The sequence below is a fragment of the Poecilia formosa genome, unplaced genomic scaffold (genome assembly GCF_000485575.1).
Source record: "Poecilia formosa unplaced genomic scaffold, Poecilia_formosa-5.1.2 Scaffold435, whole genome shotgun sequence".
Classification (NCBI taxonomy): domain Eukaryota; kingdom Metazoa; phylum Chordata; class Actinopteri; order Cyprinodontiformes; family Poeciliidae; genus Poecilia; species Poecilia formosa.
The window spans coordinates 262331-333122 of NW_006800374.1; the positions used below are offsets into that span (position 1 = coordinate 262331).

Below are 70792 nucleotides of genomic sequence, written 5' to 3' on the forward strand. Positions count from 1 at the left end.
AGAGTCTCTCTCCTTCGCGCTGACATCCGATGACTCCTGGGAGGAGGACGACAATGGCAATGCCAAAGAGGAAGAGGATGACTTCTTCAAGGAGATGAATGAAGACGGCATCATTGGGCTGTCAGAGGCCCTGGAGGAGTGGGAATTAGGGAACCCGTGTGGCGATCCTTGCTCCCCAGAGGACACGGTTCCTAGTGGAGGCGACAAGGATTCGTCTCTAAAATCCTCAGGAGATGATCTTCAACCCCGGCCAGCCCGTGAGTTTATTCCTCCTGGAAATGTACTCTGCTTTCAAGTTCTCATTTTTAGACTAAATGATTAAATATTCAACATATTTTAAAGAGGAACTATTACTATTAAAATTAACTCTTTGCATATTTTTGTACTTCTATTTGGTCTTAACTGCTTCTAAAAACGAATTTTTGGCAATAAGTTAAAGTTGTTTGGTCTCTTGAAAATGAGCCGTTTCAAAATCCCCTCCTACTCCTTTGGTTGGGGTTGCTTGGTAACAAATGTTACATCCTACCTGTTACACCAAAGCGGAGCGCCAGCATGTTTGGTCAGCTGGTTTTACCGCAATATACACTGTACAATGGCTGCTGGAAATGTCAAGTGTTTTGTTGTTGACTGACCATCCAGAAACCACTTGCTGTATGTAACGTTGTTGGTTGTCCAGGAGGCTCTACTAATGCTTTTCAATGATGCACATTTGTGTAATTGCGCATCTGTTTGCAGCCATTTTCATATATGAGTGTAAACTTTGGGATTGGGGCGTGACCAGCAGCAGCTTATCTGGATTTAAAGTGACAGGACGCCCTAAAACGCCTAAAATCTAGTTATCTAGAATGATTTTGAGCAAAAATGTTTTGTATCTCCCATAGATCTATTATAACCTTTTCAAAGACGCATAGTAGATCACACTTAAATGTTTCAACCAAAATGACAGTCAGCTTCAGAATTAAGTCTGTTTATTTTTGTAAATCTAACCTTGTATTTGTTTAGTAGAATGGTTTTCTGTTGCATTTTAATAACTTCTTACAAATTAAGTTTCAAACTGTAAAACTAAAAATTTTGAGAAACCATTTTTTAAATCATTGTGTAAAAAGAGCTAGTTTATAAGAAGTATTTGTTAAAAAAGTCAGCCTCTTTTATGTAAAAGTACTTTTTAATGCTTTCTTCCTCCATTTGTTGCGACGTAGCAGCAGCTGAAAACCCAGAGCCTAGCGGTCTGGCCTCTGAGTCCACGGTCACCTCCTCCTTTTCTCCTCACCGTTACACGCTCACCGAGGAGGAGCTGACGGCTGCTTCAGGGATCGAAGCAGAAACCTTCCCAGACACAGAAACAGAGTCTTGCTGCAGCAGCGTGAGGTCCAGCGCGTCGCGCCTGGAGCTGAAGCTCAGAGGTTCCCCTCGGGCAGCTGTGCCCCTTTCTGAACAAGTTGTGTTGGAGAATATTTCTTCAGAAGGATCAGAGAAGCAGAAAGCTGGACTCCCTGCTGAAGCTCTGAAGTCCAGGACGTGTTCCCTCGGCAGAGCCTCGAACGGCTCGGCAGAGTCCAGAGGTTGTGACAGAAACATGAAAGCTGCTGGAGCCAGAAGTAACCCTGCAGGAACGGACGAGCTCAGGTGGGCTCATCTGCTGTTGTCAGCAGGAAATCTTCCTCAATATTCTGCTAATGTCAAAAAAACAACAGCAACATTTCACAACTTCTGTAATTACATTAAGTAAAAAATTAAATTAATATCGCCTGTTCACACAATAAGTCGTTAATAGTCCTAGATATAAACAGTTACAGAGTTTCCCCCAGAAAACTTGCTAAATCGGTTTGTGGTGTCTCGCTATGGCTGCCCTCCAGCGAAGAATCATTACCAGGAAATGTTTAAATATGACCAGATAATGACGTGTTGTACATTATTTTATCTTTATTTCAAATAAAATTACATACAGAATCTTTAACACAATGACAAATATCACAATACTTTAATAATAAGCAAACCTGCAGACATTGACAATATTGCTGTTTAGAAAAAAATAAATATACATAAATGGGTGAAATGAAACAATGCTGATGTGTTATATGCAGTTCTCATGTAACATCGCACTTCAGGCACCTTTGTAACCGGCAGCCATCTTGGCAGGCAGTTGCTATGGAGTTGCTATGACAACAATAAACAAGCCACAAGCTTAGAGCTAGCTCTCGTCTCGTTCCTATTTAACTTATAAACAGTAAAAGTTCATTACGAGTACTACTTGATCACAACTTTTGAGTACTCTACCCACCTCTGTGTAATACAAAGATAAATATTAGTGATATTTGCTGTAGTACTTAAAAGGTAATTACTTTGGAGCGGCTACATGAGCGACGTTTTGGACGTTTTGGTAGTCAGTGATTTTACCCAAGAGCCAATTGCATATTATTCGAAAAAAAGAAAAACAAACCATCATCTCCCTACTACTTCCTGTTGTCTTCTTTGTCGTTTCAGTCAGTAGTAACATCCAACTGTTGATCATGTAACTCATGTGATGTGAAAAAAGTGTACTGCTGAAAAACCATCTTATTCTATAGAACAAACATTTTTTGCCGTAAAAAGTGTTTCCATTAAGCAAATTTATTTTTGTAATTTCATGCTGAGCAATTTTATGAAGAATGAAAACGCAGCTACTGACACCTTATATCTTAGCTTTCATTTTTGTTTTTCCTTTCCAGGAGAGCATCACTGTCTCATCAAACCCCGAACTTCTCGAAGGTGGAACCCAGGATTCATTTCCCTAAGCGAGGCTACAAGCCTCCGAAAGGCAGGAAGTTGTTAGAGAGAGCCACGATGTCGCCGCAGCCCCCCATCGTGTTTAAATCCCCCGCCGACATCGTTCAGGAAGTCCTGTTCAACAGTGAAGGATCCTCCCCCTGTGATACCAACACGCCCACCAAGGCTGCCAGCTCCACCGTCCCTCCAGAGTTCAGGTGTCGGCAGCAGGCCACCACTCTGCTGCAACAGCTGCAGGTACGATCTGGAGGAAGCGCGTCTCAGCTAGCGGGCTACTCCAAACCTGATTGGCTCGGTGTGCACGATGGTGAAAACAGCAGGGAAATGATACTTAAAGGTTGGATAATATGGAAAATTAGCATCATGGAGAAACATTGCCAGGATCATGGGCTGAAGACATTGTGTCGGAAAGAGGAGGAGCTTCTTAAAGAGACAGAGGCCCAATTTCAAGGTTTTAAATTAAGGCACAGTATTATGCAAAATAGACTTTTTTGAGCTGTAAATCGTGTTATAATGATGTTTCCTCATCAAAACAAACCTGGAGTGTTGCTTTGCTTCTTAAATGCATGTTTGAGGAATCCTTTAATCACCATGGCAACCATTCAGCTGGGTGAAACCCCTGGGTGGACCTAGCCCCGCCCCCGAGACGCAGCTCCTCCACTCAGCTCCTTCAGACTAGTCAGCAGCAATTAGCAAACATCTGGTGGAGCTGCTGAGCTCATTAAACGAGCTACCTGTCAGTTCAGCGCTGCAAAAAATGTTTTAAAGGGCTAATGGAGGAGCCATGTTGGGACGACCTCCTGAAGGCGGAGCTTCAGAAAGAGCAGGAGATTTTAAAGAGACAGAGGCCCAATTTCAAGGCGTTAAATTATTATATAAAACTTATTTTAGGTCATAATTGATGTATACAACATTTTTTATCAGCTGAAGTTAACATAGTTACTTGGCTGTGCTATAAAATTACATTAATACATAATACACTGTAAAAACACAAAAACATACTAAGTGTTTTTTCTAGATTCTACAAATTTGGGAATGTTATTTATTTCATAGAGGGAGCAATACCTATTAACCAACTGAATACATCATGCAAAGGTGTTGGATTAACCCAGAAAGGCTCATTTTCATCCGTAGCCTCCTAATCTGCTGATGGACGGGATTAAAAAATACAGTTAACATGCATAGCAAACAGACATGACTTATGATTTACAGTAAGCATTTATAATAAAATGAAAATGAGTCACATCCGTAAGAAGAAAACATTATTTCATTTAAAGATTACTCAAGGTAGGAATACAATTTAGATTATCTATTAAGTGCTTAAGTAAAACTGTTAAACTTTCTTGAAGAGGATTTAAGTATAATTCAAGTTCAAACAAGTATATTTAAAAAACAACGTGGGAAAGACTTTGTTTTCTTTTCCATCATTAAAAAGTTATGTTGCTTCATCTATGCGTTCATTAATCCCTCGGTGGATTCATTCAACCTTCAGAAATTATTTTACTTTATTTCAACCAAGTTCCTTTTATAGTCCAACAGTTTTGTTTTCCAGAACAAAACTGCTCAGAGGAATATCCACTCACTTTGTGTCGCTCTGCAGGAAGACTACGACAGGCTGCTGACCAAGTACGCGGAGGCGGAGAACACCATCGATCGTCTCCGTCTGGAGGCAAAGGTAGTTCATCTCTGAGGCCGTTTCTCATATTTCAACCTTTGTGTTTTCTCATGAAAGCATCTCTTAGTAAGGATGTGATTTATCACTGATCCCACTTTTAAAACAATGACTGCAGTCTCGTTTCCCAAAATTGCTTTTAGATTGAAGATTACATGGAAGCCTTTAGATTGAAATTAAAAAGAAAAATGAAATCCAGCTGCCTTTGTTTATTTTACTTGACCACTCTGCAGCTCAGTGAAGTAATGCGCCTTAACCACAGGGGATCAGCTGAGTGCAAACAAATCACATTACAGGTGAACATTATGGTAGTTTGTTGAAGGTTTGCATCTTTTTAAAGTCACATCCAACTTTTTATTGGTGAAAAACAAGTTATTTTGTCAGAAAGGTGCGTTAAATCACAAGCTGAAACATTATGTAAAACAATCCCACATCTTCATTTTATTTATGTAAAAGTAAAATTCAGTTCAAATACACTGCAAAAACACAAAATCTTACCAAATACTTTTGGTCTAGTTTCTATTGCAAATATCTTGGTACTCTTGAAATAAGGGAAAACTATATCCCAACTGACTTCTGAACAAGAAATCTGGGCTTATTTTAAATCAATAATTTATTGGTATTGATGGAAAAGTTCACTAAAAACACTGAAATAATCTGCCAGTGGAGCAGCCAGTTTTCATCAATGTAAGGAATTACTGACTTAAAACAAGTTTCTTGCTGAAAAGTTGAAGCAAATTTTGTCTCAATTCAAGTGTATTAGATTTTCTGTTGAATAAGAAATTCATCTAATTTATTCATTAACCCATTAACCCACTCATTTATAGATTATTTTTAGATTAACATATTTGCATTTATTTATTTGTTATGACTTTATTTATATTCAGTCATATTGAATTACTTTCATCACTCTCTATATATATTTAGTAAACTTCATCTCTTATGGTTATATTTATATAATTAATATTTAACACCATAGATGCAGTAGATTTTTAATGAAGAAGCAATTTCCCCTTGGGGATCAATAAAATCTATTTATTCTAATTAAAAATAAAAAAATCTTGGCCTGTCGTAAAGTTGACCTGAATTCAAAGTACAAATAAATAGAGGCTGTAAAACAAGATGGCAGCTTTAATTAAAGTTATTCAGATTTTTAAAAACATTCAATATTCAAAAACCAAAAACTCGATTAATCAGTAAAAATTGATTAATCGGATTAATCGCCCAATCCTACCTTTACTTTAACATTCAGTTCCTGGCGATAAAATGTGTGAATGCGCCAATTTGTGAAGCAGAATTAGATGTTTGGAAGCAGGTGGGCTCATCTGCTGTTGTGAGGTGATTTATAATTGTTTTCTTTTTCCGTGCAGGTGAACCTGGACTCTGAGCCTCCAAAGGCTGGTCACGCCGTGCCTGCTGGGCTGAACCAGAAGGCTTCAAAACTGTTGAAGATGGATTTGTTTTATCCTCACAGAGCTGTGACCGGCTCTCCTGGACGAGCTGCTCATCAGGGTAGAACCGTCATCTGGTGCCTCTTTCTAATCTGATCCGTTTTTACAAAGGGAACTGAAGGAATGCGTTTCTGTAACCAGCCTGTTTGTTGAACAGAAAAGTTAGACGCCTCTTCTTTGCCATCCGACTTCGGACAACAACTCTCCAACATCCTGTTCACTCAGTCTGAGAAGTTCCTTCAGCAGGTAACAAAAAGAACTAAAACATAAACAAAGTTCTACCAATAGGGCTTATAAATTTTAATTTGGATTTGTTTCCCAGGTGCAAACTTTTGAGGATCTCCTTAAGAATGATAAACTCGCATCCTTAGAAGAATTAAAGGTGAGAGCAAACTGAGCTTTGTTCAATAATCTGTCTGGCTGCCGTTTTTCCAACTTGAGCCGTTTCTCTCCAGCGCGGCGTTTCTCAGCTCTACGAAGGGCTGAACTCTCTAGAGAGAGGATACCTTCTGGCTCGAGATGAGCACAAACTCCTGCAGCAGAGAGGACTGGAAACCCAACATTTTGACCCCGAACGGTGAGCAGGAGAGCCACACGGAGGTTTAATAATCACCTATTCTGACAATTAATCGAATAGAAAAACAAAGGGGCACATTCTGCAGATTTAACCATAACCTTATTCTATAAGATATTACAGATGCAATTAAGCAAAACTTTGTGCAGTTATATCTTAGTTACTGCTCTTAGCAGTAACAGAGTTGTCCGTTTATTCCAGTTAATGATTAATTGATTACTAAATTAGTTGACGATTATTTCAATATTTGATTAATCACGATTAATCATTTCTGCCCTAAAAACTTTTTTCCAGTTTCTTGGCATCCGGTGTATTTCACAGAGTTTTTTGTGTGTTTTAGGACCCTGGAGAGCCTGATCTTTCAGTGCGGGCTGCGGATGGAGGATCTGAAGGAGCAGGTGGATCGGGTTCAGCTGAACACGATTGAGCATCAGGAGCCGATTCACCTGGAATCGGTTCAGCAGAAGCAGACTGAGCAGGTGGAGCAGATTCAGCAGGAGAAGATTCAGCTGGAGTTGGTTCAGCAGAAGCAGACTCGGCAAGAGCCGATTCAGCACCAGGAACCGATTCAGCACCAGGATCCGATTCAGCTGAACCTGACTGAGCATCAGGAGGCGATTCAGCTGCTGTTGGTTCAGCAAGAGCAGATTGAGCAGAATCAGATTCAGCAGCAGGAGCCGATTCAGCTGGAGTTGATTCAGCAAGAGCAGCTTCAGCAGAAGTGGATCCAGCAGAAGCGGATTCAGCAGGAGGAGCACAGAGCTGTTGCTTCTTGTCGTTCTTCACCTCCTCTGACCTCCTCATGTGATCCGTCTGAAGGAGAAGTGACCCAGACTCAGCCGCAGGTTCCAACACTTTCTTCTTTCTGCCTGTTAATGCTTCGCATCTCTGAAAAAATCAGAAAAACGTCTGAAGTTGGAGACGCATTTCCTGTATAATTTGGAGTAGGAAGGTCACATTCAGTAATAAATCTGAGACCCTTTTAGAGATTTTATTTATTCAGTTCAGCTGATATTATGCAATAATTATTCAACCAAAATAGGGCTGCAGTTCACGGTTGATTATTCTGACAATTAATAGATTTTTTCTGATGATTAATTGATTAATCGCAAAGAATTGGCATTTTAAAAATAGAAAATGCAAATACACAAATAATTCAGTTCGTTTTAAAATAAGAAATAAACATTTTATTGCCTAAAATATAAAGACAACATTCCTTTGGTGTGCACTGTGACCAAATGATCAATTTGCAGCTAAAAAAAAATCCTAACATCAACAGCAGCCTTTTCTGCTCAACAGAGCATCAGTACGGTGTTGGGCTACATTTTAAAAATTATTTATTCTATTTACCAATTAGTACTTGGACAGCAAAAAGTGTTTATTAATTAAAAAATAATTTTTTTTAAAGAATATGATCCAGGTGCAGTTAAAACTACCAGTTGAGTTTTGCGTGGAACAAAGTTTTTAATATCATAAATGCAAAATGTATATTTTTTATAAAGTTTTGGTGAAACTGCTGCCCTGAATATGTTTCTCTTTCAGTAACATTTTTGTGAGTTTGTGTTTTCCAGTTAACGGTTAATTGATTAAATTAGCTGACGATTATTTCAGCAATCGATTAATCGCGATTAATCTCATTAATTGTTTCAGCCCTAAACCAGAATTAAGCACACAGGTTTGTGTGTTAACTCAAACTATAATCAGTTTCTAAACAATTTTAAGAATATTTTTCAAAAGTTCAGTATTCTTTTTTTCCACTCATTGATTTGAATAATCAAAATTAATCGTGATAACCCTGATTATGTTTAACAATAATTTTCCTTGAAATTTAAGCTACTTTAGTATCTTGTGCTAATAAAGGAGTATGAAGGTTAAATCCTGAAGAAATTTCTACATGAAAATCATAACATTTTTTATGTTATGTATAATTCTGACCAGTTTTTTAATTAAATTAAAATATTTATATTAAATGTCATTAAAAAATGAAGGTGTTCATGTGTTTTATGTGTTTGATAACTGAAACCGCCCTCGTCTCCTTTCAGAGTCCGTCTTCCCAGACTGGTTCTGGTTCTGCAGCAGAGCTGGAGATAAACTCAGCTTGTAAAAAGAGTGAGGAAGAGGAAGATGTGGCTGAAGACGACCTCATGTCTCTCTACTTAAGATCTTTGTCTAGAAGGGGCAAATGTGATGAGTTTGAACAATCTGATTCGCTGGATTAGTAAGTGGAGTTTCGCTGGTTTAAGCGTCTTGTTTTGTTTCTAATCATTCCCAGAAAATCAGAGTGACCAGACCTGATGATCGGCAGCCATTTTGGATGTGAATGGAGAATAAAAATTAACCTTTTTCCACTCCTTCAGCATGTTTACATTGTTGTTGTTGTTTCAATTTCTTTTTCCTGTGATTAGCTGCCGAACACTGAAGGAGTGTTTCATAGTTCCCAAAGCCACGTCCTCTCTTCCTTCAAACTCGCCTCCAAAACACGGAGGAGAGAAAAAAGAGCAGAAAGGTTGGAGAAATGGAAACGGCGAAGTCCAGGAAACTTTTGCACAGAGGTGAGTCGAGTTTAAATCACGACTCCTACTGTTCTGCTGATTGTGAACTGATATTTGTGTCAAATTTGAAGGGAACCTATTATGCAAAATTCACATTTTATATGTTTTTCTGCTTCCATTTGGGCCTCAACTGCTTCTGAAAACCAAAGTCTTTTGCTGTCTGGAGAACGAGGCATTTCAAAAACCTCCTGGTTGTTAAGGCACTGAGCCGTTGCCTAGCAACCCAGGCAGAACTCCAGCACTTTTGTTCAGCTGGTTTTACAAAAGCTGTATAATGGCTGCTGGAATAGACAAGTGTTTTGTTGCTGACTCAACATCCAAAAACCACTGGTTGCATTCTTGTTGGTTGTGCAGGAGGCTCCACTTCTGCTTTTCAAAGATGTGTGGTTGTATAAATGCGAATCTGTTGGCAGCCATTTTCACCTGCGACTGTAAACGTTGAGTTGGGGGGGGCGTGGCCAGCAGCAGCTTACCTGGATTTAAAGTGACAGAGACTCTAAAACACCTGAAATCTCATCAACACAAATGATTTTGGTCAAAAGTGGAAAAAACATATTTTGTATTATAACTTAAGGGAAAGCATAACATGTTGAAAGGGGTGTGAATATTTCTGAAAAGCGTTTTTAACTTTTTTATTTTTGAGGTTTAGATAATTTTACCCACTAACCTGTTTCTGTAGCAGAAAAGTGGAATCGGACGTCGACTCTCTGCGGCGCAGTAAGACCAGCCTTCCCTCCTGCAGCCCGGCCTCCACACCGCCTGCTGCTTCGGCCCGCAGCAGGAAACGTTTGGAGCGGAGCAGCAGCCTGAGCAGCGCCTGCAGCCTGGCGGACGGAGCGCCAGAGTGGAGGAGCTGCAAGGTCCAGACAGGAAGCAGTCGGGTCCTGTCTCAGGTCAGCGCTGACTGGCGCAGGGAGTAACAGGAAGGTCACGTAGGGGCTGACCTTCCTGTTACCAGCAGATCTAAGATCAGCTTAATCTGTTCTGTCAAACAGACCATCCATTCATAGAACAGTAGATCTTCATGATCATTTAAAGGTTTTAATATAAACATTTTTAAACCAGTTTGAAAACTTAGTTTTGCTCATTGGCCTTCAACCCAGCTCTGGCTCGAGTTCAAAGTACTTTATAAATACACAGGTTGATGAGGATCTGATCAAAAATAGATAAATAAATGATATAATATACACACACACAAATAAATAAGGTCTACAAAATAAGATTTCAGGCAGCACTTTTCTAAATATTAAATACTTGCAGTCTATAATGCAAATATGCTGTATGTTACAATGCATAGAGTATTTAGAAACCTTATTCAAGTAAAAGTTGTGATACTTTGTAAAAAATATTACTCTAGTAAAAGTAAAGCTACTCCTAAAAGTCTTTTTTTTTTTCACAAAAAAATTTAACTAGACATTTTCGTACTCATCTTCCAGTGGAACTAGTACTTATTTTTATTAATATTGAGTAATTATGACTTAATTCAAGTGTAATAAGATATTTGCACTAGAAACTAGAGAAAAATACTTGGTAAGATTTAGTGCAGTGAGTAAATGTAACTCGTTCCTACTCAGCTCTGTCATGTTCACAGAAATGTTTTCTCTGTTTCACTGATCAGGATCGAATCTCCCCAGAGACGGACAGCGGCTTCATGGGCTCCGAGAGCAGCCGTCTGATTCCTGGTGCAGTTCCACTCTGCCCCCACCAGATGGCGACAGAGAGGTGGAACGCTTCTGATACCGATATCTGGGGTTTAGTATCGGCCGATAACGATCCAATACAGAAAACGTTTCTCTTTTTTAAAATACGGACGTAAAAGAACTGAATGAGAAATTTATTTTAGAACTTTTTTCAGAATCAGGACCAATACGGATATTAATTTCAGATCGGTGCATCTCATCCATCGTGTTTCCGTTTCTCCTGTTGGTTTGAATCTGTTGCTTTGTTTCTGCAGCGTGTCAGTGCCTCAGGACAGAAGCCCAAACAGGCCCCTGTCAGCCTGCCAGCTGGATGCGGGGCCCAGAGACGGCACCGAGCCGGAGCCCCGTCCCAGGAGGAGGAGCAGGCAGAGGAGGCGCACCTTCTCCCCCCAGAGCTTCATCAGCCAGAGGAAACAGGCCAGAGCCGACGCCAGGCCCTCTGGCCTCTGGACGCTCTTTTACTCGAGCACAAGCAACGGTAAAAATCTACTGAGTGAACACAACGGGGTTTTATCTCAGATTAATGTTTGGTAGAGCATAACTCAGAATACTGAGAAAATCTACATATTTGATGCTTTTTTTCTAAAATATCCTAAAGAGCAGCAATGCTACCTGACACGTTTACAAAGCAGCCAATCCAGGAGCTCCATTTATCATCCTTGGAGCTGATTGGATGAAAATAAAGACGACTGTGTCTATATTTGGTGTCTGAGCTATTAAATAGGAAGTAGTAAGTGTTTTTAGAGAGTGAAGTGTTTGCAGATTTTAGCTACTCAAAGGCAGCTGCATACCAACGATCCAATATAAGTATAATTATTTTTCACTTTACACTACATCTTATAAACATATTGACCCAGAAATAAACAAAACTCAAATTACATGTAAAAAATACACTACTTATTACAATAAAAAACAAAATGTGAGCATTTTTTAAGCATGAAAAAGTAACAGTAATCTGCAAATATGTATAAAAATCACACTTTATCTCCCAAACTTATATATTTACATTAATTACTGAATAACTTGCCTTCTGGCAGCACTTTACCCAAATGTTTATTCATTTGTATATTTAAATGTGTGTTTGAGTTTGGTAAATAAATGTATTAACTGAGCTTCATCTGGGCTTAACACCGGCTGGCAAAATCATGTAAACTGATTAAAGTGTGTCATAATACTTTGGCTGACTTAGCAGTACTTTTAAAAATGTTTGGTTTTATTGAGTATAAACCAGATGATGGTGACCAGCTGCAGTTTTCTCTCTCTCCCTCAGCTCACTCGCCCTCTGAGGACCAGCAGAGCGCCCGCTCCACCGCCGGCTCTCTCTCCAGCTCCCCACCGGCCGCCCGCCGTCGCCATGGCGACCCCCCCAGGGCTCGGAGCTCCAGCAGGGGGGGCCGGGGGAACCCCATGTGAGTGTGTGGGACTGCAGTTGCCACGGCGACGGCCGAGCAAACAGGGCCGTCTCTGCCCTAAACGAGCCCTGGTTGTTGTTTTTAGAAAAATGAGTTACAGAAACATTTAAGGCCCCTTGGGATCAGTGCTGTGCTTTCAGGCCGAGCTGAACTGGTTCCACTGTCAGGGTTTGTTTGGTAACAAAGGGCCTGAAAGCCTAAATTTGGAAAACATTATTTACAGTTGAAACCATATATTTACATACACCTAATAAAATGACGGACACAGTTTTTTTCTCGCTGTCTGAAGTTTAAATCCAACTAAATTTTTCTCGTTTTAGGTCAGTTAAAATCACCAAAATTATTTATTTTTGCTAAACTTAGCGAAAAAAAAGTTAAGATTTTTTTTGTAGCTTTTTTAGAATATTATGTTTTTAATATTATGTTTAAGTATTTAGTTTTTGAATTAATATAAGTTACATTTAATTTCCCCTTGCAATCAGTAAAGTATTTTTGAATTTGAATAAGGAAGCACAACTTGATTGGTTGTTTCAATAAGTTATTGATCTTATTGAAATCAATAAGATCAATAAAGGCTCATATGAGCCAAAATATAAGGCTCATATTTTATTATATAAAATATGAGCCAATAAGGTTTGGCTCATATTTCATACAATAAATAAGGTATTAATTTTTGTTAAATTAGTTTGTAGTTAGAGTCAGGGTGTGAGAGACTTTACATTTTGTTATATTTTAGTTTACCTTGTCATTGTTAACAATAAATGGTCATATAATTATGAATTGAAACAGTTTTTTAAGTTAATTTGTGTTGTTTTATCGTGAAAATGCTTGATTTGCTGATGGTTACTTGAGTAAAAAAGGCATATCTGTGTAACAAAACAAATCAGTTTTATTGGTCTTATGTAATTTCTCCTAACTGAATTCTTGGTTTTTATTGGCTGTAAACCATAAACTCTGAAATGTTCAGAAATAAAACAAATTAAATTTATCACACTGTGTTTAAATTGAACTGCAGGAATAAATATTCCAGTTTATAGAGATGTTCTGTTTAATCCTATTTAATTTTCTGTATTTTATTGCAGAATCTGCTGCTTTTCAGTGAGATTACTAATAGGAGGTACAATGTGTTGTTCACTGCATGGTGTGGTGCTGCATGTTTGTGGGATTTAACTGGAAATATTCCCAGTAAAGCAGCTTTTCTTACTGGTTTGCTGTGAAACTGAACCCAGGCTTCCAGGTGAGCGTGTATCTTCTGATCCTGAGTCTCCCGCCTGTTTTTCTGCTCTGCAGTGATGCGTTCCTGATGCTGCAAGCCGAAGTTAACCACCTGAAGGAGAGACTGGATATTTCTCAGAGGAACGAGAAACCGCCGAGCTCGGCGAAAAACGAGAAGCCGCTGGGCGCCGCGGTGACTTCGGCTCAGAAAAACTTCTGCCACCGCTCCTCCCCGCCTCCCATCAGGTCAGATTTTATCGTCCGGCTGCAGCGCCTGGAAAAGTCTTCAGTGAAGCGATAACTGAGGACACACTGCAAAACACAAGCAGTTCTGATCTGCTTCCTACTGGAAACACCTGAAATCAGACAAAACTCACTCAGAAATAACTTTTCAGCAACAAATATGAGCTTGTTTTAACTCAATAATTCCTTAATATTGATGATAAAACTGCAGATTATTTCACTGGATGGGAAAATCGATAGTCACGATATGTTGTGAAATATCTCGATAACATCACAGACGATATTCCACATTTTCTGCTTCGTTTTTTTTTCCGTTTTTGGTGTGTGGAGGATTTTTTTTGTTGTTTTTCAGTTTTTAAATGTATTTTGTCGCCTGTTTTCAGATCCGTGGAGCTTTGCAGCGACGTCGGTCTGGAGAGGAGATTAGTTCAGACCCTGGATGACATCGAACCCGAGACGCTTTCTGGTAAAACGGCCAGAGAGACGAGAGACGCTGCTGCGCCAAAACAACAAAATCACTTCTGTGAGTTTGCCAAGACTTTGACTAGACACCTGCAGGCTGTTTAATCAGCTGCAGTAATTTAAAGGATCCTGGAATCCTTTTTCTCTGCGTTTTCCCCCTCGGTCACAGGAAGCTGTTTATTGCATCTTGTTTTGTTTTTCCCAGTCAGGGGATCAGAACTGGAGCAGCTTCAGGCTCAGGTTTCCAGATTTACCCAAACGTCTCTGGCGCCGCTGAACGTCTCCTCTAACGTTCGCAGCAGGAACACACAGACGTGTAAGGATGCACTACCTCACTTCCTGCTGCTGATGTAAATAATTAAAACAGGGTTTTACTCAGGGTTTGTTCCTGCAGGGATGTCCTCTGCTCCGGACGCTGCAGACAAACCTGACAGCGAAGATCAGAGTCACCTCTGTCCTCAGTGCTCGTCCGTCCTCAGACAGCCAGCCTGTAAGTCACAAAGTTTCATCCTCAGGCTGAGGCTCCGCCCACACCGACACGATTCAGAAGAACTTTAGAAGAAAATTTCAGTCATTTAGGCTGTTCATCTCCAAGAAATATACAAAACCAGCCCAAGTCCTAAATGCTGATGAAACTACGAGGGTGTATCAGGGTCATGGCAGATAGGGGGGAAAAGGAGCAAATATCTGCCAAAAAAATGCAGAAATTTTCTAGTAAAAACTTACAAATTTTTTGGAGTTTGAAAAGTTTAAAATTTGCTAGAAAAAAAATCAGAAATTTTTAGATTAATCTCAGAAATTTTCTAGAAAATCTTTGAAATTTCTGAGTTTGAAATGAGGAAAATTTGCTAGAAAAAATTTCTAAAATTCTGAGATTAATTACAAAAATTCTCAAGCAAAAGAAAAAACATGCAGATTTCTGGAGTTTGAAGAGTAGAAAATTTGCCAGAAAAAAAGTTTTTCTAGGGAAAACTTTGTCATTTTGGAGTTTGAAAAGTATTTTTCTTAAATAATACAAAAACATGCCATGCTTGTTCCCATGTGTACCAGGCCTTCATCTACTGTCTCTGAGTTTTATTTAAACATTTTAATACCTACATAATGACTTCTTCTGCATAATTGATGAATTTTTGTTTGCTATGTGCTGCTAGATCCACCAGGTGGCAGCAGAGAGCCGTCGGATTCTCCGTGTTGGTGCCGCTGTTCCATCTGTGGACTCCTCAAAATACACAAATCCACAGATTCAGGTGATATAAGGACAAAATAATCAGTTAATACTGCCAGTGGTTAAAAAACACTTAAAAATTATGAGATCAAAGAAAAACTGACTTAACTGGATATGAAACTGTTTTATTCACAGATTGTTACAGATATTTTCCCCCCACTCACAAAAACCACCAGCCAGATTCCTCAGACAGAGTTTCCTCCAGGAGGTTCAGCAGTTCAGTGTCACCTTCACCCCCGAACCAGGAGCCTTTGTACCAGCAGCAGCTGCTGTAAGCATGAAACGCATGAAAACTGTAACAAACCGGGGAAAATGCATGAGAAAACTATCAACAGTGTAGAAACTGTCGGCCTTTTTACGTTCATCTACCATGATTTACACAATTTAATACAAAAATCTGACCATTTTATTCATTTTAATACAGTTGAAATTGTAAAAAGGCATGTTTTTGGGAGGCATGTAATTTTTGAACAACTTTATGAAGAGAAGTTTGGAGTTTGAAGAGTCGAAAATATGCAAGAAAAACAATCAGAAAAATATTGATATTAATATCAGAAATTTTCAGACAAAATCTTTGAACTTTTTGGGTTTGAAAGGTTGAAAATTTGCTGGGAAAAATCAGAAATTCTGAGAATAGAAATTTTCTAGAAAAAACATTAAAATTTCTGAGTTTGAAAAGTTTCAGATTTGATCGTCCCAGGCGATCTCCTCCTCCAGCCACCAGAGGGCGCTCACACATAATTTTAATGTTCAATTTTAATGTTCATCTGAGAGATTTTTTATATTTTACAAATATAAAAATATTTTTTTTTATATTTTACAAATATGTCCAAGTTTAATAGTGAGACATTATTTTCTAATTATTTATTATTAATAAACGGAAATACTTATTTTATTTCATTAGCGAGAAAAATAAACATCAGCTCGTTCATGTATTTAATTCAGTTAACATAAAAGAAATATAAATATAATCATGTGCTTCATTTTTAACAGTGTTATAATAGCCCCGTCGGCCATCTTGAAACAAGATAAAACTCGGGTTTTTAAGAAAATGGCCGCTTATCAATTAATCAACTTTAGATTAATTGATAAACACGCTCATATAAATGGATTTAGATGTGAATTTTCTTTTAATTGTGCTTATTTAGCTCAAATTGAACACAAATCATCAGCTTTTCATTATGAATCCTGATATTTTCCTCTGTTTTTCCAGGCTGCCCTCCAAACCTCAGTACTCCTTTGCTGACGCGTCGCCGGGCCACGGTTCAGGACTCCGGTGGCCCAGAGAGAGGAAGAGCCGGCGCAGACGCTCGCACGCGGTGGAGGGCCAGACGTCGCTGGACGGCTCTCTGGAGCGCGCCATCCGCGCGGCGCGGCGCATGAAGCGCACGTCCAGCCACATGGCGCGCTCGCTGGCGTCGGGCCTCGTCTACCAGAAGCTGCTCTCGCAGTCCTGCTACTACTAGAGGCGAGCCGCAAGCCGAGCCGCTCCGGTCACGGGCAGGGACAGCAACGCTACCAACGTCAATAAAAACAGTAACTTTCCACTTTGTTACTTTGCTTTGGTTTTACTCTCAGGAGAAACTTTTCTGTTCGGGTTTGGAAGCTGAATTTTATTTTATTTATTTTTTTCTGAGTTTCGGTTATAAATTTTGTCAATATGTCAAAAAAACATTATTTTGTAATTGCTTTGTTTCCACTTCCTGTCGTCATTGTCTTTGTCGTTTCCAGCAGTGGTAACATCCTGTTGTGGGTCACCTGAAAAACTTTTTTTTTTTTTCTTACATTCCAGTTTTGATAAAGTAAAAAAAAAAAAAGTCTCATCCCAGCACAAAAAAAAGCTAAAAAGACTTTTTAGCTTTTTCTTTTTTAAATTGTTTTCTCATCAGGCAAATTAATTTTTGTAACTCCAATATTCTGGTCAATGGAAACGCAGCTGATGAAAATAAATTAGTTTAATGTTTATATTAGATAATGTTCTGACATGCACTAAAATAACTAATTTTTAATAAACACTGTAGATCATATTGATTTAATTACTTCACATAGAACATTACATGTGTTGTAAATGTTTTTGTAACTCACTTTTCTGTTTTTATATATATATAAATGTCTTAACTGTAAACTAACTTCATTCTCTCTATGTATATAAATGTTTTTTGATTCTGAACTTTAAACTCTGCCTGCTGAGATCAGAGTCATTTCAGAATAAGAGCTCAACGTTATTTACTGTATAATTTATTAGTCATGTGACCAGATGGGATATGTGACCTATGACCTGCAGAGACCTCCGCTCAACCAGCAGATGGCGCCGACCAGCTTTAATGTAAGTCAGACATTTTCATTTCTTTTTCACTTGAATTTTACACTTTTTTTACGTAAAATTGGCTCAGAATTTAAATGAAAATGTTTTTTTTTTCTCAACATTTTTCATGTAAATTATTGTTTTATATTCAACCTCTAAAACAATAAAGGTTGAATATAAAATGAAAATAGCTGAAAGTCTGTTTTATTTTTTTTAACCACTTTTCCACATTTAGAAACAGAAAATTAAACAGTTTCTGTTTTGCAAAAATAGATAAAAATCCAGTTGAATGGAGATTTTCTGATTATCAATTTTTAAATTATGTAATTTTTTTTTTAAATTAATTTTACATCTGAACTTTTATCTAAACTCACCACATTGGTTTATGTTTTTGACTTCATACTAAAAATATAGAAGTTATGTTACAGTTGATACACACTTTTATCTATTAAAAAATATACATTATCTCTGAAAAATCTGTTAGGATTTTTGTGTCTTACAATATGTGGACACAAAAATCTTAAAGCATTTTTGTGTAAGTTGTAGTGCAATTATCTTAGTACATTTGAAATACGACAAAAACTAACTTATCGTAACTTTTCAGCAAGAAATATAAATGTTTTAGGTAAATAATTCCTTAATTTTGATAACTTCTAATTCCACTGCAAATTATTTCACTAAACATGGAAAAAATGTCATTTTATAAGAGAAACTTGTACTTTTAAAATCAATATTCAAGTGTTATTTACTAATGTGATGCATCTTGTATTTCAGGTGTAATAACATATTTGAACTTTATCGTATCGGTAATAATTTATTGTGATAAATAAGAATGTAATAATATTGACTTTTTGTTTTCACTGTAAATTCCAACTAATTGTGTTAAAAATCCCAGAAAAACTGTCTGTATTGTTGGAATTAATCTTCCTATGTCCTTCATTTTTTTTCATAAAAATAATGACAAATCACACTTTTCTATGTAAAAAAAAAAAAGACAATTTTTTCTTATCTCCACTTTATCAACCATGCCGCCGAAACCCAGTTTACATTTTAATTTTAGTTAAATATTAAGTAGATGTCAGAAATCCAGTCCCATGTATGAGATGTGAAAGACGGCGACATGTAATGGAAGCCAATTTATTAGACAGCCGTAGTACATCGGTACACATGGAAGTACTGTTTGTGCTTACACACTCGCCAACATACAGCCCCAATAGGTGAAACAGGACACACTGGCATTTTTCTCTGATGAATAACTTTTAAATAAATACAGTGATTGGGCAAATAAAGCCTAAATTATAATATATATATATAAAAAACAAACTCAAGCATTTGCATCACAGAAAACTCATTATAGTGCAAAATACGACTTGTTTGGCCTACAGAAGGGAGGCGATATCACGCAGGTTTAGTTTTATCATTGCAAAGCCATTCAACTTCAGGGACGGGGTTACGTTGCACCAGAGGGAAAAACAAAGTATAGTAGTAAATATTTTACCTAGTTTAACATCTACAGCTAAAACGTCACAAACACAGCGGCTTCACAGAAAAGGTTTCACTACTGCACTGCTTTAAAATAAACCACAATTCAACAGTAAGACGCTTAAACAGCAACGCATGGCAGATACATGACACTACTTACTCAGTGCTAGGCCCGGTTAGTACTAATGATCTGACAGGATACAATACTGAAACACAGCCGGGCCTTTAGGATTAATCATTAATATCAGCAAGCAACAGCCTTTTTTAACAATAAATCTTCTGTTTGAGTGGAAAAAAGGTTGGTGCAGGAAATTACAGTAAGGAGGGGTGAAGGTTTTAGCTTTCATTTAATATTTTTTTGTTTCTCTTCCTAACTGAGCTTATTGGGCGAATACTGAAACCAAGAACTTTGTTTTGTTGAGAGTCAAACAAGCCGGCACAAACGAGAAGAACGTAAAAATCTCTGTAACATTGTTCGCCCTGTTGGTGCCCGTCATGTGCTTACCATTTTCAGTAACGTTTTTACAACAGAAAAACAGCCAGGTTTGGTAGCTTAGCTCATTAGCTTGGTTAGCAAGTAGCTAACCAAATTCAATAGGGGGAAAAAACTGCTAAGATGTTTGTTGGTTAAAAATGTTTCTTATTTTTAACAAAATAAATGTATTCAGATTTTCAAAATAGGAAAATTTTTCTCAAGAATATACAATAACAGAAGCAGAAAAACGGTTAGCTTAACTGGCTAGCTTAGCCTCCTTGTTTCACTCTAGCTAGAAGACAAGCAAAACACGTAAGATTAAGCTGTAAACTTAAAATGTGGTGATGTCTGATAACTTTCTTTTGATTGACATAAAATTTATTTTGAAATGGTTAAAAGAAGGGAAAAGTTTAGCTAATTAGCTCGAGCTAATGAGCTGTTAGCTCAGACCAATTCAACAAAGTTAATTGTAAAAAAAATTTGTGGATAAATACACTTTCAAAACAAAATTGGGTAAAAAATTGTTTAGATTTGGCTGATCAGATTGCTTTGCAAACGGCTAATTAGAATTTTTGTTGACAGTTATATGCTAAGAAGCTAATGTTGTAAACGAAGCGATTTACCAACTTACGGTATTTAGGACTTTTGCATTTGCTATAGCTTACTTTTGTGCATGTGCTACATTTTGTAAACAAAATGGCTGAATGGTTGGTTTTAACCATTAGCTTATGTAGCTAATAGCTTATTAGCATAAAACCTTGAAAGAAAAGAATATTTAATTACATTTGGAGATGAGTGGAGAGCAGGAGGAAGGTGTATATTTAGTTACCAAGCATGTTTTTAAATAGTTTGACACTCAGAAGTTTTTGGCATCGTATTCAACCCCAAGAAAATAAGCTAATCGCTAACTCCTCTGCACTCAAAACACTCGACACAAAAACACGGAACAGTCCACACTAGTCCAAGCATGCTACTGAATACGAACATCTCAGATGGGCGGATGGCGCTCCTCTCTGCTGAAATATGTGAATACATTTATATTGCATGATATATTTTACAAAATGTCGTCTCAAATTGCACATCCCCCTTCGATCTGCCAACAGTAAAACTCACAGGGAGGAGCAGCGCTAGAGGAAAAAACTGTTTACACAGCCTAGCATAATGTTAGCATACAATAGGACATTTTGGTACTTTGCATTTTATCTGGCCTTCAAATATCTTTTTTAAATAAATTTAATTAGTTGCATCCATTGTAAAACAAGAATACTTGCAACAGTTTTATTCTTTGATATATATTTTTTCCATCTTTTTTTTTCTCTTTTCCAAGCTTTATGCATACATAACTGATGGATTTGGCTGGGAAAGATGAAGAGGAGGATTCTTAGCTCGTGACTTCCTCGTCTGGTTTGTTCATGGCCTTGAGCTGCTCCAGCAGGCAGGTGGGAGTGAAGATGTGGGTCGATCCTGGAGACAACACACACAGACGCAGCATTAAATCTGAGCGTTTAGTTGCATAAAAACTAAATAAAATGTGTTCTCAGCTTTTGTTATGAAGGCCTACGGCAGATGACAGCAGCCGTTGAAAGAAAAGATGGAAGCCCGGAGTTATGAAATCAGTTAGTCAGAAGGTTAATAATGAATCATGTAGGAAAAAAAACAATATTCACTTTAAATAGACACTATAAAAACCAAAGATTTACTTTAACTGGTTTCCCGTTACTGACGTTTCTCAGAGAAACAAGAACAATTGAAAGGATTCTTTGTTTTTTCAAACCAAACAGCGGTAATAGTTTAGTTATTCAGCTGTAGATGCTGCGCTGCTGCTGGGACTTCGATGCATTATTAGCATGCACATGCGGCCGAAACCATCGGTCACAACACGAAACACATGAGCAGGCAGGAAATGACTACAAGCTCTCTCTACCAGAAACACTTCACAACATCCGGTCCGAACAGAAGCCGCTGTTTGGTTTCACACAGAGAGAAAGTATTGGATATTACACATGTGGTGACTTTATCTGCGCTTTGAAATTAAACCAGTCCCACATTGAAACATGTTTATGGCTGTGAAAATGTGAGTTTAGTGATATTTGATTTCCACTTTGTTATAGTTCAGATGTTTGGTTGTGGTTTACAGCGAATGAAACCCAAAATGTAGTCCTTCACAAAAACATTGTCATCAATAAAGATTGATGTTTAATACAGCAAAGTAGGTAGAAAAGTGATTAATCGTGGCTGACTGACTAGTAATCGATTAATTGTTAACTGGAGTTAAAACAAAAAGGTCATCTGAAGAAAAATAACATATTCAAGCCAAATTTGAACAATTTGAAAAAAAAATCTGTAAATATGTTTTAACTTCACCCAATAAAATATTTTCTTTTTTAAAAAAGGAATTGATTTGTTTATTTTCGTCTTTTAATGAATTTCTAATATTGTACAAAAAAGTTTAAGTGGTTAAATAAAAATTTTAGAATTTGACTTTTTTCCAATTCGTCACAATAATCAATAGAGTAATTGATCAATAGATTGATACAAATTGCAAATGAAGGCAGATGTAAAATGCAGCTCACAAATATTTTTCTACATCACCTTTTCCTTCAACTAAACTTCTGCTTGGATGCAAACTTTTAGTACATTTTATTTATAAATCGCTTAAGACATTTAAAAATGCTCTACAATTTTATAAAAAAATAATTTTTTTAGCAATAATTATTGTTTATATATTATATTTATATTATATAGTGTTTGCTAATTTTTACATGGGATTTAACTCCAAATTATTCACAGAAAATTCACCTAAACAGAGATTTTTCCGTAAAGTGCATCCAAAATATTTGAAAGAAAACAAATCTAGGGAAGCTGACACGCTATTGGCTGTTGTTTCCAAAGCAGCCAATCCAGGAGCTCCATTTGTTATGCTTCATGGTGATTGGCTGAAAACCCAAGAGTGGCGATAAGGAAAACGATAGGTGTTATGGAAATGATAAAATGGTTTCCACTGTGCGTGTTACGATCCAGACGTTGGTATATTTGGTGTTAGAACGATTAAAATAAAAGTTTAAAGTGTTTTTAATGAATATTAGCTATTTGTGGGTTGTTTTGGTCTCTAAACCAGCGTACTTCTACTTTCAAAAATGTTTATATATGGTCTTATAAAAATATACAAAATTGGCAAGAAGCTACATTTTGGGTTTCTATAAGAGGAACTCCACAATCCTCAAAATCGCCAAAAAGTAAAATGCATAGATGTATCACTTTGTGTGTGACCTACCAGAATATACAGAGTTTCATGTAATATTTTTGAAGCACAGGTTTTAGTCGGTGTGGTTGAAAGTGAAGTTAAACTAGCAGAATATCTGAAACACCAAACTTCAGAGAAAAAGCTACAAAACCCTGGAGAAATTATAAAATCCAAAGTCAAAATAAGTTTGTGGCGGCTGAAGACACAGAGACATCGTACAACGTGAAAGGCGCTTTTTGGAGTAAAGCAAACAGTTTGTGCCACAACTTTACCAAATTAGCTCAAATATTTGGAAGTTTAAATTATTTCTGAGGCAAACGGGCGCTTTGATTTACTCCCAGCACCCTTTCACCAGTTCTAAGGTTTGTTTCTGATGCAAAGCTGAGAGTTTTCCGTCTGTTGGAGGCAGAATTTGTTGGCAATGTGAGAAAAAACCTTGTTAAAAATTTAAATGTTTGAGTATGTTGTTCTGAAAACAAACAGCTTTGTGGGCGTTTTCCCTGCCCCAGAAACACAACACTATGGACTTTCATTTCTAACTACACAGATTCTCCGAATGCGTCTAAAACAACAAAGCTTTAAACGTAGATCTGTTGCAGCAAGTGGCGGCCATTTTGCTCAAGAAAACCGTAGTTTATGAGATGGAGGCCAAGTTGTAGCATTACAGGAAAACCTTTTATTTATTGGGTTTCATCACTACGTTCACTGATGTTTAGGTCTGTAGGAAGTTTATTTTTCTACTCAGTTTTCCTTTAATCAAGTCAGACATTTTCGTAGTCTTTGGTAAAGATTTGGAGCCATTTTGTTCAGGAAAACCGTCATGCTTTAGCAGGTTAGTCGCACATGAGATGGAGGCCAAGTTCTAGCATTACAGGAAAACCTTTTATTTATTGGGGTTGTAGAGTTTAAGATGTTTTGGTCTGCAGAAAGTTTATTTTTTCTGCTCAGTTTGTCTGGTTTCCTTTAATGAAGTCAGACTTTTTTGTAATTTTTGGTCTTTAATGGTTTTTCTGGTCGACTGAAGTTTTGTTATTGAAACCATTAAAGGAGCCATTGCTGATATTTAGATCTTTGTTTTCTGGTTTTGCTTTTTATTGAAGCTTCTCTTGCGTCAGCTCTAATAAGTTTTTAATTTTTATCTAATCTAATTTTTGTATTTTTCACCAATGTAAAGAACCTCCTGTCCAATGTTTGTGTTTGTTAGTACCATTAACTACATGTGTAGCCGGTTTTTAATTTTGAAGGGCTTTAGAAGACTACCAAAAAAGTCTTCCTTGTTTTTTTAACCGTCTGTAGACGAGCCACGAGTTATATTAGCACAGGGGTGTCCAAACTTTTGGCCAAATTAGTCAAGTCACAAGTTCTCGCGGGCCAAAATAATAAAATAAAATAAAATAAAGGTGTTAAAGCAGTAAAATTGTTTCGTTAATCATCGTTGATTCAGATCTTTGGTATTAAGATAAAAATCTAGTTTTCAGTATTTTTGGGCAAATTATTCTCGGTTACGAGAACCGGATTTGGGCGTTTTACTTTCAAAGCGCTAATTAATCAAGTTTAATTAAATAAATTAAAAGTTGATTTCATTGCAGCAAAGTCAGCTTTTCAGTAAAAGTCTCTGGATAAACGTGATTTCACTTATAACAAGAGAAATACTTTGTGTTGTAATTTATATTTTCTATTGTGAGAGAATTATGTTGGTGATTATGACGAAGTATTAGGGCCACACTAAGTAAAAATAAAATAAAATGACGAGAATAATGTTACTAAAATAAAGCTGTAATAACGCCTTTATTCTCATTATTTAGACTTTTTTCATATAGTTTTATTAATTTTTTAGGTAACACTTTGTTTGACGGGGTGTGAATGAGACTGACATGACTCGGTCATGAACATGAAGAAGTCTTCATGAATATTTATGACTGTTGTCATAAAGTGTCATTCAGTAAATCATGACACTTTTAATACAAAGTTAACATTATTCAAAATGTCTTTGTTATGACAACTTGACATTAACCAATTATCATATCATAAATGTCATAAAAGTAGTCATAACAATGTCATTAAGTGTTATTACACTGTCAAAAACGTTAACAAAACAGTAATTATTTCTCCCTACCTGAAATAAAGCGGAACAAGTAGGACGAACAATAAAGATTTCATTAAGCTTTAAAAATAGTCATTAAAAGTTCCTCTTACATCAAGTGGAACAAGTAGCACCAGTTATGATGATGTCATTAAGTGTCATTACAGTGTCATTAATATTATCTCTTACCTACACAATTTTTAAAGTTTAATCAGTAATACTTTTATAACAAATGTATGACAGATAATGATTTCTTGGTTAATGACAAGTTGTCTTAAAGACATTTTGAATAATGTCAACTTTGTATTAAAAGTGTCATAATTTACTGAATGACACTTTATGACAACAGTCATAAATATTCATGAAGACTTATTGATGTTCATGACAGGTTTTATGCCATGCTTATGACATAACACCTGTTTATGACAAAGTGTTACCATTTTTTATTGTCTTAGTTTGGCCCTAAAACTCCACCATAGGTAATAACTTAAACCCTGACTAAGAATAGAAACTCTTTGTTAACCATCTGTGCTGGACGAGTCAAATTTGCATCATTCTTGACGACCACAAAAAAATCATTCCAAGAGCCACAAATGGTCCCCGCCCCGCACTTTGGACACCCCTGTATTATCATGTGACGGCGGGCTAAAGGTGACCAGCCAAAGTTTGTGCTCTGAAGGAAAGCAGCAGCACTGACGGCGCCACACGGTGAAGATGTCGGGGGTTAAAGGTGAATGAGTGAGACGGTCTGAGGAGCTTCGGGTGGCCGTCATAAATCAGAGCGATTTAATCCACCGGCTGAGATGAGGAGAGGAGGCAGCAGGGATGGAGCCACGACCTCCTCAGGGCATGGCCGCCGCTGCCGACGGCGCCGCCGACCTCCGCAGGCGAGACTCAATCTACAGATTCACCGCTAAACACTAAACCAAAGCTTTTAATTTGATCATTTTGGTTTTAAATAGAGAAGAGCCTGTTGGAGTTGAGCGGACCATGCAGTGAGGAGGGATCAGGAATGCCCATCCCAGTGGGAAACAGGGGGGAGGAGGAGGAGGAGGAGGAAGGTGAGGTACATAAAACAGTTCTGAGTGTTTAAAGAAGAGGGAGGAACCAAAACGAAGCCCTTTGTGCTAAACGTTCAGAAAGGGCTTCTCTGAGCGGCTGCCTTTACTTTGTCCTGTGATTTCTGTCTCCCTCCCTCCCAATCTGTCTCTGCCTCACTCGTCTGAGGGCTGTGCGTCCTCAAAGGACACCCTAGTGGACTCTCGGAAGTCGGGGTGCTGCAGGTCCGATAAGAATTTGGTTGGGGTGAGCAAGTGGGTGGAACCTGTGAAGGAACAGAGGCGGCTTCACCACTCGTCTCACAGCATCCCACAGCCCGACTCTCCAAAATAAAACCCCAAAACGATGTGAAGAGAAAACACACAGACACTCGTCGACTCGCAGACATGCACCCACAGGGCGGTACCAACCGAGTGAAGTCGGCTCCTCCACCTGCCACAAACTGAACTGGGGACAAACGTTTGTGCTGCTGATATTAATAAAGGTTTAAAGGTCAAAAGTTCAACCAGACCCCCACACATTACCTCAATCCAATAAAAGTTGGTGTAAAATGTTTGTGCTGCAATCATCTTAAAGATATTAATAAAAAAGTTCCCAGAGGTCAACCAGCCAAATATTGGTGTCAGTAAGCTCAAAGCTAAGTTTGTGCTGCAAAATGTTTCATTTGTGCTGCTTTTGTTTTAAAGATGTTAAAGTTTAAAGGTCAAAAGTTCAACCATCCCTCACACATTACGAAAATCTAACAAAGTTGGTGTAAAATGTTTTTGTTTGTGCTGCTTTTGCTTTGACGATATTAATGGAAGTTTAAAGGGCAACCAACTCCCCACATCACCCAAATCTAATAAAACTGGTGCCAAACGTTTGTGCAGCAACAATATTAATTTGTGTCGCTATTGTTTTAAAGATGTTAATAAATGTTTCCAGAAGTCATGAGAGATCAACAAATTGCCCTGCTCACATTTACTAAATCAAACAAAATTGATGTCAATAAACTCTGCTGCATTTGTGCTGCAAAATGTTTTGTTTGTGCTGCTTTTGCTTTAAAGATGTTAAAGTTTAAAGGTCAAAAGCTCAACCAGCCCATCCATCCCTCCCAATTATCCAAATCTAGCAAAATTGGTGTCAAATGTTTGTGCAGCAATTTTTGTTTGTTTGTGCCGCTATCATTTTAAAAATATTAATAAATGTTTCCAGAGGTCGTGAGAGGTCAACCACCATCCCACTTTCTTCAAATCAGACAAAATTGGTTTCAATAAACTGTGCTGTTTGTGCTGCAAAATTAGTTTTTGTGCTGTTTTCATTGAGATATTAATAAGTTCCCACAGGTTATGAAAGGTCAACCAGCCAAAATTAGTGTTGAGCAACTCTGCTAGGTTTGTGCTGCAACATTTTTTGTTTGTGCTGCTTTTGCTTTGAAGATATTAACGAAAGTTTAAAGGTCACAAGGTCAACCAGACCTCCACCCCCACATTACCCAAATGTAACCATATTGGTGTCAAACGTTTGCACAGAAACGTGCATTGTTTGTGCCGCTATCATTTTAGGATAATAAAGTTTCAAGAGGTCAGAGGTCAACCATTTCCCCGCTCACATTTACAAATTCAAACAAACTTGGTGTCAATCAACTTTGGTTGTGCAGCAAATATTTTCATTTGTGGTGCTTTTGCTTTGACGATATTGATAAAAAACATCTGGAAACGTTTCTTATCAATATCTTTAAAGTGACAGCGGCACAAATGAAAATGTTTGCTGCACAAACGTTTGACACCAATTTTGTTAGATTTGAAGAAGGTGGGAGGAGCCAACTTCACTCAGGTCACAAACACGCCAACAAAAGGAGACAGAAGAAGACAAGGCTGCAATTTAAAGATAACAGTTGATTGAGAGACAACAGCTAAAGCAACAGGAAACAAGAAAACAGTGGATGGTTCAGCTTTAAGACAGCAGTACTAAGGGCCACAACAGGACTAATGTGACACAGTCGGTACCGTACCTTGCAAAATAGTCCACACCTTCTGAGTTTTCCACATTTCGTCTCACCACAACCACAAACTGGAACCGTTTACTGGGATTTTATGTGATGGATAATTACAAAGTAGCTAAAGATTCAGAAATGGAAGGGAGTATTTTTGGTGTTTTCCCCCAGTTTGTACATTTATGTTGTGATACGGGTCTTAAATTTCATTCATAATGGTCTTAAAAAGTCTTAAATTTGAGTTGATGAAAAAACATGCAGAAACCATGCTAACGTGCTAATAATTAACATTAGCTCTACTAATGCTAATTCAATTCAATTCAAAAATGCTTTATAGATACCAAGGGAAGTTAAATGAGTAGATAAAATAAATGTAAAATAAAAGTGCTACACCAACAACTTAATTAGTGGAAGCTAATGCTAAACTGCTAATTTCAACCATATTGACACCCCGTATGTCAGAATTAGCAAAGGACCAAATTTGTTATTGCACAACCTACATTTTTGAACTTCAGGAAGTGGTTCTTTAAAACAGATCCTTCACTCCTGGTTTCATTTTTTTTTTACAGTTGTTGAGTTTTGCTAAGTAGCAGAAATGCTAAAGATTTATTTTCATTTATTTAGGGGTATCAGACTAAACTTCTCAAGTAGATGTTTTTAATGGAGAAATGACTAATTTCCTAGTAACTTTATGTTAGCCGATCAAATAAAAGCCCAATAAAACAGAAATCTGTGGTTGCAATGTCAAAAAATGGGAAAAAAACCTCAAAGATTATAAACAATTTTGCAAGACACCGTCAATAACTTTGATATACAAATGAGGGAGGAGTTTGTTGGACAAAACTGAGTTTTTCTGAATGAACCAGACGGGACAGATTTCACTGCCCAGTTTTCGATGAAATATTACTGGAAACTCACTGGACCGAACTTTAAAACCCCAACCAGACAACCGTTTACTGAAGTGAATTAACGTCTTAACTGGATTCCAGGTTAATTAGACCTGTTTGGATTGCAGCTAATAATAAATGTGGGGCTTTTTGAAGCTACATGTCTGCAGATTATCTCGTGCTACTCAGTAGAAAAGTAAGTTAAGGTAAAGTAAGGATCCAAGATCCAACGTTGCTCCACTCACCAATGATGGCTTCCCACTTCCCGTTAGCCTGCGTGACCTCGTAGGCGCAGCGCATCTCGCTGAAAGACGCGCCTCCGATGATGAAGACCATCAGTCGGGGGCCGGTGCGGTACTCTCCAGGGGTCTTGTTCTTGTGCCAGTGTCCATATCGAGCACTGCCGCAGAAAATACATAATTTATATTCAAGTCTTTGGCTTTTCTCTCCACTTTTCACAACATGCTAACACGTTAGCATTAATTTTAAATCCCAATCAAATTATTTTTATCAAAGCAGCCCAGAGTTACCTATGAACTATTTTTAACATTTTGGTACATAAAGTATTTTTTCAAACCTTTCAGCATTTGAGCGCATAAATCAGAAAAACACAAAAATAATATTATTGGGTCACATTGGTAATAATAATAGTCTCCACCAAAATAATTAGGAAAATTATTGGTTTTCCTACTTACAACAGGAATAGTTTGTTAAGAATGAGGGATCAAAAGTTATCAAAATACAGATTTTTTTGTGAATGATATTTGAATAATGGCAGATCACCACAGCCCTAAAATAAAGTTTAGAGTTTTACTTTGAAAGGTTGACCTACTTGAGTTAATCAACACCAAACTGTTCCCAGTAACAGACGACAAGCTGGTGTAACTGGGTGTCCAGTACAGAGATGTTTACCTGAGCTGCAGCTTTAATTTGATCTCCATTTGTTTCCTAATTTCATCTGAAAGTCTGATTGACAATCTAATTACTTTATTGATCACTACCTGCCAAATACCAGTAAGCTAACTATCTGACTCATCTTCTGTCCAGTCAGAATCGATCCAAACCCTCGGTGTTTGTCTGTAGAGAGAAAAAACCCAAAACGTCTCCAGAACGTGGGTACCTGACTGCAGTGGTGCTGAAGGAAGCAGAGGAGCGGGTGGAGATGTACGGGTAGTGTTTGGTGTCCAGTTTATCATCGATCGCATCCTGCAGGAACCACAACAAAACAGTCATCACTCATAGAAAGGCATAAAACCACCTGAGTCACTAAAGCTGGAAATGTTTGACTAAAGCTTTAACTCAGGTTAAAGCTTTAGTCAAACATTTCCAGCTTTAACTCAACATGAGTTGAGTTAAAATTAATTAACCAATCAGTCAGTCTGACTTATTTTACAAATAACCAAATATAATGGGAGAGTTCCTGAGTACTCACTCTGTTATTCATTTTTTCAGTTTAGCTACGATTTGGAGATGTGCGTTACCTCCATGATGTCCTTGATCAGCGGAGTCCAGCGAGAAAGCTGGTAGGTTTGTTCGCTCACTCGCTCCTTCCTGTCCATCTTCTTTCCTCTGCGAAGAGTAGACTGAGAAGCAGAGGAGGAGCAAAGAGTCAAGAAAAACCGGAACAGAAATGACTAAAAACACGATAAATTAAGAGATTAGACGATCCGAGGAGAGAATCGTACGTCTGTGACGATGGGGACGCCGAGGTGAGCCATGTTGGTGATGATCTCACTGTCCTCAGGGGGGATCTGAGCGTGTTGGATCAGCTTGTTCAGGTTCTCCTCTGTGATACCTGCAAACACACATTCATATATTCAGCTCCAATGGGACGAAAACAAATTAGATATGAGATATGAGGTTGTAAAATTTAAAAAAGGGGACATTGAGGGGGAAGCAGTCCTGATTTCTCGAGATCCTTAGAAAATCTTTAAAAAATCTTAAGTTTCTCTTCTGGGTGAAAATGCTGTTCATACAGACTCTGTAAGACCTCAGGAAGCGCCATAAAATGTAGAAAATGTCGTAAATCGTCTCCAGAGTGTAGGAAACGCAGTAAATCGTCCTCTGTGTCTCATTTAAACTCCACCACCGACTTTGCAGAAACTGTATAAACATTTTCACCCAAAAGAGAAACGTGAGATTTTTGAAAACATTCCTCAGGATCTCGAGAAAGTAAGTTGGGATTGGTTTTTTCTCTGGATCTCCATGTCCTGTTACAGGCTCCGTATAAAATCACTTCTTATGTCTCTAGATTTAATTTGACTTCTAAAAACATTTTTTCTTAACTTTAAACCAGGTATTTACTGTCTTGCAAAGTAAATGAACCCCTTTCTGTCCAGAGTTGGGTAGTTACATTTACCTGAGTGATTTTATTATGCAGCATCTCTACTCTTAGTTGAGTAAAGCTTCAGTTAGATTAACAAAGCATAGAAAATGTCTGTTCACTGAATTATTCTGGATAAAATGTAACAGTAGAAGCAGAGGTTAATCTGAGTAAATGTTGCGTCTACTCGCCGTTCTTGAGGAAGATGTACAGCAGGATGATGCGGATCTTGTCGTAGGTGCTGACGTTGGCGTCCAGCAGGATGGGGACGATGGCCCTCATCGGGTCCTTGATCTTCTCCCCCTCGGCATCGGTGCCCATCGCCAAATCCTGAAACGCCAGTTCACACCAGTCATGCTTTTTCTCACGGCGTTACTGCGGTACTGCTGGTTCTCGTCTGGTCCAACCTGCTCCACGCGGCACAGCTTGTCCACCGTCCCCTGGTAGTGCTTCATGCAGTCCTCAGCCAGCTGCAGGTGAGTGGAGTACTGGCACAGACACGAAACAAAACCCTGGGTGTTATTACCCCAACCCAACGGAGTGTTTATGTGGATAAACATGAGGCTCACACCTTGCTGAGCTCCTTCTGGTACTGAGGCATCTTCTTCAGCATCTGGGACAAATCCCTCATGGTGGTCTGGAATCACAAGCAACACTCTAATAATGACCACAACCAAAGATTTAAATGGAGTTTATATTAAAACAACACAAGGTAATTCAACGTTTTAATGTCCTTTCATTGTATTTCTATTTTATGATCAGTGGCTCCTGCAGCTGAATCAGAAACATTCATGTTTCCTCTAGTTTTTGCTGGAAGATTTATTTTAATTTTGTTTTGGCGGTTCGTAAAACAAATTCTGCTGGACGATAAATTCTCCTAGAAGTTAAGCCGATAAACTCTAATAAATATTTAACTCAGGAACTGGGAGATATTTTAAATATCCAAAATAAATAAACAAAACAACAGAAATAACAAATATGAAATCTCTGTAGAGAAAAACAGGCTGAGACTGAAAACACCAGACTGAAGATTTTTATCCTTCAGTCTTTGATAGAAAGTGAGAAAAAAATAGAAAAACAATTTTAATTCATCATACAATTAATTGATTTATTGGTTGTTGCTACAGGCCTAGCAGCATGTAAAACAGATGTAAAACACTTTATTCGTTCCATACACTAGACTATATGGGAAATTATTGGTATGAATTCGTCTCTACAGCGTTTAACTCATGGCATAGCTTCAGATTTAAAGCCCAGGTTTACCTTCTCTCCGGTGTTCATCCTCTTGCTGGAGGAAAACTCCTTCAGCTGACGCGTCACTTCCCTAATATCAGAGCAAAACCAAAGTAAACTCCTCTGAACGCCGTACGGAGGTTTCATTACTCCACCAGAGGACGCGACGCAGGCGATACTCACTGGGACACCTCGGCTATGTGTTTGTGTCTCAGGCTCACCCACAGGTCATCGTCTTCGTGCAGCAGAACCTCCTTGACCCGGGAGTCTCCCATCCCGCTGGTCTCGTATCTGAGGAAGGAGCAGAGATGATTTATCCTCCCGTCTCAGCAGACTGCAGCTGCTTTTCTGCTTTCCCTCACTTGTAGACGTCGTTCTCGATGGGCAGCAGGTCATAGCCCATGGCCTGGAAGGTGAGCTCGTGCAGGACGGGCGACACCGGGTCGAAGCCTCGGTCCAGGATGATCAGCTGAGACCGGGCCTTATCAGGACCCTGCAGACGGAGAAGCACTTACAGGCGACACGAAAAGGCCAGAGAAACAGACAAAAACAGGCTGTGTCCTGCAGGACAGACGGCTGAAACACTTGTAGGTCGGCCTTCAGCGTCGAGGCTTTTTATGCTCCTCAACATTTTCTACAAATGTCTTTAAAGGTATTTAAACTCCTGATCGATTCGGTTCGATTGGGAACCAAAATGTCAACATTTGTTAAATTTTCAGCTGCTGAGGTTTGCTTTCACACTGAGGTGAGTCAAAGGATACTAACTAATTGAACAACCTGTTCCCCTCCTCGCCTGTGGGGGCGCTGCACCAGGAACCACAGAAGAAGACACTCAGCACAACTTCTTCCTTCACAAAATGTAAACAAAAGTGCAGTAGCATCAGATTTTAGGATTTCTCTTTTGTCTTTGGTAAAAAAAAAAACCCATAAGCCATTACTTAGTGAGTTTATTTTGGTTTTATTTACCCAGAATGCCCTGGGCTGTAGTCCACTTCTTGCTTTGGGAGAGGTCCGCTTAGTGTTCACATATGCATTCGAACAGAACCAGAGTTCACTTCAACCAAACTGAGACCGAGGTTTGTAGGAGAGTTCGGTTTGTTGGTTCACATCACAGTTACACATTCACACCAGCCCTGTTTAGTTCACTTTAACTGAACTGTAGCTCATTTGCATAGACAGTAGACAGTCCGGTTCATTCGGGGGACGATATGAATGTGCAACCAAACAAGTGAACTCTGGTTCTGTTTGATTTCATGAAGAAGGAAGTTGCTCTCAGTGTCTTCAGAGGTTTTTGTCTCGTTTCCTTCAGTGGTTCGTGATGCAGCGCCCCCCCCAGGCGAGGAGGGGAACAGATTGGATTGTTTGACAGAAAGCAAACTGCACTAACTGAAAACGTAACAAATGTTGCAACTTTGGTTCCCAATCAAACCAAGACTACTGGACTAAATCAGAAAAGGAAAAAGAAATGAGAGTTTTAAAGGGATGTTGAATTAAATCACCTCTCCCATGGTGGGGTCGTCGGCCTTGTAGGCATCCAGTTTGTCCTGAACCAGCTGGGCTAAGGTGGCGTTGTCCTTGTACTCCCTAACAGACAGAAAGCAAGAGGATAAACATAAAAGCTAAACATATTAAACAGTCCAATACATTCAGTTAAACAGCCTAAGAGGAATTTCTCTGTTCTGATGTCTGATTCAGACCAAATGCTGCAGGTTTTGGTTCAGATTGTTGGAGGAGTTAAAATGGCTGACCCTCGGTACCGGACGGCCGGGTACTCCTTCAGCGTGGCGCAGAGCGTGGCCAGCTGCTCGGCCAGCCGCTCCATCACCGGGTTCTTCAGCTGGGCCTTATGGGGGCTGTAGAAGCTGTGGAAGGCGTCCGGGTTGTCCAGGGAGTACACCTGCACATACCAGTTAACCCAGTTAAACCCAGTTAACCCAGTTAAACCGATTATCTTCTACTAGATACAAACATGTAACTTGTGGCATTTATTTTACTTAAACCAGAAAATGAACCTGTTTGTTTCTTTCTCTCTCTTTCTATTATTTCACTTTTTCACTCGCTCTCTTTGCTCTGTTGCTCTTTCTTTTTATTTCCTTCCTGTTTCTATAGCTTTACTTTTTCTTTTCTCTTTTGTTTTACTCTTATTGTTTCTTTCATTTCACTCTTTTGTTGTTTTCTTTTTATTTTTTCACTTTCTTCTTGTTTGTATTTTCTTTTTTTTTCTTTTTTTTTCTATTTTTCTATTTTCCCTCCTCTCCTCATCTTTTCTCTCCTTCATCTCCATCTGTCCATCATCACATGACCGTTTCTGCTCTGCAGTTGGATCCTTTGCTTTGCTCAGCAGCGATTGGCTACAAACGTCGCGTATGTCCGGCTCCAACCAATCAGATTCACTCATTCTGCTTGTGGGCGGGACACCGAGGCATCGCTTTGCCTCCAGCAGAAAAACCACCGACTCTGAATTAATCGCTGCTGACAGGAGAGGAGGAACGCAGCAAAAACGCAAAAAATGGGTTAATGGGGAAGGATGGAGGGAAAAATAGAGAGAAATAAACAGATAAAAGAAGAGCTGAGAGAGGAAAATCACAGAATCGACTGTGGGAGTGAAAACATGGAGGGAAAGGAATCAGTGTGAGAAATGTTTCTGGATCAGTCTGCAGTAAACAGCGAATCATGACTCAGCATCCGACACCCGATTCTCTGTTTTCTCTCTGAATCTAAAACCAGATCAAAAACAAAACAAACTCGCTGATCGTATTCATGTCCTTCACTGCACCACTTCACATTTTAATCGATCTAAAGCCGATTAATAATTCAGGTGCATCAGGTGTAAAAGTTCACACAAAAACGTTCTAAATATTTAAAAAGCAAATTTATAAACAACAACAACGATAGCAACAGACATGGAGAAGCAGCATTCAGCTTGTATGAACCATAAATCTAGAATAAACTTCTAGAAAACTAAACCTAAACTAAAATCCCTCCTGGTTGTTTTTGAATCATCATAAACGAAACTTAAACATTTTGATGTGTAACGACAGAAAAATGTAACATTTCAGTTGATTACTGTGTTTTTATGACGTAAAGCTCTTTGAAATGCCTTGTTGTTGAAATGTTCCGTACAAATAAACTTGATTGATTGACTATAACAGATAAATACTGTGCAGTTATTAGAAATAATAACATCAGACTTGTAATCCATGCAGCTGAGTCTGATCACTTTACCAAAAATGGGCAAAAAAAGTTGCAACATTTAAAAACATGCACATCTGTTCAGCTACTAACCTTAAAATAACTTTTTTCTTGATATTTATGCTTCAACATTGTAAGAATAAATATAAATTTTCTGATCATCATCAATGTTAAAGCGAAATACTTTTATATGCAGATGATATTTTACTTTATCTTCAAGATCCCCAAATTTTCAACCTGATACTTTCTCTCATGTTGAAACTTCATTCTGAAATATACTGACAATATTAAACTTAATTAATTAACCATCTAAAAAGAGAACTTTCTGAGCAACAGTAAAGTTTTTCTCCTTGGGTTAGACTTTGCTGTTGCTGGGATGGAAAACTGGTCAAGTTGACAAAGAAAGAATAAACGAAGCTAATTGGGAAATGTGGAGAAGGATTTGGTTCTGCTGCAGATTTAGGTTAGTAAGGCTTCATCTGAATTAATTTAACACCAAGGTAGAGATGTTTAGACACAATTTCACCATATGTGGAGCAAATTAAACACAAAAACACAGAAACTGTCAAACATTATGGCGGATGAGCAAGAGATGGACACACTTACAGACATTGAGTTCAACATGAATTTCTACGTATTTTGGAGTGAAATCTGAGGAAAAAAGGCAGAAAACTGACAGGCAAACTGGAGAACCAATCAGTAGCCACGGCGTAATTAAATGTAACTGTTTGTTTACCTGAGACTCGTAGGGCAAGAAGGCGATGTTGATCTCTGTCAGAGTCTTGGTGACTTTGGAGGTTCGGCTTTTCACCAGTTCATTGAAGAGCGGATCAGGACAGGCTGGAAAAACAAAGAAAACATTTAAACTCATTTCTTCTGCCCACTGTTCTATAAACGTTAATAAAAAACATCCATAGTAGAATAACTACATATTTATACACTAAAGGACTACTTTATCATTTTAGTTTTGTGATGGTAAAACATTAAACAGAATATATTCAAGTTCTCAAACGCTGACTGCTAACATTATGCTAATGTTAGCATAATGTCCTAACATTAGCATGATGACCTAACATTAGCACATTATGTTTCTTAATAACACCCAGTTTAAGCAGAAATGCATCCATGAAAAGCAACAGGGTTGTATGTTTGTGTAACTCACAGTCAGTGAAGAAAACATGGGCTGCCTTGTATTTAGCTGAATGAGGGTCTTTGAAATCAGCGATGAGCGTGTGCACTGACTGAAAAATGAAAAATAACAGACATATTCTCCTTAGGCTAACAGTGCTAAACAAAGCTGAGGTTAACAAGGCAAGTTAAATGCAAAAAAAGTCATATTATTGTGTTAAATTGATCAGAAACCTGCATTATAGAGTGACTTTAGGTTTCTGTTTGCTAGGCTAATAAAACAATGCTAGCTAAATTCATCACTACAAACAGTTAAAGAATATTAAATAAAGATACATGTACATTTATATTTTACTATTTTATGATGCTTCTAGACTATTAGCAGCATTTTATGACAACTCTGTCAGTTTTCAAATTTATGCTAATAGCCAAATTTATCTTTTCTGCTACAAAAACTAGATAGCTTGTTAGCACAGTTTGCATAGCACAGCAGAGATTTTTTGCTTGCTGATTTCATAATGTACTTGTCAGTAACCATATTTATGGATTGATTATATCTGTTTAAAAGAAAAGGCTTCTTTTGGCTAAATGTTTGAAAATAAACATTTAAGGTCTGAACATTGAAGAGACATAAAATCAATTTTAGCTGAAACTGGTGAGAATAAACTCTGCTGGTAATTTATGTAAATGTTCTTCAGTTGATCTCATTGGGTTGTTTATTTTTATATTTCCCATTTATCAATAAAGTTTCTTGGAAAAAAAAAAAAGAAATTGTGAGGAGAGAAAACAGAACAGCATCTTCAACTTCAAAATAAAAGCATGAGCATAAACATCTACTTGAATTATAGTTGACAACAAAACTTTAATTAACTAAAAGTTTATAGATAAGTGAAGTAAATTAGTGATCTAGAATTTATACAACAAAAAAGAAGAAGAAGAAAAAAAGTGCTAAACAAAGAATTAGCTTCACTGTTAGCGCGATAGCGGAAATGTGCCCAGCTCTGAATTTCTTACATTTTGGGATCTTTTAGCGAACTTCATGTTTGTTTAAATGAAGAATGAGGGAAATAAACGTGAGTCCAAATGAAAGCTGATCCATGACTCTGTATTTTTACCTTCTCTGTTGGTGTGATCAGGTAAATGGCCTCCAGGCTGGGCAGAGGCTCTCTTCGCTTGTTGATGTCCTCCACAACTTTAAAGGTAAAGGCAGACATATTTAGTTAAACATTCCTAATCATAATGAGTCCTAGACAACAGTGTGCTTAAATATTATTTTATCCATCAAATCAAAGCAGTTTTTATCTAATTTCTTCCAGATTACATCAATTATTCCCTCAATTTTTTGAAAATTATTCTGGAAATTCAAGCAAAATCAACAAATGACTGCACTTTTATGGGCTAATTCATAACTGTGAGTTGAAAAACATCAGGTTTAAGTGATGCTAACTTTCTTACTGGTACTAAACAGCTTTGATTAATGTCAAATTATAGCCCATCATATAAATATGGACTATAATTTGACAATTTGAGGAATTAAAAGTCACATTTACCATCAAACATACCTAAATGAATACCACAAACACTTTGGTTTTTGTTGCAAATAATCACAAAAACGATTTCATTAATGTGAAGAGAAGGTCAATACAGTTTAATTTTAAGAATTTATTCATATTTTAACAGTTTAGTGGGTTTTATCAATACGTTCTGGCAGAACTGGCCCTTTAAGAGCACTCAGGATCCCGATTTGGCCCAAAATGGAAATGAGTTTAACTCATTAAGTAAAACAACATAAACTTCAGGTTTTCCCTCCAGTGTATTATAAGCCTGGCGGGCTGCCAGGCTTGACTTGCAGCCCGCCAGGCTGAGTTTGTTCATTCATTTCAGTTTTTTATATGTTTGGCCTTTTTAAAACTTTATAATTGGTGTTTACCTTCCAATCACACATGGAAGATAAACGTTTTCAAATTTCCTGTCAACTTTAAACATTTTCTGTTTTATCTCAGAAACACAGCAGGCAGCTGGAGACCAGCTGGTTGATGGTTAAACCCTGAACTGGGTTTGTGTCTTACTGGTGATGCCCTCCGTCATGATGTCCGTCATTTTGCAGCAGGAGGACAACATCCTCATGCTGAGCTGGTCCACAATCAGAGCCTGGGGCAGAAAAACATTATTATCACTAATAACACGCTTCATATGTTTAGAAAACTGGAAAAATTAATGGTAACTTCTAAATGTCTGGGTAATTTTTAGAAATACTGACATATTTTTCCAGTTTTAAATGTAATTTTAGGCTTTAGAGAAAGAAAAATCGTATTTTAAAGCAGTTTTTGGTGAAAATGATAAGAAATGCAGAAGGCCTCACCTTCCATTCTCCCTTCTTCTTCACCTTCTTGATGACATCGTTCATAATCTCTGCAGCAAGAGGATAAGGAGATTTTAATCCAGCATTTTATGTAAACAAAGAGCAACAGATTCTCCAACAGCTAAAACTTTTACATTATAATAACACAAACAATAAAAAGGTGAGTTTGATCAAAACTGGGAGAAATTAGTGCAAAATTTAGCCACCAGGTTGGCCGACTGAAGAGTTGATGCATAAACTAACAGTCATCCTGTTTGGGCTGGAAGTCTTTAATCCCAGCCGCCTCAGATTAACCCGCCTGCTGCCACATGGATCCATGTTTACGGCGATATTGGCCCGATCAGTGACCGTCCATCTGCCAGCAGGTCCAGACCGGAAACATTCACAGGGACCGGCGGTTTAACATCATGTTGGACCGACAGGCTCAGCCTCTAAAACCCCGATGGATTATCACAGATTAACTGGAGATCAAATAAACTGGATTACAGAGCGCTAATCTGAAGAAAAACACAGGAAGTGGCAGATTTACGAAGCTGCTGATTGGTCGATTTCAGGGAATGTGAAACTTAAACTACATATAAATAAAAATAGGAAGAAGAAAATTCTGATTATTTTAAAGATTGGATTAGAGAAAGATTTGAAAAAAAAAAATCCAACAAATACGAGAAACACAACAAATGGACATTTAATTTGTTTCATTAATTCATTTGAAAGAGACAAAAGTTTATATATATAGATCACTTATTTAAATGAGGAAGTATAAGACCAATAAGAATTATACTTTAAGTGTTAATATACAAATATATATTAATAAAGACCAATAATGATTATTTTTAATACAGAAATGTTACAACCTGCGAAATCAAAGCGAAAGCTGCTGACTCAGCATTTTCTTCACACTGTTGTGACGCAAAATGATTTAAAAATTCAGATTTACCTCAGAAATCATCTAGAAAAAACTTCAGTTTGAAAACTAAAACAAAAAAAGCTAAATAAAGAACTCAGAAATGTTCTAGAAAAGAAACTCTGACATTTCTGAGTATGAAAAGTTAAAAATTGCTAATAAAAATAAATAACTTTATGAACTGTCTTTGCTAGTTTTGCTAACAAAGCTACTTCACTTATAAATAAACTCAAATTTACATAATTTTAAAGTTTAATTTCACTGCTGGAGATGCTGCAGTGAATATTTGTATTTTAAAAATGTTTCATTAATGGAATAATTAAATCAGTGGATTTTAAGTAGAGTTATATTCAAGCACTAATAAAAATCATGTTGAATTATTTATGAACAAAACTTTCAGCCTGCGCTAACAGATAAATGAGTGGAAAACGGTTTGTGTCAGGAGGAAAGAGGCGTGTGGACTTTTCCTCTGTCGTCTCTGATAGAGACACAATGAGAGGGAAGGAGCTGAACAAACACAGCAAACAGCTGTTCAAACCAAACATTAAAACATTAACAAACACACAATCTGCAGCTCCTCCAGCCTGTTCAACAGGATGCAGAATGTGGAGCACGAAGCTCGTTAAAACGCTTCAACTTTAACGTTTATGGAGCGCCGAGATCTGCTGCTAGGATCTGCTGCTAGCATCTGCTGCTAGGATCTGCTGCTAGGATCTGCTGCTAGGATCTGCTGCTAGGATCTGCTGCTAGCTTCACGTTAGCTAGTCGGCCTTTTCTGGATATAATAAACTGATCAGTGGAACATAACAGTGATGTTACATGACTAAAACTTTACAGAAAACCAAAAAATATAAGTTTGAAGTTTTTCCGGCTTTGTTAAAATTCCACTTGTAGGTCAGAGAGTAAAATCCTGAAAGTGAATTATTTTGCTTCAATTTATGATGGGTTTATGGCCTAAACAAAACATGTTCATTACATTTTTGGGAGGACAAAATCAGTCTTAGATAAAGAGGTTGTAGCTGTTTTAGGGCGCCCTGTCACTTTAAATCCAAACAAGCTGCTGCTGGCCACCAATTCAACGAGAAAATGGCTGGGCAATTATACCACCGTACATCTTTGAAAAGCAGAAGTGGAGCCTCCTGCACAACCAACAACAATGCAGCAAGAGGTTTCTGGATGGTAAATCAACAACAGAACTCTTGTCTTTTCCAGCAGCCATTGTACAGCGGTAAAACCAGCTAACCAAATGTGCTGGAACTCAACATAAATCAGAGCTCTTCATGTAAACTGACTTGGATTTATTTGTGACTGCATGTTTCAGAGCAGCGTATTCGTTGTTTGTGTTTTAGAGAGGGGCACTGCGTCACACACTGGAGGCAGACGAGTGTGTGTGTGTGTGTGTGTGTGTGTGTGTTGCTTTGGTTCAGTGACGCCTCCAAGGTCAGTGTGTGGCCTCTGTGCAACATTATTTTAGATGTGCTTCACTTTCCAACATCCATCTCTTCAGATACAGATTATATAATCTCACTCTTTCCTTGTGAGGAACCAACAGAGTTCATCAGTCTGGGTTAAAGGACGAAATGTGAGGATGATTGTCTCCAAGCTCTGCTGTCAGGCTGACTGTAATCTGTCCTGACTGAATGTGGTTTTCTAGCACAGCAGCGTTTCACTGAGTCTGTCTGTGGTCGTAAATATAGCAGCATATTTTAATCTGTGGTTATCTGTCTTACAGTTATGAAAACAAATGTTAGGAGGCTCAGCCAGTGCTTGGATCTGGTAAAAAATACAGCAGAGATAAATTAAATGTTCATATAGAAAAAAAGTTATAAGGTTTAGCGAGCTAACTAGCTGTTATTTCTAGCTAGGTAGTTATGTTGTTTTGTTGTATTTGTCACATTTTGGTTATCCTGTCAGAAATATTTCCATATTTTTTACTTTAGCCAGGTAAGGTAGTTTTCTTAACTGTAGAAGGTTAATGAGTGACCAAATGTTCAGACCTTTCAAAAACTATTTACATTTTACTTTGAGAAAGTAAATTATTCTAAGATTAAAAACCTTCATGAATAATCTGCTATTATTCCATTTCAGCCAATGTGTTTTTTTTTTTTATTGATTACTTATATTTAAAAATATATATATTTTTTCATAATGTATAAATTAAAGCTTTGCTGGTTAAATAAAAAAAATCTGAAGAACATGCCAATTTTTTAATGATTAATCATCAGAATAATTGATTAAATGTTGATTTAATATTGTAAATCATGTAAATGTCACCATATTTATGCTTACGTTGTTTATATTTCCTACATTTTTGCGTTTAATTTCATTGAACACGTACAGTAACAAAAAATAAATTCAAAATTCAAAGAATGAATTATCAGCTGCAGTCAGGAGAATCTAATCTCTCCATCCTCATCAGGTCCCGACTCTCCTCCATCTGATGGGGGGAGGGGAGCCTCCGCCTGCCGCCCTTCCCCCTCTCTCCTCCTCTTCCTCCCTGCTGCAGCAGGAACCCTCTCCACCTCCACCAATCCCATCGCAGGGTGCAGGTGCGGCCTGCTGCGTCCCGCCGCCGCGATGTTTACACGGCTCAGAGCCGCCGCTCGCTTACTGAGCAGCTGAAACCATTAAAGATGGCCGCAAACGAAAGGAAATTATTTTAAGATCTGCTGTTAAGCTGCATGTTTAACAACATGGTGAGATTTAATCAGGGGCGTCCAAAGTGCGGCTCGAGGGCCATTTGTGGTCGTCGGACTGACCTTCTACGGCCCCGTAAAGTTGGTTAACGGAGATGGTGATTTTATTTTTAGTTAAGATAATAAAAATAAAAGATACAACCCAAAATATTAATATTTAATTACCAACCTTTAATTTTATAGTAAATCTGACGACATTTATTCAGTAACTTTTACTCCAAAGCTAAATTTAATCTGCGTCTGTTTCATTTATGAAGCTCTACCAAATGCAGCAAAGGTTTCATGGAAAAAACCAAATCCTGTTTTTTGCTGAGAATAAACTCAATTTTTCTCAAAATGATTCCCAAATAATCTGCAAACTGGAGGCTTTTCTTTTAACGAAGCAAATATGCTAAATAAACAAATAAATTTCAAGTTTTGATCTTAAACAAAATGGATTAATTTGTTTTATTGAAATATTTTATACTCAGTTTATTGTTGGGCAGGAAAAAAAGACCAGCTTTTGGGCTGTGAGTAATTTTGACTTGATGACCAAAAGTTTGGACATCTCTGCTCTAAATTATAAAGACTTACTGACATTGACGATAAGTCATCTCTGCAGACCACACACATCCTGGACACAAACCTTCTGATGAAGTTTCATCACCTGATTACAATTTTAATTTAGATTTTTTTTATCCTAGATACCCAAAACAAAAATAAAAAAAACTACTGAGGTGTTTAAATCTGACAGAAAATTAAATATTGCAACATTATTTCTATGTATGTGTTTATCTAAGCAAACTAAACTCTTTGAAAAATAACTGATTTATTTTTTTCTCTGTATCAAAAGCGATACATCAGGCATCTGCTGTAATTCCTCCAACCAAAACAGTACAAACTGTGAATCCAGCAAGATTAAGACAGGAATCCTATTAAACATCTGATGAGCCATAAATATACAAAAATACTTGTTTTATTTGGAAAAGCTAAAGATGCACCAATCAGGCCTTTTCTGCCAATATTTGACATTTTGAATCTAATTTTGACTCGTTTTGTCTCGTTTTGACTGTCACCATCTTTGATTTGGATTTTCCTCCAGAGAGAAGAAGACAAGTCTTCAGTATTTGCTGTATCAGGATTTATGGGGGAAAAAATACCAAAAAAGTAGCAAAGCAGCAGCTAACAGAAATATTGGTTCAGTATTTGCAGTTTTTTCTGCAGAACGTTACTAAAAATTCACAGAAAATGAATTTTTATCAAATATATCTTAAATATCCAACAGAAAATGCAGCTTGGTGAGAAATACCCTAGAAATGCTGAATATTTTGGTATTAATTTATGTTGACATTTAGGTGTTTTGTGGTTTTTTCCTGTTAATTGTATTGCTAAAACTTTGTAACATGAACAAAGTTTTAGGAGTAAAACAATAAAACAAATGTTTGTTTCTGCTAAAGAGCAAAAAACTTAGAATTTGAAAGAAAAGCAAAACAAAAATATTTTTGAGGCAGAAATTATAAACTACAATAGAAAAAGAAAAAAAATCATCATGGAATCTCAAACTAAACCATAAATAACCCTAAATAACCTTAACCCCTAAATCATGCTAGTACTGATCAGATATTGATTTGGTATTGATATCTTAGTTCTGGTTTATACTGTGAGTATTAATGAATATTAAGGCATATTTGCTGTTTGAACTATTAAAATAGAGAGGTGTAGGTTTCTGAAGTATCTCAGTATCATGACGCAAAGAGTAGGAATGGACTGTAGGGGCGCCACTCTACAGGGGGCGCCAAACAATTATTTCAAGTCTGCATTTTTTATATTTAACAGCTGTCTGCGCTTTGAAAACCCTTCCAGGAGAGAGTGAGGGACATAAAAACTGAATTTAAATAAGAAGATAAATAAATAAACATTTCCAACTATGTCCCTTCCTGCTTTTAGCTGCTCCTTGGTTGCGCTTCTGGTTATTTGGACAAATGGAGCAAATCCTGCACCGCATCCTCAGCCCATCCTGTCCGGGTTTGTTTTTGATGACCTCTGTCATCCAGGCCTGCACCGAGCGGCGCCTCCATCACCAAACATCCAGCTTTAAGCGGCCCGCAGACGGAGTTTAACCAAAGCATCGCCTCTTAAATAACGCGCAGCTTCCCCTCTACGCCTCGATGCGTCACTGAGGATGAACAAAGCAAACACGTTTCCTCACAGCGAGCTGGGCTGTTTTTACGCAACGACTCCAGCTCCATCAGAGGGGTGAGGCTCTGCTGTAATCAGGGAAACCCGCGGATCGCCATATTTCATTCATTTAACAGCTTCAGTCAGACGTCACTGCAGATTATTGGTGATAGAAAAACGCTGATTGGCTGTTAAACCGCGTTTGGACGTTTTCCTCGCTTCAAAATGAAACCAGTGAGTAATTAGAGCTAATAAGGTTCTCGGTTTTCTGCGCATCAGCAGCGCAGGAGACCTGAGCTACACAAGTGATTTAGCACCACCATCATCATCCTCATCCTCATGAAGACCGCGGCCTGCGCTGAAATCAAACATCCGCTGCTGGCATGAAGCGCAGCGGCAGATTTTCACCACCCGCTAAAAGCGCCATGAACAGGAGGAACTCTTACTTTCTCCGACCACCGCCTTTAATCCGATAGGTGCCATGATGCTGCCGACTGCCTGCCACGGAGCGCTGAGCCGCCTCCCTCCTCTCTGGTCGACTCTCACCGCAGCGAGGAGTCTCCAGCTGGAAACGTCACTGCGTATCCTTCCCGCAACAGCCCCCCTCCTCCACCCGCCAGCCACGACTGCGTGACATGCGTGATCATGAAATCCAGCTACGCTAATTAACACCAACACATTTTTACAGCCCAAAATGAGACTTTTATCCCGATGCAGCCACAAAAAACCCGTTTAAAGCCGCACTTTGCACCTTTGATGAGTATCTGCTGTAAGAAATGTCTTTAATTTGAAAAACTGATATTTTATTTATATTCTTAGGCATTAAAATAAAACAAAAACGAACATAAGTATGGACAATTATGTAAAAGACAAAACGTTTTCCACTAATGAAAGAGCAGTGGCGCAAAATGTGGGTCCGTTTGACATGTAGGGGCGCTGCACTGCAGAGGGCGCCACAACATGGAGGAAAAACTGTGTCGAGTTGGCATTTTTGGTATTTAACAGAAAATTAACTTTTTTTCTGAGCAACTGATCAAACCATTAATCATTTAACATTTAAAAATTACATAATCAGACAGAAAAATATTAAGTTATGGGGAGATTTTGGCATTTCATCAATCAAAACAGAAATAATTTACATAAATAACATCAGAGCAAATAAATTGGTTTAAAAGAGATCGTGAGACTTTTCCACACTTTTATTTATCCACCCAGTTTTAGTAATTATTTAGTTTGAAACTTATGTAGTAAATATAACTAATATTCAGAGTTGGGTGGTAACTATTAACATTTACTCAGTTACATTTATTTAACTTCTTTTGGGGGGGAAAAATCTACCTTCAGGAATATCTTTACTACACTATATTTTTACTTGAGTCATTTTATTATGAAGTATTTCTACTCTTATTCAAGTAAAATTTCTGGATTTTCTGCCCACTGGATGAAAAACAAACGTTTTAATCAAAGACTCACCAGACAGACACACAGCTGGAGTTTTTTATTGAAAGAAACGGATTTGGAAACATTTTATTTTACCTTAGTTATTGTTTGTTCCTTAGATGAAATATTGTCATTTTTGTTCTTAAAATACCAAAATGTCCATTTAATTTTACATTTTGGTCCATCTGATGATGTAATTTTTAAAATGATTGATAATTTGATCAGTGACTGAGTACTTAAGTAGATGTTCTCCAAATGCCTTTTTACTTGAGTAAAAATATGCTGAAGTAGTACTACTCTTATTTGAGTAGTTTTTTGCTACTATTAGCCAACATTAGAAACAATCTTTGTAAATTTTAACCTGTAGTTCTGAGCGCCGCCACAAGGGGGCAGCATAAACCCGTTTTCATGACCCATCAGCAGGTATGCTTTCTGTTTAAGCACAAAGGGAAACTTCAGCACCACATTAACTAAATGTTTCAGCCTAAAATCAGAGCTGATGGATCCAATCATGGCTGCTAATCAGTGAAGCTGTAAAACCAGAGAAAACATAAAATGTTTCTACGTTTCCAATAACGCCAAACAAGTAAACACAAACTCCAGGCCACACCTTTGGCACGGCCGACTGAACACGTTGGACCAGTGATGACTCCCAGAGGGTGTGTCCTGCTGCCTCGCTGTGAAAGGGAGCAGTGTTCACCTCCTCCTCCTCTTCCTCCTCCTCGTCTTCCTCCCTCTCTGGGGTTTTCTGGAGCCAAACAGGAGGGGAGCCACAGCAGCACCGGCCGGACTGGGAGCCTGAAGCAGATTCCCTGCAGAGCGCCGGAGTCTTGGAGGTTCAGCCTGGGAGTTAGCACCGCTGGGAAACGCTGTCGCCATGGGGGACGTGGTTTCCTCTCACCTGGACGAGAGCAGGCGGGAGATGATTACAGGTTACACCGATTTATCCATTTCACTCTGGCTTTTTAAGCTCTAACGCACCAAATCGGAGCACTTTTCTCCATTTTTAGAGTTCAAATGAGTCTTAAAATGGAGATAATAAGCAGGTTTCCAGCAGAGGCGGGGGGTATGTTTGTCTAAGTTTGGGTCTGATCTGCCTCCCACTGAGAAATGTTCCAGCAGAGCATGGAAACAAACCCAATCAGAGGGATTTTACATCAGGGTTCTGCTCCTTTACTGCATTTCTAATTGTTGGTTGTTTCTCTGCTGCTACTGGAGAGCAGGAATCTGAAGACTGTTGAACTGCAGACTCTCTTTTTGTTTGTTGTTGCTTTTTGTGAAGCGGCGAATGAAATGCTTTCTGGTGAAGTTTAGAGAAAAGGAAAAAAGGGAAGGGCCTCTTTGTTCAAATGCTTCTGTGGCTGAGATTCAGCGCTACTACAGCGTCTGTACGCAGCTGGGTTACATGCTTCACATGTTGTCACAAGTCTAGATGTTTTTATTGGGATTTTATGTGGCAAAAAAAGCATTAATGTTAAATGGAAGGAAACCTCATAGTGGTTCACCATCCAGAACGAAAACCACCTTAGATCATGTTTTCAAATGGTCCAGTCAAAGTCCAGTCAAGGCAAAACTCAAAAACTGTTTCTCAAATTCCCTTTGCAGCTCCCTGTCCAATGAGGCAGCAGCAATTTAGTAAAAAATTAGACAGAAAATCATCTCTGGACGGGCAAAATTCTGTTAATTTTGAATTTAGGGATATACCGATATCCGATATTAGTATTGCTGTTATGGCTGATAACCAATATTTGCCGATGTTATATTTACTACTTAAAAATAGACCAGAAACAAACGACAAGATAAAAATACCAATCGGTTGTTTTTGATTGTTGATTTTATGTTTTTAGATGAACCATGTAGCACTTTGAGATTTTTATTAATGAAAAGTGCATTATAAATTAAATTTATTATTATTATATCGATCCAGTTTTATCGGACCAATACCAATATGTAAAACAATGACTAATAATGACTGATACTGATGTTAGTGCCGATATATTGCGTATCCATATTTAAGTTTAATTTATTTAAATAGGTCAGGGATTGCTGTAAGTTAAAATGCTAATTTCCATCTGTAGTCCAAACATGAAGCTGTAGCTGGAATGAAAGGAGCCTGAATAAAAATGCACACCACACTTTTCAGATGTTTTCCAGAAGAGTTTTGAAAATAATAAAACATCTCAATAATTTATCTCTGACTTTTTTAATAGAAGCATAATAGAGTAACCAATTATGAAACAAGTGATAAACATTACAAAATAATCAAAATCAAGCAAATATGATCAGATATGTTGATCAGTTTTCCAGTTATTATGACTCAGACAGAACTAAGCAGGCGGGTTTTAGCTTTAATTTACAGGGATTCGGTGTTTCAGCAGTTTTGCAATTTTCTGGAAGTTTGTTCCAGATTAGAGGAGAATAAAAACAGTAAAAGCTGCAGAATCCATGAACTAATCTGTGACCAAAAAGCAGGAAAATAGTCAAGAAATGGTAGAAACCTCCAGAAAGCAGAAACATCCGATTCAGGCCAAATATGTCCGGATTTGTTGACATATTTGGGTACAAAATATACAAATTTATTAACAAGAGTTTTGTTAATCCTACTTCTGATTCAGTACATTATTTCAAATCCACAATTAAATGTAACAAAAATTACACTAACGGTGATTTTTCCAACTTTAATCTGATTTTTGTATTGAACTCTAAAGTGCATAAAGGAAAGTATCGTCTGTTTATGTGTTTCCAGGACAAAAGAAGTGTAAATTTTCAGTTTTGGAAAATAGAAAATCTTATATTCGATCATGAGATTTGTTGGTATTGATCACTGGTTGAGTGGTTGGTGCATCAAGGCTTTAAGCACGGTGGAGGACCCGTCATGGTTTGGGCTCTGGTTACAATCAGTCAAATGTTTAATTGTAATAGAAGAGCTGGTTTCAGCTTCTAACTTTAAAATTCAATTAAAAAGGAATCAAGTCACATGAAAACATCAAAAATAAGAAAAAAACCCAAAACAACTTGGAAATGAGGTGGAGGAACCAACCGTGCATCTACCACCAAAACGGATTCAGAAAAACAAGAAAAATATTTAAATTTAATTATTTTAATTCAGCATTTAAATGTAAGAATTATAAACAACTAATTAGTTTCATATTCTTTAATGGATGTATGAATTAAAAGAAGAAAAGAGAAAATAATGCTGAATCAAATCATAAAATGTGGCGTTTGTTGGTTTATGGGCCAAAAAAAGTGGGAATTTTCAGTTTCAGGGTTAGAATAATTTTAAAAATTATATCACCAGTCAAAATGGAAAAACTGATAAAACTGAGACTAGATTCACCTTCAAAACGGTTAAAAATGAAGAATGTAAGGTTAAAAAGGACGTTTATTAAAATAAAATTAAAAACTATAAAAATATTTTAGGACAAGGCGGTGGCAGCATCAGGGTGTGGGAACGGTTTTTATTTTAATTAATTTTGTCCTTGCTATGGAATGTAGATTAATATAACAAGATATTATTAATAACAGTGATAAATGATGGTGAATTTAAACTTCTTTTTTAGTTTGTTTTGTTTTTATCTCCAAAAAGGTGCTGGAAAAGTTTGAAAATGACCTTGAAAGTTCTTGGAAAGTGTTTGAATTTTCCTGTGGGAACCCAGTGAAGAGGCGGTGTTGTGTTAGAGCTGAGCAGGTAAAGGCAGCAGTCACAGGGGAGGCTAACGAGGTGCAGCAGGTAGCGACACGTCCCAGTTAGTCTGGCCGCGCCGCGCCCTTCCTCAGCGCCGTCTCTACCTGCTCATCTTCCTCAGCGTGAAACCGCAACCAAGCAGCAAACCTTTAACAGCCTCTCAACGCCACAGGAGAGCGCCTCGCTTCGTGGCTGTTATTACACGTCCTGGTCTGACTTTGTAACGGCTGTTCAGGTTTGTTAGCATGGAGCTGTGCAAAAGTCTTAGGTCATTACTTACAACCAGACTGTTTTTCTTTTATGGGGCTGGTTGGATTATTTTCTATGCATTTATAGNCCAGTTAACCCAGTTAAACCGATTATCTTCTACTAGATACAAACATGTAACTTGTGGCATTTATTTTACTTAAACCAGAAAATGAACCTGTTTGTTTCTTTCTCTCTCTTTCTATTATTTCACTTTTTCACTCGCTCTCTTTGCTCTGTTGCTCTTTCTTTTTATTTCCTTCCTGTTTCTATAGCTTTACTTTTTCTTTTCTCTTTTGTTTTACTCTTATTGTTTCTTTCATTTCACTCTTTTGTTGTTTTCTTTTTATTTTTTCACTTTCTTCTTGTTTGTATTTTCTTTTTTTTTCTTTTTTTTTCTATTTTTCTATTTTCCCTCCTCTCCTCATCTTTTCTCTCCTTCATCTCCATCTGTCCATCATCACATGACCGTTTCTGCTCTGCAGTTGGATCCTTTGCTTTGCTCAGCAGCGATTGGCTACAAACGTCGCGTATGTCCGGCTCCAACCAATCAGATTCACTCATTCTGCTTGTGGGCGGGACACCGAGGCATCGCTTTGCCTCCAGCAGAAAAACCACCGACTCTGAATTAATCGCTGCTGACAGGAGAGGAGGAACGCAGCAAAAACGCAAAAAATGGGTTAATGGGGAAGGATGGAGGGAAAAATAGAGAGAAATAAACAGATAAAAGAAGAGCTGAGAGAGGAAAATCACAGAATCGACTGTGGGAGTGAAAACATGGAGGGAAAGGAATCAGTGTGAGAAATGTTTCTGGATCAGTCTGCAGTAAACAGCGAATCATGACTCAGCATCCGACACCCGATTCTCTGTTTTCTCTCTGAATCTAAAACCAGATCAAAAACAAAACAAACTCGCTGATCGTATTCATGTCCTTCACTGCACCACTTCACATTTTAATCGATCTAAAGCCGATTAATAATTCAGGTGCATCAGGTGTAAAAGTTCACACAAAAACGTTCTAAATATTTAAAAAGCAAATTTATAAACAACAACAACGATAGCAACAGACATGGAGAAGCAGCATTCAGCTTGTATGAACCATAAATCTAGAATAAACTTCTAGAAAACTAAACCTAAACTAAAATCCCTCCTGGTTGTTTTTGAATCATCATAAACGAAACTTAAACATTTTGATGTGTAACGACAGAAAAATGTAACATTTCAGTTGATTACTGTGTTTTTATGACGTAAAGCTCTTTGAAATGCCTTGTTGTTGAAATGTTCCGTACAAATAAACTTGATTGATTGACTATAACAGATAAATACTGTGCAGTTATTAGAAATAATAACATCAGACTTGTAATCCATGCAGCTGAGTCTGATCACTTTACCAAAAATGGGCAAAAAAAGTTGCAACATTTAAAAACATGCACATCTGTTCAGCTACTAACCTTAAAATAACTTTTTTCTTGATATTTATGCTTCAACATTGTAAGAATAAATATAAATTTTCTGATCATCATCAATGTTAAAGCGAAATACTTTTATATGCAGATGATATTTTACTTTATCTTCAAGATCCCCAAATTTTCAACCTGATACTTTCTCTCATGTTGAAACTTCATTCTGAAATATACTGACAATATTAAACTTAATTAATTAACCATCTAAAAAGAGAACTTTCTGAGCAACAGTAAAGTTTTTCTCCTTGGGTTAGACTTTGCTGTTGCTGGGATGGAAAACTGGTCAAGTTGACAAAGAAAGAATAAACGAAGCTAATTGGGAAATGTGGAGAAGGATTTGGTTCTGCTGCAGATTTAGGTTAGTAAGGCTTCATCTGAATTAATTTAACACCAAGGTAGAGATGTTTAGACACAATTTCACCATATGTGGAGCAAATTAAACACAAAAACACAGAAACTGTCAAACATTATGGCGGATGAGCAAGAGATGGACACACTTACAGACATTGAGTTCAACATGAATTTCTACGTATTTTGGAGTGAAATCTGAGGAAAAAAGGCAGAAAACTGACAGGCAAACTGGAGAACCAATCAGTAGCCACGGCGTAATTAAATGTAACTGTTTGTTTACCTGAGACTCGTAGGGCAAGAAGGCGATGTTGATCTCTGTCAGAGTCTTGGTGACTTTGGAGGTTCGGCTTTTCACCAGTTCATTGAAGAGCGGATCAGGACAGGCTGGAAAAACAAAGAAAACATTTAAACTCATTTCTTCTGCCCACTGTTCTATAAACGTTAATAAAAAACATCCATAGTAGAATAACTACATATTTATACACTAAAGGACTACTTTATCATTTTAGTTTTGTGATGGTAAAACATTAAACAGAATATATTCAAGTTCTCAAACGCTGACTGCTAACATTATGCTAATGTTAGCATAATGTCCTAACATTAGCATGATGACCTAACATTAGCACATTATGTTTCTTAATAACACCCAGTTTAAGCAGAAATGCATCCATGAAAAGCAACAGGGTTGTATGTTTGTGTAACTCACAGTCAGTGAAGAAAACATGGGCTGCCTTGTATTTAGCTGAATGAGGGTCTTTGAAATCAGCGATGAGCGTGTGCACTGACTGAAAAATGAAAAATAACAGACATATTCTCCTTAGGCTAACAGTGCTAAACAAAGCTGAGGTTAACAAGGCAAGTTAAATGCAAAAAAAGTCATATTATTGTGTTAAATTGATCAGAAACCTGCATTATAGAGTGACTTTAGGTTTCTGTTTGCTAGGCTAATAAAACAATGCTAGCTAAATTCATCACTACAAACAGTTAAAGAATATTAAATAAAGATACATGTACATTTATATTTTACTATTTTATGATGCTTCTAGACTATTAGCAGCATTTTATGACAACTCTGTCAGTTTTCAAATTTATGCTAATAGCCAAATTTATCTTTTCTGCTACAAAAACTAGATAGCTTGTTAGCACAGTTTGCATAGCACAGCAGAGATTTTTTGCTTGCTGATTTCATAATGTACTTGTCAGTAACCATATTTATGGATTGATTATATCTGTTTAAAAGAAAAGGCTTCTTTTGGCTAAATGTTTGAAAATAAACATTTAAGGTCTGAACATTGAAGAGACATAAAATCAATTTTAGCTGAAACTGGTGAGAATAAACTCTGCTGGTAATTTATGTAAATGTTCTTCAGTTGATCTCATTGGGTTGTTTATTTTTATATTTCCCATTTATCAATAAAGTTTCTTGGAAAAAAAAAAAAGAAATTGTGAGGAGAGAAAACAGAACAGCATCTTCAACTTCAAAATAAAAGCATGAGCATAAACATCTACTTGAATTATAGTTGACAACAAAACTTTAATTAACTAAAAGTTTATAGATAAGTGAAGTAAATTAGTGATCTAGAATTTATACAACAAAAAAGAAGAAGAAGAAAAAAAGTGCTAAACAAAGAATTAGCTTCACTGTTAGCGCGATAGCGGAAATGTGCCCAGCTCTGAATTTCTTACATTTTGGGATCTTTTAGCGAACTTCATGTTTGTTTAAATGAAGAATGAGGGAAATAAACGTGAGTCCAAATGAAAGCTGATCCATGACTCTGTATTTTTACCTTCTCTGTTGGTGTGATCAGGTAAATGGCCTCCAGGCTGGGCAGAGGCTCTCTTCGCTTGTTGATGTCCTCCACAACTTTAAAGGTAAAGGCAGACATATTTAGTTAAACATTCCTAATCATAATGAGTCCTAGACAACAGTGTGCTTAAATATTATTTTATCCATCAAATCAAAGCAGTTTTTATCTAATTTCTTCCAGATTACATCAATTATTCCCTCAATTTTTTGAAAATTATTCTGGAAATTCAAGCAAAATCAACAAATGACTGCACTTTTATGGGCTAATTCATAACTGTGAGTTGAAAAACATCAGGTTTAAGTGATGCTAACTTTCTTACTGGTACTAAACAGCTTTGATTAATGTCAAATTATAGCCCATCATATAAATATGGACTATAATTTGACAATTTGAGGAATTAAAAGTCACATTTACCATCAAACATACCTAAATGAATACCACAAACACTTTGGTTTTTGTTGCAAATAATCACAAAAACGATTTCATTAATGTGAAGAGAAGGTCAATACAGTTTAATTTTAAGAATTTATTCATATTTTAACAGTTTAGTGGGTTTTATCAATACGTTCTGGCAGAACTGGCCCTTTAAGAGCACTCAGGATCCCGATTTGGCCCAAAATGGAAATGAGTTTAACTCATTAAGTAAAACAACATAAACTTCAGGTTTTCCCTCCAGTGTATTATAAGCCTGGCGGGCTGCCAGGCTTGACTTGCAGCCCGCCAGGCTGAGTTTGTTCATTCATTTCAGTTTTTTATATGTTTGGCCTTTTTAAAACTTTATAATTGGTGTTTACCTTCCAATCACACATGGAAGATAAACGTTTTCAAATTTCCTGTCAACTTTAAACATTTTCTGTTTTATCTCAGAAACACAGCAGGCAGCTGGAGACCAGCTGGTTGATGGTTAAACCCTGAACTGGGTTTGTGTCTTACTGGTGATGCCCTCCGTCATGATGTCCGTCATTTTGCAGCAGGAGGACAACATCCTCATGCTGAGCTGGTCCACAATCAGAGCCTGGGGCAGAAAAACATTATTATCACTAATAACACGCTTCATATGTTTAGAAAACTGGAAAAATTAATGGTAACTTCTAAATGTCTGGGTAATTTTTAGAAATACTGACATATTTTTCCAGTTTTAAATGTAATTTTAGGCTTTAGAGAAAGAAAAATCGTATTTTAAAGCAGTTTTTGGTGAAAATGATAAGAAATGCAGAAGGCCTCACCTTCCATTCTCCCTTCTTCTTCACCTTCTTGATGACATCGTTCATAATCTCTGCAGCAAGAGGATAAGGAGATTTTAATCCAGCATTTTATGTAAACAAAGAGCAACAGATTCTCCAACAGCTAAAACTTTTACATTATAATAACACAAACAATAAAAAGGTGAGTTTGATCAAAACTGGGAGAAATTAGTGCAAAATTTAGCCACCAGGTTGGCCGACTGAAGAGTTGATGCATAAACTAACAGTCATCCTGTTTGGGCTGGAAGTCTTTAATCCCAGCCGCCTCAGATTAACCCGCCTGCTGCCACATGGATCCATGTTTACGGCGATATTGGCCCGATCAGTGACCGTCCATCTGCCAGCAGGTCCAGACCGGAAACATTCACAGGGACCGGCGGTTTAACATCATGTTGGACCGACAGGCTCAGCCTCTAAAACCCCGATGGATTATCACAGATTAACTGGAGATCAAATAAACTGGATTACAGAGCGCTAATCTGAAGAAAAACACAGGAAGTGGCAGATTTACGAAGCTGCTGATTGGTCGATTTCAGGGAATGTGAAACTTAAACTACATATAAATAAAAATAGGAAGAAGAAAATTCTGATTATTTTAAAGATTGGATTAGAGAAAGATTTGAAAAAAAAAAATCCAACAAATACGAGAAACACAACAAATGGACATTTAATTTGTTTCATTAATTCATTTGAAAGAGACAAAAGTTTATATATATAGATCACTTATTTAAATGAGGAAGTATAAGACCAATAAGAATTATACTTTAAGTGTTAATATACAAATATATATTAATAAAGACCAATAATGATTATTTTTAATACAGAAATGTTACAACCTGCGAAATCAAAGCGAAAGCTGCTGACTCAGCATTTTCTTCACACTGTTGTGACGCAAAATGATTTAAAAATTCAGATTTACCTCAGAAATCATCTAGAAAAAACTTCAGTTTGAAAACTAAAACAAAAAAAGCTAAATAAAGAACTCAGAAATGTTCTAGAAAAGAAACTCTGACATTTCTGAGTATGAAAAGTTAAAAATTGCTAATAAAAATAAATAACTTTATGAACTGTCTTTGCTAGTTTTGCTAACAAAGCTACTTCACTTATAAATAAACTCAAATTTACATAATTTTAAAGTTTAATTTCACTGCTGGAGATGCTGCAGTGAATATTTGTATTTTAAAAATGTTTCATTAATGGAATAATTAAATCAGTGGATTTTAAGTAGAGTTATATTCAAGCACTAATAAAAATCATGTTGAATTATTTATGAACAAAACTTTCAGCCTGCGCTAACAGATAAATGAGTGGAAAACGGTTTGTGTCAGGAGGAAAGAGGCGTGTGGACTTTTCCTCTGTCGTCTCTGATAGAGACACAATGAGAGGGAAGGAGCTGAACAAACACAGCAAACAGCTGTTCAAACCAAACATTAAAACATTAACAAACACACAATCTGCAGCTCCTCCAGCCTGTTCAACAGGATGCAGAATGTGGAGCACGAAGCTCGTTAAAACGCTTCAACTTTAACGTTTATGGAGCGCCGAGATCTGCTGCTAGGATCTGCTGCTAGCATCTGCTGCTAGGATCTGCTGCTAGGATCTGCTGCTAGGATCTGCTGCTAGGATCTGCTGCTAGCTTCACGTTAGCTAGTCGGCCTTTTCTGGATATAATAAACTGATCAGTGGAACATAACAGTGATGTTACATGACTAAAACTTTACAGAAAACCAAAAAATATAAGTTTGAAGTTTTTCCGGCTTTGTTAAAATTCCACTTGTAGGTCAGAGAGTAAAATCCTGAAAGTGAATTATTTTGCTTCAATTTATGATGGGTTTATGGCCTAAACAAAACATGTTCATTACATTTTTGGGAGGACAAAATCAGTCTTAGATAAAGAGGTTGTAGCTGTTTTAGGGCGCCCTGTCACTTTAAATCCAAACAAGCTGCTGCTGGCCACCAATTCAACGAGAAAATGGCTGGGCAATTATACCACCGTACATCTTTGAAAAGCAGAAGTGGAGCCTCCTGCACAACCAACAACAATGCAGCAAGAGGTTTCTGGATGGTAAATCAACAACAGAACTCTTGTCTTTTCCAGCAGCCATTGTACAGCGGTAAAACCAGCTAACCAAATGTGCTGGAACTCAACATAAATCAGAGCTCTTCATGTAAACTGACTTGGATTTATTTGTGACTGCATGTTTCAGAGCAGCGTATTCGTTGTTTGTGTTTTAGAGAGGGGCACTGCGTCACACACTGGAGGCAGACGAGTGTGTGTGTGTGTGTGTGTGTGTGTGTGTTGCTTTGGTTCAGTGACGCCTCCAAGGTCAGTGTGTGGCCTCTGTGCAACATTATTTTAGATGTGCTTCACTTTCCAACATCCATCTCTTCAGATACAGATTATATAATCTCACTCTTTCCTTGTGAGGAACCAACAGAGTTCATCAGTCTGGGTTAAAGGACGAAATGTGAGGATGATTGTCTCCAAGCTCTGCTGTCAGGCTGACTGTAATCTGTCCTGACTGAATGTGGTTTTCTAGCACAGCAGCGTTTCACTGAGTCTGTCTGTGGTCGTAAATATAGCAGCATATTTTAATCTGTGGTTATCTGTCTTACAGTTATGAAAACAAATGTTAGGAGGCTCAGCCAGTGCTTGGATCTGGTAAAAAATACAGCAGAGATAAATTAAATGTTCATATAGAAAAAAAGTTATAAGGTTTAGCGAGCTAACTAGCTGTTATTTCTAGCTAGGTAGTTATGTTGTTTTGTTGTATTTGTCACATTTTGGTTATCCTGTCAGAAATATTTCCATATTTTTTACTTTAGCCAGGTAAGGTAGTTTTCTTAACTGTAGAAGGTTAATGAGTGACCAAATGTTCAGACCTTTCAAAAACTATTTACATTTTACTTTGAGAAAGTAAATTATTCTAAGATTAAAAACCTTCATGAATAATCTGCTATTATTCCATTTCAGCCAATGTGTTTTTTTTTTTTATTGATTACTTATATTTAAAAATATATATATTTTTTCATAATGTATAAATTAAAGCTTTGCTGGTTAAATAAAAAAAATCTGAAGAACATGCCAATTTTTTAATGATTAATCATCAGAATAATTGATTAAATGTTGATTTAATATTGTAAATCATGTAAATGTCACCATATTTATGCTTACGTTGTTTATATTTCCTACATTTTTGCGTTTAATTTCATTGAACACGTACAGTAACAAAAAATAAATTCAAAATTCAAAGAATGAATTATCAGCTGCAGTCAGGAGAATCTAATCTCTCCATCCTCATCAGGTCCCGACTCTCCTCCATCTGATGGGGGGAGGGGAGCCTCCGCCTGCCGCCCTTCCCCCTCTCTCCTCCTCTTCCTCCCTGCTGCAGCAGGAACCCTCTCCACCTCCACCAATCCCATCGCAGGGTGCAGGTGCGGCCTGCTGCGTCCCGCCGCCGCGATGTTTACACGGCTCAGAGCCGCCGCTCGCTTACTGAGCAGCTGAAACCATTAAAGATGGCCGCAAACGAAAGGAAATTATTTTAAGATCTGCTGTTAAGCTGCATGTTTAACAACATGGTGAGATTTAATCAGGGGCGTCCAAAGTGCGGCTCGAGGGCCATTTGTGGTCGTCGGACTGACCTTCTACGGCCCCGTAAAGTTGGTTAACGGAGATGGTGATTTTATTTTTAGTTAAGATAATAAAAATAAAAGATACAACCCAAAATATTAATATTTAATTACCAACCTTTAATTTTATAGTAAATCTGACGACATTTATTCAGTAACTTTTACTCCAAAGCTAAATTTAATCTGCGTCTGTTTCATTTATGAAGCTCTACCAAATGCAGCAAAGGTTTCATGGAAAAAACCAAATCCTGTTTTTTGCTGAGAATAAACTCAATTTTTCTCAAAATGATTCCCAAATAATCTGCAAACTGGAGGCTTTTCTTTTAACGAAGCAAATATGCTAAATAAACAAATAAATTTCAAGTTTTGATCTTAAACAAAATGGATTAATTTGTTTTATTGAAATATTTTATACTCAGTTTATTGTTGGGCAGGAAAAAAAGACCAGCTTTTGGGCTGTGAGTAATTTTGACTTGATGACCAAAAGTTTGGACATCTCTGCTCTAAATTATAAAGACTTACTGACATTGACGATAAGTCATCTCTGCAGACCACACACATCCTGGACACAAACCTTCTGATGAAGTTTCATCACCTGATTACAATTTTAATTTAGATTTTTTTTATCCTAGATACCCAAAACAAAAATAAAAAAAACTACTGAGGTGTTTAAATCTGACAGAAAATTAAATATTGCAACATTATTTCTATGTATGTGTTTATCTAAGCAAACTAAACTCTTTGAAAAATAACTGATTTATTTTTTTCTCTGTATCAAAAGCGATACATCAGGCATCTGCTGTAATTCCTCCAACCAAAACAGTACAAACTGTGAATCCAGCAAGATTAAGACAGGAATCCTATTAAACATCTGATGAGCCATAAATATACAAAAATACTTGTTTTATTTGGAAAAGCTAAAGATGCACCAATCAGGCCTTTTCTGCCAATATTTGACATTTTGAATCTAATTTTGACTCGTTTTGTCTCGTTTTGACTGTCACCATCTTTGATTTGGATTTTCCTCCAGAGAGAAGAAGACAAGTCTTCAGTATTTGCTGTATCAGGATTTATGGGGGAAAAAATACCAAAAAAGTAGCAAAGCAGCAGCTAACAGAAATATTGGTTCAGTATTTGCAGTTTTTTCTGCAGAACGTTACTAAAAATTCACAGAAAATGAATTTTTATCAAATATATCTTAAATATCCAACAGAAAATGCAGCTTGGTGAGAAATACCCTAGAAATGCTGAATATTTTGGTATTAATTTATGTTGACATTTAGGTGTTTTGTGGTTTTTTCCTGTTAATTGTATTGCTAAAACTTTGTAACATGAACAAAGTTTTAGGAGTAAAACAATAAAACAAATGTTTGTTTCTGCTAAAGAGCAAAAAACTTAGAATTTGAAAGAAAAGCAAAACAAAAATATTTTTGAGGCAGAAATTATAAACTACAATAGAAAAAGAAAAAAAATCATCATGGAATCTCAAACTAAACCATAAATAACCCTAAATAACCTTAACCCCTAAATCATGCTAGTACTGATCAGATATTGATTTGGTATTGATATCTTAGTTCTGGTTTATACTGTGAGTATTAATGAATATTAAGGCATATTTGCTGTTTGAACTATTAAAATAGAGAGGTGTAGGTTTCTGAAGTATCTCAGTATCATGACGCAAAGAGTAGGAATGGACTGTAGGGGCGCCACTCTACAGGGGGCGCCAAACAATTATTTCAAGTCTGCATTTTTTATATTTAACAGCTGTCTGCGCTTTGAAAACCCTTCCAGGAGAGAGTGAGGGACATAAAAACTGAATTTAAATAAGAAGATAAATAAATAAACATTTCCAACTATGTCCCTTCCTGCTTTTAGCTGCTCCTTGGTTGCGCTTCTGGTTATTTGGACAAATGGAGCAAATCCTGCACCGCATCCTCAGCCCATCCTGTCCGGGTTTGTTTTTGATGACCTCTGTCATCCAGGCCTGCACCGAGCGGCGCCTCCATCACCAAACATCCAGCTTTAAGCGGCCCGCAGACGGAGTTTAACCAAAGCATCGCCTCTTAAATAACGCGCAGCTTCCCCTCTACGCCTCGATGCGTCACTGAGGATGAACAAAGCAAACACGTTTCCTCACAGCGAGCTGGGCTGTTTTTACGCAACGACTCCAGCTCCATCAGAGGGGTGAGGCTCTGCTGTAATCAGGGAAACCCGCGGATCGCCATATTTCATTCATTTAACAGCTTCAGTCAGACGTCACTGCAGATTATTGGTGATAGAAAAACGCTGATTGGCTGTTAAACCGCGTTTGGACGTTTTCCTCGCTTCAAAATGAAACCAGTGAGTAATTAGAGCTAATAAGGTTCTCGGTTTTCTGCGCATCAGCAGCGCAGGAGACCTGAGCTACACAAGTGATTTAGCACCACCATCATCATCCTCATCCTCATGAAGACCGCGGCCTGCGCTGAAATCAAACATCCGCTGCTGGCATGAAGCGCAGCGGCAGATTTTCACCACCCGCTAAAAGCGCCATGAACAGGAGGAACTCTTACTTTCTCCGACCACCGCCTTTAATCCGATAGGTGCCATGATGCTGCCGACTGCCTGCCACGGAGCGCTGAGCCGCCTCCCTCCTCTCTGGTCGACTCTCACCGCAGCGAGGAGTCTCCAGCTGGAAACGTCACTGCGTATCCTTCCCGCAACAGCCCCCCTCCTCCACCCGCCAGCCACGACTGCGTGACATGCGTGATCATGAAATCCAGCTACGCTAATTAACACCAACACATTTTTACAGCCCAAAATGAGACTTTTATCCCGATGCAGCCACAAAAAACCCGTTTAAAGCCGCACTTTGCACCTTTGATGAGTATCTGCTGTAAGAAATGTCTTTAATTTGAAAAACTGATATTTTATTTATATTCTTAGGCATTAAAATAAAACAAAAACGAACATAAGTATGGACAATTATGTAAAAGACAAAACGTTTTCCACTAATGAAAGAGCAGTGGCGCAAAATGTGGGTCCGTTTGACATGTAGGGGCGCTGCACTGCAGAGGGCGCCACAACATGGAGGAAAAACTGTGTCGAGTTGGCATTTTTGGTATTTAACAGAAAATTAACTTTTTTTCTGAGCAACTGATCAAACCATTAATCATTTAACATTTAAAAATTACATAATCAGACAGAAAAATATTAAGTTATGGGGAGATTTTGGCATTTCATCAATCAAAACAGAAATAATTTACATAAATAACATCAGAGCAAATAAATTGGTTTAAAAGAGATCGTGAGACTTTTCCACACTTTTATTTATCCACCCAGTTTTAGTAATTATTTAGTTTGAAACTTATGTAGTAAATATAACTAATATTCAGAGTTGGGTGGTAACTATTAACATTTACTCAGTTACATTTATTTAACTTCTTTTGGGGGGGAAAAATCTACCTTCAGGAATATCTTTACTACACTATATTTTTACTTGAGTCATTTTATTATGAAGTATTTCTACTCTTATTCAAGTAAAATTTCTGGATTTTCTGCCCACTGGATGAAAAACAAACGTTTTAATCAAAGACTCACCAGACAGACACACAGCTGGAGTTTTTTATTGAAAGAAACGGATTTGGAAACATTTTATTTTACCTTAGTTATTGTTTGTTCCTTAGATGAAATATTGTCATTTTTGTTCTTAAAATACCAAAATGTCCATTTAATTTTACATTTTGGTCCATCTGATGATGTAATTTTTAAAATGATTGATAATTTGATCAGTGACTGAGTACTTAAGTAGATGTTCTCCAAATGCCTTTTTACTTGAGTAAAAATATGCTGAAGTAGTACTACTCTTATTTGAGTAGTTTTTTGCTACTATTAGCCAACATTAGAAACAATCTTTGTAAATTTTAACCTGTAGTTCTGAGCGCCGCCACAAGGGGGCAGCATAAACCCGTTTTCATGACCCATCAGCAGGTATGCTTTCTGTTTAAGCACAAAGGGAAACTTCAGCACCACATTAACTAAATGTTTCAGCCTAAAATCAGAGCTGATGGATCCAATCATGGCTGCTAATCAGTGAAGCTGTAAAACCAGAGAAAACATAAAATGTTTCTACGTTTCCAATAACGCCAAACAAGTAAACACAAACTCCAGGCCACACCTTTGGCACGGCCGACTGAACACGTTGGACCAGTGATGACTCCCAGAGGGTGTGTCCTGCTGCCTCGCTGTGAAAGGGAGCAGTGTTCACCTCCTCCTCCTCTTCCTCCTCCTCGTCTTCCTCCCTCTCTGGGGTTTTCTGGAGCCAAACAGGAGGGGAGCCACAGCAGCACCGGCCGGACTGGGAGCCTGAAGCAGATTCCCTGCAGAGCGCCGGAGTCTTGGAGGTTCAGCCTGGGAGTTAGCACCGCTGGGAAACGCTGTCGCCATGGGGGACGTGGTTTCCTCTCACCTGGACGAGAGCAGGCGGGAGATGATTACAGGTTACACCGATTTATCCATTTCACTCTGGCTTTTTAAGCTCTAACGCACCAAATCGGAGCACTTTTCTCCATTTTTAGAGTTCAAATGAGTCTTAAAATGGAGATAATAAGCAGGTTTCCAGCAGAGGCGGGGGGTATGTTTGTCTAAGTTTGGGTCTGATCTGCCTCCCACTGAGAAATGTTCCAGCAGAGCATGGAAACAAACCCAATCAGAGGGATTTTACATCAGGGTTCTGCTCCTTTACTGCATTTCTAATTGTTGGTTGTTTCTCTGCTGCTACTGGAGAGCAGGAATCTGAAGACTGTTGAACTGCAGACTCTCTTTTTGTTTGTTGTTGCTTTTTGTGAAGCGGCGAATGAAATGCTTTCTGGTGAAGTTTAGAGAAAAGGAAAAAAGGGAAGGGCCTCTTTGTTCAAATGCTTCTGTGGCTGAGATTCAGCGCTACTACAGCGTCTGTACGCAGCTGGGTTACATGCTTCACATGTTGTCACAAGTCTAGATGTTTTTATTGGGATTTTATGTGGCAAAAAAAGCATTAATGTTAAATGGAAGGAAACCTCATAGTGGTTCACCATCCAGAACGAAAACCACCTTAGATCATGTTTTCAAATGGTCCAGTCAAAGTCCAGTCAAGGCAAAACTCAAAAACTGTTTCTCAAATTCCCTTTGCAGCTCCCTGTCCAATGAGGCAGCAGCAATTTAGTAAAAAATTAGACAGAAAATCATCTCTGGACGGGCAAAATTCTGTTAATTTTGAATTTAGGGATATACCGATATCCGATATTAGTATTGCTGTTATGGCTGATAACCAATATTTGCCGATGTTATATTTACTACTTAAAAATAGACCAGAAACAAACGACAAGATAAAAATACCAATCGGTTGTTTTTGATTGTTGATTTTATGTTTTTAGATGAACCATGTAGCACTTTGAGATTTTTATTAATGAAAAGTGCATTATAAATTAAATTTATTATTATTATATCGATCCAGTTTTATCGGACCAATACCAATATGTAAAACAATGACTAATAATGACTGATACCGATGTTAGTGCCGATATATTGCGTATCCATATTTAAGTTTAATTTATTTAAATAGGTCAGGGATTGCTGTAAGTTAAAATGCTAATTTCCATCTGTAGTCCAAACATGAAGCTGTAGCTGGAATGAAAGGAGCCTGAATAAAAATGCACACCACACTTTTCAGATGTTTTCCAGAAGAGTTTTGAAAATAATAAAACATCTCAATAATTTATCTCTGACTTTTTTAATAGAAGCATATTAGAGTAACCAATTATGAAACAAGTGATAAACATTACAAAATAATCAAAATCAAGCAAATATGATCAGATATGTTGATCAATGTTCCAGTTATTATGACTCAGACAGAACTAAGCAGGCGGGTTTTAGCTTTAATTTACAGGAACTCGGTGTTTCAGCAGTTTTGCAATTTTCTGGAAGTTCATTCCAGATTAGAGGAGAATAAAAACAGTAAAAGCTGCTGAATCCATGAACTAATCTGTGACCAAAAAGCAGGAAAATAGTCAAGAGATGGTAGAAACCTCCAGAAAGCAGAAACATCCGATTCAGGCCAAATATGTCCGGATTTGTTGACATATTTGGGTACAAAATATACAAATTTATTAACAAGAGTTTTGTTAATCCTACTTCTGATTCAGTACATTATTTCAAATCCACAATTAAATGTAACAAAAATTACACTAACAGTGATTTTTCCAACTTTAATCTGATTTTTGTATTGAACTCTAAAGTGCATAAAGGAAAGTATCGTCTGTTTATGTGTTTCCAGGACAAAAGAAGTGTAAATTTTCAGTTTTGGAAAATAGAAAATCTTATATTCGATCATGAGATTTGTTGGTATTGATCACTGGTTGAGTGGTTGGTGCATCAAGGCTTTAAGCACGGTGGAGGACCCGTCATGGTTTGGGCTCTGGTTACAATCAGTCAAATGTTTAATTGTAATAGAAGAGCTGGTTTCAGCTTCTAACTTTAAAATTCAATTAAAAAGGAATCAAGTCACATGAAAACATCAAAAATAAGAAAAAAACCCAAAACAACTTGGAAATGAGGTGGAGGAACCAACCGTGCATCTACCACCAAAACGGATTCAGAAAAACAAGAAAAATATTTAAATTTAATTATTTTAATTCAGCATTTAAATGTAAGAATTATAAACAACAAATTAGTTTCATATTCTTTAATGGATGTATGAATTAAAAGAAGAAAAGAGAAAATAATGCTGAATCAAATCATAAAATGTGGCGTTTGTTGGTTTATGGGCCAAAAAAAGTGGGAATTTTCAGTTTCAGGGTTAGAATAATTTTAAAAATTATATCACCAGTCAAAATGGAAAAACTGATAAAACTGAGACTAGATTCACCTTCAAAACGGTTAAAAATGAAGAATGTAAGGTTAAAAAGGACGTTTATTAAAATAAAATTAAAAACTATAAAAATATTTTAGGACAAGGCGGTGGCAGCATCAGGGTGTGGGAAGGGTTTTTATTTTAATTAATTTTGTCCTTGCTATGGAATGTAGATTAATATAACAAGATATTATTAATAACAGTAATAAATGATGGTGAATTTAAACTTCTTTTTAGTTTGTTTTGTTTTTATCTCCAAAAAGGTGCTGGAAAAATTTGAAAATGACCTTGAAAGTTCTTGGAAAATGTCTGAATTTTCCTGTGGGAACCCAGTAAAGAGGCGGCGTTGTGTTAGAGCTGAGCAGGTAAAGGCAGCAGTCACAGGGGAGGCTAACGAGGTGCAGCAGGTAGCGACACGTCCCAGTTAGTCTGGCCGCGCCGCGCCCTTCCTCAGCGCCGTCTCTACCTGCTCATCTTCCTCAGCGTGAAACCGCAACCAAGCAGCAAACCTTTAACAGCCTCTCAACGCCACAGGAGAGCGCCTCGCTTCGTGGCTGTTATTACACGTCCTGGTCTGACTTTGTAACGGCTGTTCAGGTTTGTTAGCATGGAGCTGTGCAAAAGTCTCAGGTCATTACTTACAACCAGACTGTTTTTCTTTTATGGGGCTGGTTGGATTATTTTCTATGCATTTATAGCAACTGATGCTGATGATTTGGGGTCCAAAAGAAACATGAAGGAAGAAAAGAGATGGAAGTTGGGTCGATTAATCAAATTTTCTGTTTTTGAAGATTTAAATTTATGATCAATGCATTTCTTAGATTTATCGATTTAACATAAATCCTTACCTCAAGTCTGCTAATGTTTCCAAATCCAGCATTTTCCAGGACTGAAGTTGGAGCCTTTTAGCCTTACTGTTTCCTGCTGAAAGTCTTGCTCTCTCTCGTTTGTTCGCAATCTGAACTGAAGACAGATTTTGACATGTTATAGGAAATAAAATTTCCTTTCATACAGAAGATTGCTGACAGCTGTCACTGATCGGAAAAAGATCAGATTTTTATCTGGATGCAAGTTCAGCCAGTTCACCGGTTTACATCTCCAAACCTCCACCATCCTGAACGTTTTCGATGGATTCTTGCTCCAACACATCTGAATCTAAACGTTGAATTACCTTTTTAGCAGGTTAGCAAATTTAGCAAACACCTGGATGTTGGTCGCTCATTTAATCCAGGTTTGTTGGAGCAAAGATGCATCCAAATGTTGGCAATCAAAGAGTTTAACTCAAAGCATATTCATGTGTTAGTGTTACCTAGTCAAAGTCCAGACCCAAATCCAAAGGCGGCAGACTCTTCTTAAAAGATTTGCAGCTTTAGGTGCAACAAAAGTTGGTTCTGAAATATTGCAATGTGGCAAAATGTAAAAACTACGAGGGGTAGGATTCAGTCTGTCACAATAAATGACAGCATGATGAATTAAAATGAGCTCAATAATTTTTATTCCATTTATATTTTTTGAAGGGAAATTTTGTTTATAGAGATTTCATGACCCATTTTATTTGTGGTTTCAGTTGTAGGTGGTGTTTGTTTCCACTTTATGTTGGATATTTAAAATATCTTCCAGTTCCAGGGTCAGGTGTGAAGGTTTATTGGTCTTTGAGTCATTATCAATATATTACCTGTATTTGGTCTCAAAACAACTATTATCATTTATCACAATAATTACTGGGACAATTTATTGTCCAGCAATATTTGTTATGCAACAGGCCTAGGTAAGATACAGGACAAGGGACGATTCAAGACTTTTGCACAGCACTCTCCCTCTGTTGCATGCAAATGCTGCACGGATCGCAGCAGAAGAGATAAACGGATATCTGAGTTATGCAAATCTTTAACAGTGGCTGACCACATTGTGTCAACAACCTGTTGGTGTTACTGGGATCACCAGGAAAGGCTGAACTGGGAAAGAGATGGTCTGAATCTGCAGAATAAAATGAGATAAATGGGAATTTTTCCAGAATCCCGCAGTCTAAAAGCTGTTTTTCTTTTCTTCAGTCTGTCTGAATAAGACCCCCCACTTCTCTGCTGCGATGAAAAACACAACAGGATTACATAAGATAGGCCACCTGTTTCCTCACCACAGTCTGACCTCAGAGAATAAATCACATTTCCTGGTAAAAACACAGTTTGAATCAGTCTTACTCAGCAGTCCTTCACATTTCAAGACAGTAAACTTCTTTTTCCTGTAGAGGAATTTAAGGTTCATGGAGGGAAACCTCTTTACCAGGCAGCTGCTTCCACACAGGTCCAACACAGAAGACTGAGTGTTTTGGTTTATTTTTTGCTTTCTAATCTTTGTCTCCAGCAGACTATTTAAAGCATTCCAGTCTGTTGACTTTGGCCCTGCAGGACGTCTGGTGGAAAGTACCAACTTGGTGCATAATTGTAGAGCCAACCGCAGTGACCAACACTTACCTGGTGCAAAATTTAGTTGGTATGACGAGCATGAAAGCAAACATCCAGCAGAGTGCAGCTACGTTTGGAGATCAGAATGCAGATGGGAGGGGCTTGATGTGCCAAACCGTTGAGTCATCACTTTTTATTTTGGTTTCAATGAGGCAAGCAGAGCATTTAGACTTAAGAGCACAAAATGGAGAAGAAGATGGACTACCATAAAGATTCAGGCGAGAACCTGAACCACCAACATCTGGTTTGGACTAGGCCCTTTTTAAAAAAACTTCTTGACAGTTGGACTTGTTGGTGTGTTTTGGATCATCGTATGGCTGATGAGCCCTACTATAGCTGAGCTTAAGAACCCTGATCTCCTTCAGAGTTTTTTGATCCATTTTGGCAAGTTGACCAGTTTTTGGTTTGGGTTTTTGGTTTGGATAAAGCCGTCCAGGCGCGGAGTAGAAAAAGTAACATCAGACCATCTTAAACCATCATTATTCACAAACAGAGAAAACATGGAACAGTGATGAACTTTTCCAGGAATGGCTGGCCAACCAGAAACCCTTTCTCCATGGGCGTGGCTTTAACTGGTTCTTCCCCAGTCGTACCCGCCCAGATTTGTCTCCATTTTCAGATCCTGTACAGTTTATACCCGTTTTTTTGGAACCACTTCAGGAGTGGTACAAGTCGGTATCGGGCACAAGTGATTTGATTGGCAGCAGACTGAATTTGTTGATTGGCCTGTGGGATCCAAAATGCTGTTCTCCATTTTGACAAGACAAAATGGAGAACAGCAAATCAGAAGAGTGCATACATCGTGACGTCATCAGTTTCTGCTTGGCTCATGGGTCACCCACACTCCTGCCCAATCAGGGAGAAACACGATGCCAATGGAGACACACCCAGCTTGGCTAGAACAGAACCAGAGATTGACCAACAAGAGTGAGACTTGACAATGGAGAAGGAACAAAAGTTTCACCAAGAGATCACCGGCGACTCATCCAGAAGGTTTCTGAAGAATCCAAAATATCATGTAAAGAACCGCAGAGTTCCTCAGTTACAGTCAGTGGTCATGACTCAACAACTCAACTTCCTTCTTCACAAACTTTAAAACTGAGTGCCGTCAGATTTTAGCAGTTGTAGGATTTGTCTTTTGTATAAAACCACGAGCCATTTCTCCTGCTTAGCACTCACACATTTGTTTTGATTGTATTTACCCAGAATGTCCTGCGCTGTAATCCACTTCCTGCTTTTGGAGCGGTCTGTGGTCCGCTTGGTGTTCACACATGCATTTGAACCGCATCAGAGTTCACAAAGACCTATTGTAGAGTTTGATTACACATTCTTACCTCTCTAAATGAATCAGACTTTACAAACTGGAGTTGGATTAAAGGGGACTAAACAGGGCTGGTGTGAATCTAAGTAAAGTTTCCTGAAATGTTTTGGGATGAAAACAAGCACTGGGTTGTGGAAACCAACAGTCAAACAAAGTGGTGGTTGTGTGGTAATGTGGGATTGATTTGCATTGATGCAACCATGAATTTTGGTCTCTACCAGAAAATCCTGACGGAGAATGTCCGTTCCAAATCATGTCGACTGCTGAAACTCTAAAAGACCACAAAATGAAGGTTCTAATCAAAGTCTGGACCTAATCCAATTCAGATACAGTGTTGTGACCTTAAAGAAGATGCTTTATGCTCAAGAACGATTGAATGTGACTGAATTAAAGTGATTCCTCCAAACTGATGCTGGTTATCAGAAACTTGTCGTCTCTTGCAGCGTTTGCTGTTCTTGACTGGGTTCTGACTCGTCCTCCCATCTCGTCCATCAGTGGCCTGCTGTTTTTTAATCAGCCTGTGCGTCCCTGTCCCCCGTCTCCTACACATTCCCTGTGTCTATCCTGTCCTGTCAGCGTTTTCCTTCCTGCTCTGCTCCCTCCTTCCTGTCCCCACGCTTCCATAAACAGACCAGAGTCCACGTCTCACTTGTTTACAGCAGTAAAAAACTTGATTTGTCCCCTGCAGGAGGTTCTTGGGACGGTTTTATTGGGATGCTACACAACAGCCTCCAAACTGACACAATCTGGGCTCTTTTTTGTGGATGAGGAAGTGACACGTCAAAGGTTCATTTAGTTACGGCTGCTAAAAAAGGAAAAATCTAAATTAGCTGCTTCCCGTTACCCAAAATACTGTTCTGAATAACTGGACAAAATTAACTTCGAAAGGATGAATTTAGCATTTCAGCTCAGATTATTTAGCTTAAAGATATTCACAGTAGGCTGGTCGCAATAAAACCGTTAAAGAGCTAAATAATTCCCATTTGTTGATTTATAATTTTCTTTCTGCCAAAATCTGACAATGACGAAAGTCTTCAGTTTGGTGTTCTGGTCTCAACTAGCCACACTGGTTTTGTTTACAGAGACTTTATAATGCATTTTATTTGTCGTTTCTGTTTTGTTTATTTATTTTGGATGATTAAAAAGTTTTCCATTTCCAGTGTACATCAGAATTTAAATTTTATTGATCTTTTATGTGTTCTTGTGTTATCATTCCATTATTACCACTGTGTTACTTAAAAATAGTCTCAAAACAACATTATAATTTGTCCTGGGACAAACTGCAGAGTAGTTTGAGAAATTAGTGATTTCTTCACAAACTAAATATTACATTTAAGTCTGAATAGAACATATTTTAAGAAGCCTCTAAACACAGAATGTCTGCAGTTTGATGCTTTTGGGCAATAATTGACAAATTCAGATAGAAATGATTAAAATGATGCTCTAACTGACAACTTATTGGTTAGATTTTCCAATTTATGGTTTTGTATTTAC

General features: G+C 37.6%; 4 protein-coding genes and 1 long non-coding RNA gene across 9 annotated transcripts in view; 2 read left to right on the forward strand and 3 right to left on the reverse strand.

The window, feature by feature from the left end:
* The window catches only part of akna (AT-hook transcription factor), a 26292-nt gene extending 9203 nt beyond the window's left edge, over positions 1-17089 (forward strand). Inside the window, exons 2-25 of one of the 2 annotated variants that reach the window (XM_016663639.1) lie at positions 1-257; positions 1200-1626; positions 2709-3003; positions 4367-4441; positions 5809-5950; positions 6047-6135; positions 6212-6271; positions 6345-6466; positions 6804-7045; positions 7079-7180; positions 7217-7308; positions 8506-8681; positions 8869-9015; positions 9695-9908; positions 10634-10737; positions 10970-11193; positions 11986-12124; positions 13418-13588; positions 13969-14108; positions 14253-14363; positions 14442-14537; positions 15199-15294; positions 15408-15543; positions 16486-17089. The exon at positions 1-257 is cut by the window's left edge and continues 111 nt beyond it. In XM_016663639.1, coding sequence (XP_016519125.1) covers positions 1-257; positions 1200-1626; positions 2709-3003; positions 4367-4441; positions 5809-5950; positions 6047-6135; positions 6212-6271; positions 6345-6466; positions 6804-7045; positions 7079-7180; positions 7217-7308; positions 8506-8681; positions 8869-9015; positions 9695-9908; positions 10634-10737; positions 10970-11193; positions 11986-12124; positions 13418-13588; positions 13969-14108; positions 14253-14363; positions 14442-14537; positions 15199-15294; positions 15408-15543; positions 16486-16738 — 3910 coding nt within the window. In that variant the 3' untranslated portion in view covers positions 16739-17089. The remainder of the gene's footprint in view (positions 258-1199; positions 1627-2708; positions 3004-4366; positions 4442-5808; positions 5951-6046; positions 6136-6211; positions 6272-6344; positions 6467-6803; positions 7046-7078; positions 7181-7216; positions 7309-8505; positions 8682-8868; positions 9016-9694; positions 9909-10633; positions 10738-10969; positions 11194-11985; positions 12125-13417; positions 13589-13968; positions 14109-14252; positions 14364-14441; positions 14538-15198; positions 15295-15407; positions 15544-16485) is intronic. The other variant, XM_016663640.1, reaches the window with a different exon arrangement.
* A 1609-nt stretch (positions 17090-18698) lies between these two features.
* LOC103155542 (syntaxin-binding protein 1) lies at positions 18699-45352 on the reverse strand. 2 transcript variants are annotated; one of them, XM_007577259.2, is made up of 20 exons: positions 45224-45352; positions 39021-39070; positions 38728-38809; positions 37774-37850; positions 36693-36771; positions 36267-36370; positions 34087-34235; positions 33838-33922; positions 32701-32831; positions 32522-32629; positions 32369-32429; positions 31677-31742; positions 31513-31593; positions 31297-31435; positions 30468-30577; positions 30264-30365; positions 29903-29988; positions 29028-29182; positions 26030-26185; positions 20908-20998 (listed from the first exon to the last, which is right to left on the reverse strand). In XM_007577259.2, the coding sequence occupies exons 1-19, from the start codon at positions 45258-45260 to the stop codon at positions 26076-26078; spliced, it is 1812 nt and encodes a 603-aa protein (XP_007577321.1). In that variant the 5' UTR covers positions 45261-45352; the 3' UTR covers positions 20908-20998; positions 26030-26075. The 2 variants fall into 2 exon arrangements, with proteins under 2 accessions (XP_007577322.1, XP_007577321.1); XM_007577260.2 differs by lacking the exon at positions 26030-26185 and having other exon boundaries at positions 18699-20998.
* Positions 45353-52056: 6704 nt separating this feature from the next.
* LOC103155543 (syntaxin-binding protein 1-like) lies at positions 52057-61343 on the reverse strand. Its single transcript, XM_007577261.2, has 6 exons — positions 61200-61343; positions 54997-55046; positions 54704-54785; positions 53750-53826; positions 52669-52747; positions 52057-52346 (listed from the first exon to the last, which is right to left on the reverse strand). The coding sequence occupies exons 1-6, from the start codon at positions 61234-61236 to the stop codon at positions 52072-52074; spliced, it is 600 nt and encodes a 199-aa protein (XP_007577323.1). The 5' UTR covers positions 61237-61343; the 3' UTR covers positions 52057-52071.
* Positions 61344-62237: 894 nt separating this feature from the next.
* LOC103155546 (uncharacterized) overlaps positions 62238-70792 on the reverse strand; it is a 28368-nt gene continuing 19813 nt past the window's right edge. The window contains exon 2 of the long non-coding RNA XR_478052.2: positions 62238-63094. This is a non-coding gene — a long non-coding RNA (uncharacterized LOC103155546). The remainder of the gene's footprint in view (positions 63095-70792) is intronic.
* The window catches only part of niban2a (niban apoptosis regulator 2a), a 26022-nt gene continuing 18271 nt past the window's right edge, over positions 63042-70792 (forward strand). For all 3 annotated transcript variants that reach the window (XM_007577262.2, XM_016663646.1, XM_016663647.1), the window contains exon 1: positions 63042-63125. In XM_007577262.2, the coding sequence (XP_007577324.1) occupies positions 63071-63125 (55 nt within the window). In that variant the 5' untranslated portion in view covers positions 63042-63070. The remainder of the gene's footprint in view (positions 63126-70792) is intronic.

Bases quoted from the DNA above. Each gene is read 5' to 3' on its own strand.
- LOC103155543 (XM_007577261.2), bottom strand. From the start codon at position 61,236: ATGGCACCTATCGGATTAAAGGCGGTGGTCGGAGAAA. The intron at 55,047-61,199 runs GTAAGAGTTCCT...CTCTTGCTGCAG, and splicing joins AAAGGCGGTGGTCGGAGAAA to AGATTATGAACGATGTCATC. The intron at 54,786-54,996 runs GTGAGGCCTTCT...TTTCTGCCCCAG, and splicing joins AGAAGAAGGGAGAATGGAAG to GCTCTGATTGTGGACCAGCT.
- LOC103155542 (XM_007577259.2), bottom strand. From the start codon at position 45,260: ATGGCACCTATCGGATTAAAGGCGGTGGTCGGAGAAA. The intron at 32,630-32,700 runs GTGAGGGAAAGC...CTCCTTCCTCAG, and splicing joins ATCGAGAACGACGTCTACAA to ATACGAGACCAGCGGGATGG. The intron at 29,989-30,263 runs GTAACGCACATC...TGGTTCCTGCAG, and splicing joins TGATCAAGGACATCATGGAG to GATGCGATCGATGATAAACT.